Raw genomic sequence first — 72,089 nt, 5'->3', positions numbered from 1 at the left:
TCACAGTTCATTCAGTTAGTCTGTGCTGAGCCCCCACAAGGCACCACGAACTGTGCTGTTGTTAAGTCGCTATGTCATGTCTGACTGTTTGCAACCCCATGGATGGCAGCATGCCAGGCTTCCCTGTCCCTCACTATCTCCTGGCGTTTGCCCAAGTTCATGTCCATTGAGTTAGTGATGTTGTCCAGCTGTCTCATCCTCTACCGCCTTCTTCTCCTTTTGCCTTTAATCTTTCCCAGCATCAGGGTCTTTTCCAATGAGTCATTTGTTCACATCAGGTAGCCAAAGTATTGGAGCTTCAGCATCATGAACTGTGTTAGGTGCTATTAATATTTGGAACTCCAAGATATCACTCAAGAGACTGAAGATCTAAGCTGGAGGCTGTAGACCCTTAAGTCATGAACTGGGAGATGTAGAGGGGAGAGTGTGGAGTTGGGAATCGGATTAGCTTGGGTTCAAATGTTGGTCTTCCATCGATTCTAATTCATCATGTATTTTGGGCAAGTTATTTAGCCTTTCTGAGCTCCAGTTTTCTCATCTTTAAAACAAGAATGGTGATAGTCTCTACCGCTTATGAGTTGGGGAACAAAAGCGGTAATACATGGAAAATATCTTGCAAAGTGCCTGGCATAAAATACAGAACCCTGCATGATTGTCATGAATAATAACTACTGTGGTAAGTGCTTCAGATAGTTAAAGGTACAGGATTCTACAAATACATGGGAAGAAGCAGCTAATTATGTCCCCAGGCGGAGATGAGAGAAAGTGGAGTTCTCTTTTGATTGGATTTTTCTGCCTGATTTGTGTGTGGGGAGAGTGTATATTTTATGGCTGAAATCTCTCTACAGGCATTTCCAGTCTAAGAAGTGCATTTTCCTATAAGAAGTGACTCTAAAGACAGAGCTGTATGCTGATGTAAATGCAAAACAGGACTCTCTAGTTATTGACCAGCCAGACAGGAGAGTCTTTTAATGGCTATGACCATGTCCGAGTACAAAGATGACCCATGTCCAGAGGATGACCCAAGACACAGGAGTTCTCAAATGCCATATGCATCATCAGAGATCAAATTAGTTGAGTCATTTAGGATTACATACATTTTAAAAAATGTTGGAATGCTTTGAAAATTGACAGTGCTATAGAGTTCATTTTCTGATGATGCTCGTAGCAGTTGGTCTCGACAAGCGTTTCCCAAAGCCTGCTTTGTGGAACACTAGATCCATGACATGCCCAGCAACCTTGAGCAAAAATGTGTATTCAGATACTCCCAGTTGTACCTTTGAACTGATCCACTTCTTGACCCAGAAGACTTTTCTGTAATCCCTAGATTATGAGGCCTATGAATACAGGAATTGTACCTGTTTTTTTTTTTTTTCCCTACTGTATCCCCCAAACCAGCATGATTTCTGGAACATGTTGTGCTGTGCTTAGTCATGTCCAACTCCTTGTGAGCCCATGGACTGTAGCCCACCAGGCTCCTCTGTCCATGGGGATTCTCAGGCAAGAATACTGGAGTGAGTTGCCGTGCCCTCCTCCAGGGGCTCTTCCCAACCCAGGGATCGAATCCTGGTCTCCTGCATTGCAGATGGATTCTTTACTGTCTGAGCCACCAGGGAAGCCCAGCAATCCTGGAGTGGGTAGCCTATTCCTTCTCCAGGGGATCTTCCTGACCCAGGAATCGAACCAGGGTCTCCTGCATTGCAGGCAGATTCTTTACCAGCTGAGCTACCAAGGACCGCTTAATATAAATTTATTAAAAGCAATTTTGTATTTCTTAGGCAGGAGGAGGGGAGAGGAATGAATTACAAAGGAGCAAGAAGAAACTCTTAGAGGTGATGAATATACTTTTTATCTTGATTGTGTTGATGACGCCATGGGCATATATATAAGCCTGAATTTTAAGTTCATACTGTTTATGTCAATTGATAGGTAATCCAATTATCAATAACACTGTATTTTTCAATTTGAAAAAAAAATTATGTATTTCCTAAACTTGGCCATAGAAACTCCTTATCAGTCCACAGTATACCTACCAGCATTGACAAAAATGAAGTTTCTTTCCAATCAAAATTGCACAGTTTGTCCCAGGTGGGGCTCCAGAGGTGTCTTAGGGTAGAATTGGGGAGGAGGGGACATGGATGGAGTTCCAGACCCCCAACCCTTGTCTTAATCAGAACACCTTTGCTGTCCCAGTAACCATTTTACTTACTAGGATTTCTTTTGAACTGAGAGCTATATGTTTTTACCACATATGACACATGCTTGTTTGAGAAGAAATAGCATCCCTTGGGGGTGCTGATATCACTGAAGGGAATAATAAGAGTTGGGCTTGACAGATTAACTTGATGTGTTTTAGGGGAGAAATGTGACTTGAAACTCATTTAATTATAGAGTCATTCCTCTATACTTATTGAATGTCTTTAAATGCCAGGCACTCTTCTAGAGTTTGAAAAGACAGGTAGTATGATAGACAAGATCTCTGAGTTCAACAGAGAAGGAGAAATCCTGCATCTTGTTGTTCTTCAGTCGCTCAGTCACGTCCAGCTCTTTGCGACCCCATGGACTGCAGCACATCAGGCTTCCCTGTCCTTCACCATCTCCCAGAACTTGAAATATTGCATGATGTCCCTTATATGCAGACTCTAAAAAGAAACGATCCAAGTAAACTTGTTTATAGAACAGAAACAGAGTCGCAGACTGAGAGAATGAACTTTCGGTTGTCAGGGCAGAAGGATGGGTTGAAGGGAGAGTTAGGGAGTTTGGGATGGACATGTACACACTGCTGTATTAAAAATGGATAACCAACAAGGCCCTACTGTATAGCACAGGGGATTCTGCTCGATGCTGTGAAGCCTTAATGGTGTGTGGGGGTAGTTCATGTATATGCATGGCTGAGTCCCTTTGCTGTCCAACTGAGAATATCACATTGTTAATCAGTTCTACCCCAATATAAAATAAAAAGTTTTTTTAAAAAAGATGTCTGACTTTAAGGAGCTTACAGTTTGGGAGGGAAGGATACTGGTTAATAAATCAGAAACCAATCCCCTATCAAGCATGATTCTATATAGACACACATGTTGTGAAGACACTTTGGCAGCGAGAGAGAAGTGGAAGTGTTAAGGGGAGGGATGGTAAAGAATGGTCTCTACTGAGATTTGAGTTGAGATCCGGGTCTGATGACTAGAAAAGGGGTCAGTCTGGGTGGAGGGGACAGCATGTGCAAAGACACCGAGGCAGGAACAAGATTGGTGTGCTCCAAGAAAATAAGGCAAGCCAGTGTGGCCAGTTTAGGGCAAGCTAGGGAGTGAAGTGAAATTGAATTGATGTAGGAGGCTGCATCTAGCTCATTCATCTTCTAAGTGCTGAGTACTGTATCAGGCAAAGACCAGGTAGCCATGGATATTTGATGACTGTACATATGATGACTGAATTTGCATCCCTTGGTTCCTGTCCTCCACAACCTTAGGTGCCACTATTTATGCATATTTTATAAAGCAAAGCTAATTAACCCCTTAATACTGTTTTTGCTATTTTCCTAAGTATGATTGTATTCATGGGGTCAGTGTAAAAGACGATTTGATACTGACTATCCCCCTAAAACTTAAGATTTTGGTGAAAAGTGTTGCCTGATTAACTGGAGATGCAGAGGAATTGCCATCTACTACTGAAGGATTCCCTTTAAAGGCTGAGAGATCCAAGAAGGACCAATGATGTGGCTGAGGCCACACAGGGCGCTTGTCGTATACCAGGTGTGGGAACCCACTTTCTCACCCTGAGATCGAGCTCGTGGCTAGAAGGATTAGCTGACCCATTTAACTCCATTTGCTTTGACATGCTCACGCTTGACACTTCCCCAGTACAATGTGCTCAGTTCCCCAAATATGGGATTTTTGAGTGAAACCCTGATATTTAGCTCTAGGGCTAAAAGCAATGCTTAAATCCCCCAATTAGAAGCAGAGATGGAGATGAAATGGTCCCAAGGAATCTGGAGACACAACAGTTTCAAAAGGCAGCAACAGGCTGGGGCAGAGAGAGAGAAGTTTTAGATCTTGCACCAGGAATGCAAAGCTAAATAAGAACCAGTCGAAAGCTCTGGGGGTTATAAAGTGGAATTCCCTCTTGTATAGTACACAAGAGTTATTAAGTGTGTATATAAGACTCCTGTTTTACTTCATGTACATGATTATTTTATACAGGCGGGTTTGGAAAGAATTATAGGCTGAGAGCTGGCCAAGAGGCAAGATGAGCAGTGGGGAATGCGGGTGGCTGTTGCAATGTCATTCTTGGGAGCTTGGCCTATTTGGAGAATGCCACCGTGGGGTCCATTATGGGCTGAGGGGTTAGGGAGAAGCAAAGTGGAATTGGATTTTGTGTGGATTCATCTTCAAATCGGCATCTCAGGACTGCTCTTTATAGGATGGGCCAGGTTTGAGACCGAGAGGAGCAGAAGCTGGGACGAAGCCCAGCCAACTGGGTTTGCTCCACTGATGTCCTGAGATCAGGAGGATAAAGAATGTCAATCTGACTTGCCAGACTTTAAGGCCTGAGCAACCTCGGGCTGTTCTCAACACACCCAAGTGATTTCAAAAGTGAAAAATGCATTCTCTTTCTGAAAGAAGTCCAGGAGGCAGGGAGCTGGGGCTAGAGGGCTGCCTCGAGCAGAGATTCGATTACCTGCAAGACCCGCCTAGTGTGTGAGAGGCAGTGAAATTGGTCTCCTTACGTCATCCTGGGGTTGTTTGTTTGTTGCTGTTGTTCAGTCGCTAAGCTGTGTCCAGCTCTTTGCGACCCTGTGGCCTATAGCTCTCCAGGCTCCTTGTCGTCCACTCTTTCCCGGAGTTTGCTCAAATTCATGTTCATTGAGTCAGTGATGCTATCTAACCATTTCATCCTTTGCTCTCCCCGTCTCCTTTTGCCTTCCTCGGTTACCTTCCTTTTTAAGGGAGGCAGGGCTCTGTATCAGAACTATTTGAATTCTTGATTTTGCTTCTAACTCTGTGATCTTGAGAAAGTTAATTAACCTCTCTGAGCCTCAGTTTCACTGATTATAGAATGGGGATTCAAACAGCTGCTTATATGAAAACATAATAAGGCAAAGGATATGCAAAGCTGGTCTCATCAAGTGACAGTCATATCAATAATAATTGTTAATAAAATTTTTAACGAAGGACAATTGATTGGACTGGAGTGGGGAGCAGTCCAGCAGTGGCTGGACTGGCATTGTGTGTGGTATCTCTTGTTTGATGAGTGGAGGTCACTTACCAGCTGTTCTTTGTGCCCTAGGCTCTCTCTGGGGCAGCATGCAAAACTTTGTTGAACTGGAAGTGATTTTATAACTTGAAAGGAGTGGTCTTTATGGTGGCCTACTTCTCAATCCTGGATAATTGAGATTCTATAGACTCTAGACTGGCTGAATGCCAACCATGTAGATCCCAAAGCTCTCCTCTTGAGTATCCCGAAGATACATCTGAAGCCCAAATTCCTTGAAGCTACAATGTACCTCCCATCCTCCTCCCTCCTTTTTCTTCTTTCACTGAGCAACACGTTCCCCACGCCCTTCCCCCAATAAATCACTGTAACACGTCAAACAGAACACAGCAAAGCTTCAGGATTTGAAAACAGTAGTCCCAGGAGGAGAAGAGGGCAACAGAGGATGAGATGGTTGGATGGCATCACCAACGCAATGGACATGAATTTGAGCAAGCTCCAGGAGACAATGAAGGACAGGGAAGCCTGGTGTGTAATAGTCCATGGGGTCACAAAGAGTCAGACTTGACTTAGCAACTGAAAACAAGGCTTTACCCATTAGGTTTCCCCATTGCTTCTGCAAGGAGTTCTTGAACAGTCTAGAGTGGGTTCTTGAAACCCACTCTAAACCATCAATTTAGTTTACCCATTTCTCATACAGAGGGTAAGGTGAAACTAACTCTGAAAGAAATTTGTCCAAGTCTAGATAAGATATGCAGATCATATCCCACCGTTCAGTTCAGTAATAGATGTTATGAGTTTCCAGGAGGACCAGCAGATTCTTTCAACCACGTCACCCAAATTCAAGACTCAGAGGTTCCAGTTCAGTTACTGTGCATTACAGCTTCAGATATCTAAAGGGAACACACTGATTAGTTAAGACTTGTTTTTAGGCAAAAACATACGTGACCCATATTCGGAATCAGAACATTCGTTGCAATCTGTGCTTGGAGGCAGACGTGTTTGTTTATTTTACGAGTTTTTAAAGTGCCAACTCCCCAGCAGTGAATTACTTAATGACTCAAACACAAACCCCAAACTCCAAACTGGCTCAAGAGAGGTGGCGATTACGGAAAATTCTACTTCATCTAGCCCAAAGAACTGACCACCCGTGAGCTGGAAAACAGACCTCAAAGCAGGAAAGAAACAGAAGTGTCCAAAGAAGATGTGGAAAACACAACCCAGAAAAAGCTGACCCTCAAGAAAGAAGTCCGGTGAGTGGAGTCGGGGGTAGATTTCCTGATGGTTTCTCAAGGCTGCCGGGGTCCTGCTTTCTGGGTGAGAATGTGATTGAAGACAAGCATTGTCTATTTTACAAAGTCCCAGAGAATTTGGATCCCAGATGTGGTAGACGATGCTCTTAGATCTGGGGTTGCAAAGTCCACATCTACCCAGACCGGGCAGGAAATGTAAATGACCGAGTGAACTGAGTGTAAGATGATACTAGACAGCTGACACTCAGTCCTGGGGGCTGTGAGGAGATGGGGGGCTGTGAGGAGATGGGGGACAGACCTCAATTAAAGAGAGCAGCTGCTGACCCCTAGCCACTGGTTGCCTGTGGAAAGGTGGGTTCAGTGTTGACAGTTGTTCTGAGGTATCAAAAGAATCTCCAATCCTTGATTTTCATGAGCAATCTGCTTTCAAAAGGATTGGCATTGAATGCACAGTTTTAAAGTCGTCCGAGGGCTTTCCCCTCTTTCTCATTAATAGGCCTCATGATGGCCGTGGACTCCCAATTGTGGCCCTCCTTTTAAGACCCTTGGAGTAGCAGAGGGTGCTTAATTCTACCCCTTCATTCTACTTATGCGGAAGATGGACCCCGGGTTCATCTTAAGTCACACACAACGGTGTCTGTGGCAGAGCTAGGAGAGGACTGGTTCTGAGTTCTGCCTCTCTTTCTTTCTCAACACAGATTCCAGACCGGTGTCAGTTTCCAGAACTGAAGAGCTATATGTGCTGAGTGAGGACATATTAAGTTTCCTGCTTTCCATGGAGAAAAGCAAATGCTACCCTAGCCCTTAATTAAGGATGTTATCATTGGTGACAGTGATGGTAAATATCAGAAGGAGTGCTTTGAGCAGCAAATAACAGAAAATTCTGAGTCAAATCGACTTAAACAATTCATCAGATTCTTACCTTTCATGCCTGGAAAGTCAGAGGAAGGGTATGCCCCAGGTCCAGTGAGATCCATGATATAACCAGGAATATGAGTGCTTTCTGTCTTTCTGCTCTGCATGATTCCTCCTCCTCCTCCTCCTTCTCCCTCACTCTGAACCTCCTCCTCTTGGTTACAACAAAGCTTCCAATAGCAGGTGAGTCTATGTGGGTCGTTGTCCCATCTGGAAAGAGAGAACGAAAGAATCTTGAAACTCTCCCCCAGGTATGGACTACAGGTTATTCCCTTTCATCTACTGGAGCTGGATGTCCAGTCCTGAACCAATACCAGTTACTCAAGGTAAATTGTGTGCTGATTGGCTGACCTGTGCAGTCTATTCCAGGAGCGGAGATGGGACCTTGTGGGGGAAGGGTTTACATGTGTGTGTGGTCACTTTCCTGTCTGCCCAGATACCTTGACTCTTCTTGGTAACCAGTGAACCAACTTATGAATCTTCACAATATCCTCAAGGTGGGCTGGACTTAGGCTTTTCCACAAAATTCCTGTTTCCTGAGCAAATCTAGTTTTTTTTTTTTTAATATTTCTTTGGCTATACCAGGTCTTTAATTGTGCCACCTGGGATCTTCCATCTTAGTTGTGGCACGTGGGACCTCATTCCCTGACCAGGGGTTGGACCCAGACCCCTGCATTGGGATTTCGGAGTCTTAGCTGCTAGACTACCAGGGAAGTCCCTCAAATCTAGTTTAAAGTGGAACTTCTCAACCTTCAATTGCACTCAGAACCCTCAATGGATCTGATAAAAATGGACATTCCCAGTCCATACCTGGAAGAGTCTAATTCAAGGAATTTGCATATTTCACAAACTGTCCAGGTGATCCTGATTTGGGTGGTTAAGTATTAAACTTTAGGGAAAGCTCTGTGTGTGTGTGTGTGTTAGTCGTGTCCGACTCTTTGTGGCCCCATGGACTGTAGCCCACCAGGTTCCTCTGTCCATGGATTCTCCAGGCATGAATACTGGAGTGCGTTGTCATTTCCTACTCCAGGGGATCTTTCCTACCCAGGGATTGAACCTGGGTCTCTCTGCATTGTAGACAAACCCTTTACCATCTGAACCACCAGGGAAGCCCCTTAGGGGAAGCTACTCGAGGCTATAAAACCTGGTTGTCCTATAACTCAAGAAAATTCAAGAGGCCACCAGCCATCAGGGAAATGCTGAGAGTTTTAATCTTTTGTGCCATTTATTGTGATGGCACAATAGAACTCTCTTTTTCCTAATTACCTGTGAATTCTTAGAAGAGAAAGTTTCATCTGAGTTTCTAGTTATTGTTTTCTTCTGGAGTGCATTGAAGGAGTTTTTGGACAAGAGTGAGGAAGCACTGAAGGAGACAGACATGTCATTTGTTCCCTCGGCTTCTACCCACATCCTAAATTATCCTTGGCCCATGGGTCACAGGATACTGGATGGAGGGTTGTTCTGATTTAATCAACCTGTTTGTGGAATTTTAGCTACTGTATGATTTAGGTTTTATTTAAATAAAGTTGAATCCCAAGTGAGAAACTATTTCCTTTTAATGCTCATTTAATCATTCTGCTAACTCAAGAGACTTAAAGTTCTAACATTTAACTCCTGCCTATTACGTGTTATATCCCTTTTGGCCAAAGAGAGAGGCGAGCTTGGGTTCAGAGGCTTGAAATATAATATCACCATAATTATATTAACTTTAATATAATTAAAAGCATCTAGCTATCATTTAATTATATTGTTTTGCTTTCATCATCTGTTGGACAGGATACATGCTAGATTATGCTGACCTAAAAAAAAAATCCCAGTGGCCTAAAACAACAGTCTTATTTGATACACTACCTGTCTTTCATAGATCTCAGGGGGTGTTCTGTTCATTGGAATTGCTCAGAGTCGGGCTGATGGAGTCACCACCATCTCCAACACGGTCAGTTTTCAATGGCAGAGAGCAAGAGAATCTTTGAATGTTCTCGCATTGGCTGTTAAATACAGTGGCCAGAAGACACATGGAGCTTCCGTTCACAGCCCATTGGCCAGAACTAGTCACTGGGCTCCAATGTAATCACAGGGGCCCAGGAAGTGAGAAGCTTCCTGTGACTGGGAGCAAGGAGATGGAGATATTTGGTAAAGAGCACAGATGCTCAGTACACACTTGGTGACTGCCTCTGTCTCCCAGCCAGTGCTCTCCCATCCTTGTCTTCTTAAAGCTTCTGAGGAAGGCACCTTCCCTTGGGATGTGTGGACATACGTAGAACAGTTCATTGCAGACCCATGTACCTTCCCCGGTCACTTTGGCTTGGATTGACTCACCATGAACACTCAGCCAGGTGTGTGGGTTTCAAGAAAAGTGCGTTGAGTCCTAGTCTTGGCCTCTGTTGGCCACCCAGCTGACACTTTGATCAGGCTGCTGGGTGGTATCATTTGGCTGGCAGCCTGGCCAGAATGCCACTCCCTGGGCAAACCTGACTTTCTGGAAAGAACGTGCACTTGACCATGAGGCAAGTAACAAAGCACGTGTGGTGAGGCGCACTGGAAGTTTCCTACCCTCTGAGAATCACAGACCAAAGGAGCCTGGTGCTGACTAGTTAACGAAAGCACCAATCAGGGCAGCAACATCTGCCACCGTGACTTGACCTCCTACCAGGCTCTGGGCACCGCCATTAGCCTTCTGTCTAGATGATCTCATTTAATGTCCACAACAGCCTTGAAAGGGGAGCAAGGTTTCAAGAAGGTTCCTCTACTTTATCCGATTTGACACAGTTCATTGGAGGGAATAGCCATGGCCAAATGTAAAACTCACGGTTTTTATTACTAATAAACATGTGTAATTGATGCTCCGGACTTCTATCCTATTTCTGATTCTCTAACCCATCTCCTCATTCAAGCAAGAGCTTAAGGATTTAATATTTGACTGCTTTTGCCATATCACCCGAAAGAAAATGTCTCCCATGTTGGTACTAAAACCCCCAATTTGAGATGATGGACCCGAGGCTCAAAGAAATCAAGTTATACAGAATTCCAAAGTGGTAGAGCTGAGATCTTTTTCCTTCAATCTTTTATTTTTTTTTAACAGTCCCTTTTCTTTTCTTTTTTTTTTCAAGTGAGTTTTTTTTTTTAAATTACTTTACAATATTGTATTGGTTTTGCCATACATCAACATGAATCTGCCACGGTATACACATGGTCCCCATCCCAAACCCCCCTCCCTCCTCCCTCCCCGTACCATCCCTCTGGGTCGTCCCAGTGCACCAGCCCCAAGCATCCAGTATCATGCATCGAACTTGGACTGGCGACTTGTTTCATACATGATATTATACATGTTTCAATGCCATTCTCCCAAATCATCCCACCCTCTCCCTCTCCCACAGAGTCCAAAAGACTGATCTATACATCTGTGTCTCTTTTGCTGTCTCGCATACAGGGTTATCGTTACCATCTTTGTAAATTCCATATATATGCGTTAGTATACTGTATTGGTGTGTTTCTTTCTGGCTTACTTCACTCTGTCTAATCGGCTCCAGTTTCATCCACCTCATTAGAACTGATTCAAATGCATTCTTTTTAATGGCTGAGTGATAGGCTGCACTGGGTCTTTGTTGTGGTGCTCAGGCTTTCTCAAGCTGTGGCACAAGAGCTGAGTTGCCCTGCCACTGTGGGATCTTAGTTCCCCAACCAGGGATTGAACCCATAGCCCCTACCTTGGAAGGTGGATTCTTTACCATTGGGCCACCAGAGAAGTCCCTCAACTTTTTATTTCAAGTTCAGACCTGCACAGAAGTTTCAAAAAAATCCCTGTATACAGTTTACCCATGCCCTTATATTAAAACTTCATCACATTTGCTTTACTCTCTGCCCCCCTTTTTAAACCATCTGAGATTCAGTTGCAGACCTGATGCCGTTTTGCTTCTAAATACTTCAATGTTTATTTCCTAAAAATAAGGATGGTTTCTTACATAATCATAGTACAGCTATTAAAATCAGGGAATTGATGTTGATATAGACACATTACTATCTAGTCTTTCAACTTTGTTTATATTTTACCAGTTGACAGATGGTCTCAATAATGTCCTTTATAGCAAAATGATAAGAAAGAAGAAAGAGGCAAGGGAGGGAAGAAGAAAAGGAGGGAGGGGAGAGAGAGAGGCAAAAACAAGGCAAAATAAGAAGAGAAGAAAAAATATTTGAATTTTTAAAAACTTGCAATGTTTGTCTTTATTTTGTTCTTTATATTTTGAAAGTGAAAACAAATAATATTGATAGAGAAAGAGGGAGGGAGAGACAGAAAAAGAGAGGGGGGAGAGAGGCAAAAACAAAGTGAAATAAGAAAAAAGAGAAGGAAAGGGGAAAAAATTGATTTTTAAAAGACTTGCAGTGTTTGTCTTCATTTTGTATTTTATATTTTGAAAATGGAAAGAAACAGTATTGAGAGAAAGAGAGGGAGAGAGAAAGAGAGGGGCAAAAAGAAAGTAAAATAAGAAAAAAAGAGGAGAAAAAGGGGAAAAAATGGAATCCCTTAGTGTGCTCAGTTGCCTTTTGAGTCTGTTAATCTGGGAGAATCCTCGCGCTTTCTTTGTACTTCACTCTGTTGACAGTTTTAGAGAGTTCAGGCCAGTTATTTTGTAGAATGTTCACCCATTTGGATGTGTCGCGTTAGATTTACGACATGTACTTTGGACAGGAACTGCATAGAAGTGACGTGTATCTCTCAGTGCATGGTAGCAGGAGGCATGTGACGTCAAGCTTTGTTCTGAGATTGCTGAGGGTAGCTGGGGTCATTCAGTGATGGTGGGGTCTATTTCTCCCTTTCTACTTAGTACCTTGAGCAGGGAATACTGAAAAGATGATGAAGATCAGAGCCAGGACTTGTAATCCAGCAGCCTGAGTCCGGAACCTGCAGTCACCTACTATGCTCACTATTTCCCTACATTCCCTACATGAAGATTTACCAGGCACTGTGCAAAGTAAGTAAATGTGCTATTTCTTTGAACTCTCACAATAATTTCCAGAGCCTGTCTATCACCCTCAGCCCTTCATCCACATTATACAACACATTCAGGACCCAGATGAAATGATCATTTCTCTCACTAGAAGAATTCTGAGGATGTTCACAGCAGCATTATTTACATTAGTCTAGGCATGGAAATGACCCAAGTGTCCATCAGCTGATGAATGAATAGAAAGTGCTAGTCACTTACTATCAAGTCTATTGACTTTGTTTATATTTTACCAGTTGACAGATTGTCTCAATAATGTCACTTACAGCAAAATGATAAGAAAGAAGAAAGAGTCAAGGGAGGGAAGGAAGGAAGGAGAGGGGAGAGAGAGACTGAGTCATGTCCAACTCTTCTCTTTGAGATCCCATTGACTATATCCTGCCAAGCTCTTCTGTCTGTGGAATTCTTCAGGCAAGAATACTGGAGTGGGTTGCCATTTCCTTCTCCAGGGGATCTTCCCAACCCAGGGATTGAGCCCGGGTCTCCCACGCTGCAGGAGGACTCTTTACTGCGTGAGCCACCAGGGAAGACTCTAACGGATAAAGATGTGGTAGATATATGTACAACAGAAGACCACTCAGCCATAAAAAAGAACAAATTTTTGGCATTTTCAGTGGCATGAATGAACTTAGAAGGCATTATGCTGAGTGAAATAAGATAGAGAAAGACAAATACTGTATGAGATCACCTATATGTGGAATCTAACAAATGCAACAAACTAGGGAGCCTAACAAAAAAGAAGCAGACTCACAGATAAAGAGAACAAACCAGTGGATACCAGTGGGGGGAGGGGCAGAGAGGCAATAGAAGGGTGAGGGAGTGGGAGGTGTGAGCTATTGGGTTTTAGACAAGCTCAAGGGTGTATTGTACAACATGGGGAATAGAGCCAATATTTTGAATAACTGTACATGGAAAGTAACTTTAAAAATAGTATAAAAATGAAAAAAAAGATGAAAAAAAGAGAATTCTGAGAAAGTTGAATGTCAGCTTCATGATCATAAGACCCAAACTGAAAAAAAATAATAATAAGAATCCCACAGGACTCCCAAGGCGGTCCAGTGGTCAAGACTGTGCTTCCAGGGCAGGGAGCATGGATTCAAGCCCTGGTTGGGGAACTAATACCCCACATGCCATGTGGCCGAAAAAAAAAAAAAAAAGACCCAAACTGGAAGTTGAAAGGGCTCTCATAGATTCCCTAGAAGTATTATCCAAACAAAACCCTTGCCAGAGAAATGAACTAATAGGGGAAAATCCATGTGCGTGTGACTCAGAAAGGGCTTGGGTTGACTGTAGGAATGCCTTTTTATGAGATTTAATATTCCCCTCACTGGAGACACATTACTATCAAATAATAAACAGCAGAGTCTATGGTGTTGATCTTTAAAGTAAATCCTATTGCTATTAGCTTATCTACCCAACTATTAAAACTAATAAAATAATAAACTTTATGACACAGACACTTAGCTCAATTCAATCCCCCCTTCTAACTGCACTTTTCTCCTTCTATGACTGTTGGTTTTTCCAGCAATTTCCTGCTTATCACCAAACTATCTGGAACATGTTTCTATGTTTGGCTGATCATTTTCACTTGCCCTGGGATGCTGTTATACTCCTTTATCTCTCTCCCTGTTTCTCTCCCTCCCTCTAAATCTCCCTCTTTTTCTTTAAACTGAACTTTATCATGTCTCTCTACTTCAATCTGTGTTGAACTTCCTTAGCCTTTTGCGTCAGCAGGGAAGAATGCCTCTTATTATCAGTTTCAAGATCACCTGTCTCTTGGGGTTCAGAGTGGACTTGCAAAAAAAAGGTTGGGGTGGAGAAAGCACCTCATATTACTTGGGGGTGGGAGAGGGGAGACCCAATTCTCATTCAGAGTTCCTCTGGTCTGTAATCTCTGCAAGGGTTGGCAATGTCAGGTGAAAAGTTGGAGGTAGGGGCTTCCCTGGTGGCTCAGTGGTAAAGAATCCATTTGCCAATGCAGGAGACATGGGTTTGATCCCTGGTCCAGGAGGATCCCACATGCTGCAGAGCAACTAAGCCCATGCGTCACAACTACTGAGCCTGTGTTCTAGAGCCTGAGAGCTGCAACGACTGAAGCCCTCTGGCCCCAGAGCCCATGATCTGCAACGAGCAGCCTCTGAAAGGAGAAGCCCTCATACTGCAACGAAGAGCAGTCTTGGTTCACTGCAACTAGAGAAAAGCCCGAGCAGCAACAAAACCCAGCACAGCCAGAAATAAAAATGTGTGCATACCAAGTTGCGTCCAACTCATTTGCAACCCCATGGACTGTAGCCCACCAAGGCTCCTCTGTCCATGGAATTTTCCAGGCAAGAATACTGGAATGGGTTGCTGCTTCCTACTCCAGGACATCTTCCTGACCCCAGGGGTCGAATCTGTGTCTCTTGAACTGGTGAAAAAAAAAAAGTTTGGGGCAGATCAGAAACTATAACAACAACAACATACAGAAGAGTAGTTTCTTCCATGTGGGTAAACTCCATGCAGGATGAAGGCATAAGGCAACATATGCATAGTCAAGGGGCATCCTGAGTATCTGTCCCCTAGGAGGTTGTCTTTTTAATATTATTTACTTATTTATTATTTACTTGGCTGCATCAGGTTTTACTTGTGACATGTGGAATCTTCACCGAGGTGCACAGACTCTGGTCGTGGCGTGTGGGCTCAGTAGTTGCCCTATACAGGGTAATTGCAGTACAGCCAATTGCCCTGTGGCATTTTAGTTGTGGGATTTTAGCTCCTCACCAGGGATCCAACCTGTGCCCCCCTGCAGTGGAAGCTTGGGTTCTTAAATCACTGGACAGCCAGGGAAGTCTCCGGATGCTGCTTTATTAGAGACTGATGTCTCCTCTCTCTATAAGCCCATGAGATCCAGTTTTGTTTCCACCATCAAAGATCTCTGTACTGAGAACCAGAAGAAGGAGCTGTTTAAGGGGCCTGTTGTATGAAACAATAAATGTATTTAAGGCTTAGAATGACACTCAGTGCTGAGGGATGCTTCATTAAGCACTGGAAGAGCGTTGGAACTGGGACTGACCTAAGGAGGGCCAAATTCACCCCGACATCTCATAGTCACCTTGGGACATGTGCTCACAGCCCTCACCATGTTAGCACTCTCTGTCTTCCACCTCTTAGTCCCACAGCATAGAGATGGATTTTCTTACAGTAACTATGGGGATGGGACCACCTTACGGTATTTAATTCTCCAACACTCAGAACTCAGGCAGGCACAGACTTTGTAGCTTCATTGATTGAGCTTCTTCTGGCTTTAGTCTGATGAGCATCTCTAAGAAGACGCTAGACACTGTACCAAGAGACTGTTCTCCGGTCTCTGGGATCTTATATTCCATCTCCAGCCATCAGTGTGAGCGGTGTTCTGCCCACGGTCAGGAAAATCATAGTATCGGGTAACAATCAATAGTGTGCATGGTAATTTGACTCACTGCCAAAACCCCACAGGTCTTACACCTTCCCCCTTCTTTTTAACTTAGTGGATTTGTGTATGTCTGTGTCTGAATGAGGTGAGAAATATGTTATTCAGGCGAGAAGAAAGACATGCTTAGGAAGATTTTTAATTTAGCCTGAGTCCTGTCATACTTTCAAAATGACTTTTCTCCACACCCTGCCCCCAAAACTTGAGTATAAAAGAAACGTATATTCATTCCAGAAAATATGGAAAAAACAACGTATCAGTCAGAGGACACGACTGTTAAGAAATATAAGCCCATTTCGACTGCCTGAAGCAGAACTTAATTTATTTGACGTGTAGCCTGGATCTCTCAGAATTGGCAGGAGGTTTTGCCAACTAGGTTTAGAAGGTGGGAATGAATTGTGGACTCAAACAGAGGCAGGGATGGGGGTGGGGAGCAGGGACTGCAGCTACAATATCACGGTAGGAAGATTCAGGTCCGTGCACGTATGCTATAGTCGGGGGTCTGCAAGGGCTCTGCCTGGTGCAACGTTCACTGAGTGTTATGAGCTGAGCTCTATCCTCCAAAATTCATATGTTGAACCTCTAATCCCCAATACTTCAGAATATAATTGTGTTTAGAAATAGGGCTTTTAAAAAGTAATTAAGTCAAGATGAGGTCAGTAGGGTGGGCTCTAACTCAATCTAATTGTGTTTTATGAGAAGAGGAAATTTGGACATGCAGAGAGATACCAGAGATGTACACACAGAGAGAAAAGCCACAGGAAGACTCAGCGAGAAAGTAGCCACCAGCAAGCCAAGGAGAGGGGAGCCGGCTCTGTGGGCATCTTGGTCTTGGACTTTCAGCCTCCAGAGATGTGAGAAGTACATGTCTGTTGTTTAAGAAACACAGTTTGTGGAATTTTGTTATGGCATTGCTTGGAAATGAATGCACTAGGATGCAAAGTATTGAGAGAGGACATCTAACCGGTTGAGCTGAGGTCACGTGACTGTTATTTGGGTGTATGTCTTGACTTCTGCAGTGAAGGGTAGACACCTAGAACTACCAGACCATATGTGCACGATGAAGCATCGATATACTTATTTTTTGGCTGTGCTGAGTCTTCGTTGCTGCACGTGGGCTTGCTCTAGTTGCAACAAGCTGGGGCTACTCTTCGTTGTCAAGTGTAGGCTTCTCATTGCAGTGGATTCTCTTGTTGCAAAGTGCAGTGTCTAGGCACACGGGCTTCAGTACTTGCAGTGTGTGGGCTCAGTACTTGCAGCTCACGGGCTTAGTTGCTCCACAGCATGTGGGATCTTTCTGGCCCAGGAATGAGAGCAGTGTCCCTTGCATCGCAAGGCAGATTCTTAACCACTGGACCACCAGGGAAGTCCCAAAGCATTGATAATCCCTTACGATAAAATTCAGATGTGTAGCAGACACTATTGATGTCTGTGACAGCCAGGCTTGTCCAGTGATCCATGCTCGTCCCCTCCTGGTGTTCACACCCTTGTGTCGTCCCCTCTTATATTAAATCAGACCTGTTCTGCATGATCAATAGGTGATACCAGAGGAAACTGCTTGGCTTTTAGTTAGTTCATAAAAGGCATTATGCGTCTTCAGCTTGATCTCCTGGCTTGCTTTTTCCAGGGGAAGTATTTAGCTGTCATATCATGAGGACACTCAAGCAGCATGTGGAGAGGACCCTGTGGGGGAGAAACTGAGGCTTCATGTCGACAATCAGCATCATTTTGCCAGCCCTGCCAATGACCCACTTTGGAAGCAGAACCTCCAGCTTCAGTCTAGCCATTAGATGAGACCACCACCCTAGCCGATCAAAATGGCAAACTTATGATAGCCTCTGAGCCAAAACCACCCAGGCCAGCTGTTCCCAAAATCTTTTAAAAAATATTTCTTTACTTTATATGGCTGTGCTGGGTCTTAGTTGTGGCACATGGGATTTTCCATCGTCATTGGATCATGTGGGATCTAGTTCCTTGATCAGGAATCGAGTCCAATCTCCTTGCATTTGGGCTTACCACTCCAGTGTTCTTGCCTGGGAAATCCCACGGACAGAGGAGCCTGGTGGGCTACAGTCTGTGGGGTCACAAAGAGTTGGACAGAGCTGAGCGGCTGAGCACTCACAGCTGAGCCGACACACACACATACACCATAGGGTGGTAAAAGAGGGAAGAAAGAGAAGAAATGTATGCACTGGTATATTTAAAACAGATAACCAAAAGGACATGGTATAGCACAGGGAACTTTACTCAATATTCTTTAATAACTTAAATGGGAAATGAATAGATACATGTCTGTGCATAACTGAATCACTTTTCTATACACCTGAAAGTAATACAACATTGATAATCAACCATGCTCCAGTATAAAATAAAATTTTTTAGATATATAAACGTATATCTGACATTTGTTGTTGTTGAGTCACTAAGTCGTGTCTGACTTTGTAACCCCACGGACTCTAGCCCACTAGGCTCTTCTGTCCATGGGAGTTCCCAGGCAAGAGTACTGGAATGAGTTGCCATTTTCTTCTCCAGGGATCTTCCTGACCCAGGGATCAAACCCACATCTACTGCATTGGTAGGTGGATTCTTCACCACTGAGCCACTGGGGATGCCTTATATCTGACATACACACACAGGAAACTGAAATATAACCAGTTTCTGTTACTACTCATAAGGATGTGGCTAATATTTATTCTAGTATCCACCCCACGTTCCCTGCTTGAGGTTGTTTGCCCCATGAGAAGACCCACCTTTATTTTTCAGGACCTTTATTTCTCTTGATGTCCTGGCATGTACAATGTTGCTATAGCTTTTTTTTTTTAATTAACCTTGACCACTGGACATAACTACAAGAGAGTAGGAGATCCTTGGGATGTCGCCTGAGTTCCATTCATAAAGTGAAAGTGAAAGTGAAGCCGCCCAGTCGTGTCTGACTCTTTGCGACCCCGTGGACTGTAGCCCGCTAGGCTCCTCCATCCATGGGATTCTCCATGCAAGAATCCTGGAGTGGGTTGCCATTCCCTTCTCCAGAGTTCCATTCATATTCCTCCTCTAATTCATTTTTGTGAATCAGAATTTCTATTTTCCTTTGAAATTTCTATTTTCCTTTCCTCTTTAGAGGGTCATGAATCCTAGCCATCCGATACTCTAAACCTCTCTTTTTTTTATCAAATTGGGACATGTTATGTCTCAAAAGCCACAAGGTATCCTCCCCTTCCCCTCCCCCAATTCAGTAAAATCATAATTGGACTTCCTCTTAGAAGCATCACACATAGAGATGAAGATTCAGAGTGGTTAAAAACATGTCCAAGATCACCCTAGTGGCTCAGATGGTAAAGAATCTGCCTGCAACATGGGAGACCCAGGTTTGATCCCTGGGTTGGGAAGATTCCTTGGAGAAGGGAAGGGCTACCCACTCCAGTATTCTTGCCTGGAGAACTCCATGGACAGAGGAGCTTGGTGGGCTACAGTCCATGGCGTCTCAAAGAGTTGGACACGACTTAGCAGCTAACACTTAGACACAAACCCATGTCTATCTGATCCCAAAGCAGCTGCTTCAGTGGGTGCCAAGACCCTCGTATTCTACGTGGTTCTTTACAGAAGACAAATATAGAGACTGTCAGTACCCTGTATTAGTACACTATAGTACTATAGAAATAGTACCCAAGGTGGTGGGGGGAAGTCAGTGTGGTGCAGTGGAAGAATCCATGGCTTGAATCCTAGCTCTGTACTTATATTTACTGAATTTATTAAAAATTATTTTGTGAGTCCTTTCTACGTGGCAGGCACTGTCCTGGTTACTGCAAACAGAGCAGCATTCATAAGTCTTGCATCTTCCTTCTTAACTCTGTGTCCTCCAGCACAGAATTAAAAATTTCTTTTAATTTTACTTCTCTGAGCCTTACTTTCCTGTCCTATAATATGGGCTATCAATACCTACCCAGTGAGAGACATCCATTTGTTTTGTCACGAGGAAAATGGGGACCAGGATACATGATCTTGCTGGGAGAATTAAATCAGGCAAACGTATAGAGATCCATTCATTCAACAGATAGTTATTGAAAATCTATTCTGTGTCAGTGATGGAGCTGAACTCTGAGAGCACGCCAGTCAAAGAGGCAAATACAATTCCTGGTCACATGGAGTTTGCACCGAGTGAGGTTAGATATTCAGCAAAAAAAAATTGCAATTGTGATTAGGATTTCTAACAAATGTGAACTGACTCCGGCTACTGCTGTAATTCTCCCTCTGTCATCGCCCTGCTGATCCTCAGGAGCTTCCGTCTTAAAGGTCTCCAGGCTCTTATAGTACACGTCTTGTTTGTGTACTGAGTCCGGAGAAGGAGATTAACGCAGTGGTGAGGGAGCAGCAAAGCCAGGGAAGAGTTAAAAGTGAAAAATTCCTCAAAGGAACAGCAACCAACTTGTCTGCTGCCATGTTGGCTAAGTCTCGTGGTCCCTTTGCCATGACTTTAGGTTTATGGAAAAAAAATAAGCCCTACAGAGAGGAAGAGAGGAAGTCGTTTTTCCTACAGCACAGCTGAAAATCCCATTGCTCCATGGAATTTCCCCCCCCCCCCCCCGCCCGCCTTTTATGTGCACAGTTTGGGGATGGATTTCACCCCTCTGTTGGCTTCCCTGAGACATTTTATTGTAAGGTGTATTTATGGACTCTGAAACCAAATATACAAGGCTGAGTCCTGTTTTGTGGTTCTTCAGTTCTAGCAGAGTGTGTCTAGCATGGTAGCTAGTGCATCACAGATGCTGGTGAATGTTGGCTGGATAAAGTTTCTGCCTACAGACTTCAGGTCAATCATCACTATCTGGAAGTTCTGTCCTGTTGACCCATCTTGCTTATGGAAGAAAAATGTGTCCGTCTGTCTTTCTGCATCAACCAGTCTGTTTTTGGTCTGTCAGGCTGGAAATACATCCCAGTTCTTAGGTCGTTGATGTTTGAGAAGCACCTGTTAGATATTAGTCACTGCACTGGTGTTTCACATGTCAGATCTGTGAGATGGTTAAGAAACAGGAGGGTGGAGGCAGTCCATCCATTGCCCCCTTGCATGGGAAGAGGTTCTGAGTTTATTCTATTTCCACCCTTAATTCATTTCCACGGGGATCACGCTCACCAGTGGCTGCAGGCCTCTTGTATCCGCTCAGAAGTGTCTATCTTCTAGTTGGCTAATGGTTTTGTCATTAACCTGATGAATAGGCTTGATTTAAGAGTCTTCATCTCCAGAGTGGGAAGCGATTCTCATAGCCACTGCTGCCGACCCTGTCATGTTAGAACACAGAAACCTTCCAGTTGGGTTTTCAGGAAGAGACAAATTAAACCAGCCAAGTTGTGTCTTTTTCTCTGGTCAAGTCATTTTGGCTTGAGGGAGTAGCAAAGCTGTGTTCCAGTTTGACGATGGCCCAAGAAAGTAAATTTCCTTTTTTTCGTGCAATGGTTAGAATTGCTTTGCTAGAAGAAAGTCAGAAGGTATTCAGTTGGCCAGAAAAGTAAGGTGTTATGGAAAACTCTGAACGAACTTTTTGGACAACCCAATGCTATTTATTTACCAGTGTGTTTTCCATATCCTGGTAACCCTAAGCACACAATAGGTGTATTTCTTGAATAAATAGTTACTGAAAAAAATTGAGAAAAAAAAAGTAAAAGAGGACTTCGCTGGTGGTCCAGTGGTAAAGAATCTGCCTTGCAATGCAGGAGATGTGGGTTTGATCCCTAGCTGGGGAACTAGGATCCCACATGCCGTGGAGTAACTAAGCCCACGTGCCTCAACTACTGAAGCTTGAGCGCTGCAGCTAGAGAGTCCATGTGCCACATCAAAAGATCTTGCATGACGCAACTAAGATCCCACATACCGGAACTAAGACCCGACACAGCCAAATAAAAAAAAGTGAAAAGGAAAGAACAATGACAGACACATAGTGGATACTCTACAAATAGTGAACACATAAATAAATGAACAAAGAAATGAATCAGTGAATGAAAGTAATTCCCCCAGGATGAAACAATGTGCAATGACAGTTTCACTGTGCAAGAGAATTGTGGGGTGTCTCCCTGTGGATGATGGTGCCCTGGATTTTCTTCCCACAATTCGTAGGGGTGGTTTCTCTGTATCCACCTTTGTCCAACATGACTCATCCATTATGACCACAACTGTTGGAACCAAGAATGGCATCGAGCCCCAAGGAGACAAATCAAAATATCTTCCCCAGGAAGAGCTGAGACTGAGATGCTCTCTGTCCATGCTGTCTTTACTGTGATTTGCTAATGTCTCCTATGGAACTGTCTTGCCCTCACCAAAGAGATAAAGTAGGAAAAGATAGTCTTCCACGCTGCTGCTGCTGCTGCTGCTGCTGCTAAGTCGCTTCAGTCGTGTCCGACTCTGTGCGACCCGACAGACGGCAGCCCACTAGACTCCTCCATCCCTGGGATTCTCCAGGCAAGAACACTGGAACGGGTTGCCATTTCCTTCTCCAATGCATAAAAGTGAAAAGTGAAAGTGAAGTCGCTCAGTCGTGTCCGACACTTCGCGACCCCATGGACTGCAGCCTACCAGGCTCCTCCATCCATGGGATTTTCCAGGCAAGAGTACTGGAGTGGGGGTGCCATTGCCTTCTCCGGGTCTTCCATGAGGGAGAAGAAATACACACACACACACACACACACACACACACACACACAGAGACTCCTAGAAAAGAGAAATGCGTGGATTCCTGAGATGCTTCTAGTTCCTGGACATAACCCCACATCTTCATAATTCCCCCAACATTTGTTAGGACAAATTGATTTATTTCACTACAGCCAAGACAGTCTCAATGCACATGCCCTGAGATGAGAGGCTTCAGACTTCAAGGTCTTTGTGTAAAGACAGACAGGCTTTCTCCCCTCTTGTTCCCAGTCCCTTTCTTCTTCATTCGTTGGGACTTAATGATGAGAAAAAAAAAAAAACACAGAAGAAAGAAAAAAAATGAAACACCTCTGTCTTCATCATTTTCAATGGGTTGGTGGGGGCTTGTTTGATTTGGTTTCTGTTCAGTGCTGAGGTTTGTCTCCCCAGCATTTAGCATGGGTTTCGGTTGCTTTATCTTGGCTTCTGGTAGCTCCAGAGGACTGAAGGGTGTCCAGGGCAGGACTGTGGTATTTATATTGGCTGTTGGAGCTGCTAGAGGAGCAGAAGGGCCTGACCTCAGCCTTCAGTGCATCAGGAGTTTCCTTTGTGAGGTTCTGGGTCCTGGGGATTAGGACAAAACGCACCCACACTTGAGTCTCAGTACGTGATTCTCAGAACCTGCTTGGAATCTCCCGGGAAGCGTTTTGTTTTGTCGGGCTACCGCTTGCGATCGCGAGAAACAAATGCTTCTTCTCTCTTCTCTTCCTTTGCAAGGGAGGCTGGCGGTTTTGGCTGCCTCAGTGGAAAAACAAATACCCTTCCACAAATAAGTTCTTCTCACAGCCCTGAATTAGTGTTGGCAAAAACACCTCTGAGTGGGGATTCCATAAAGGCACAGGCCAACCATACCTTTGAAGACAGAGGACCTCCAAGAGGTGGGGTGGATGGATTGGGTGGAGCATTTGGGGGGTGGGGTTCAAGGGGGCTGTGAGTGTCCCAGATTGGAGATGTTGTCACAACTGGGAGCTAGGAAGACACAGAGGAACAAGGTGTCCTGGCATCTCTCTCTGGATCAGGTCCTGTGCTTTCGTTTCAACCAGCTTCCTAGGTGTTGGCAAAAAGCATCTTGAATCTTAGCAGCCAGTAAATCCATGGCTGCTGGGAAAAGCACAATTATTATACAACAGAAAGAAAGGAAAGAAAGGGATTTGCTTTGCAAATGAGCATGCAGACCCTAGAAATTGCACAGAAGGTGAAGTTTAAAGTCACGGCGCTTTGGCGCAATCTCTCTCTTTAGCCTAAAGCACACCTCTTTTTAGCATCGCTAAAAAGTCGCCATTTCTTCTCAGTATCACTTCCACCCTTAGCCATTCTGACCCCCTTGGCTGGCCTTTTTCTCCTCTTGTCCTCACCCATCAGCTGGGCCTGCCAGTCTGAAGACTAAGACATGACATATTTGCGCCATGCGTAAACACCGCTCCCCATTAAGAGCTCCATCTAATGAGAAACAGAGCCACGGAGGGGAAGCTTCAAAGTGGTTAACGGAAGGAAGTGCCTGGAACGAAATCCGACTTGATGTCCCAATTAATACGTCCCCTAATTCTATTTCCTGCCCTTGCGGGCTTGCAGCCGCCTCCCTCTAATTTCTGTGGGAGACGGAGACTCGGCTGATGGGGAGGAAGGAACCTGGAAATGGGGCGGCTTCACGGATGACTTGATACGCAGGCAATGGGCATATTAGGACAAATTAGAGAATTAAGGACGAGGAAAAAAAAGAGACAACGACGGTCAGAGGAAATGTCATCCCAAGTAATAGTATTAATGGAGACTGGGACTCTGCTGGAGAGAGGGTGGCTGGAGAAATTGAGAGCTGGAAGCGCCAGCCAAATCATCTTTTATTTCAGCCTGGGAGAGAGGCAGTGGTTGCTGGAGGCTTTCCTCCGGGTTCTAGGACTGTGGGGTAGAAATCAGCCGGGAATCCTTTCAGGAGGATGAAGGACAGGTCCAGAGTTCAGCCAAAAGCCTGCTGAACTTGGATGAAGTGTTTGGGTGGAAATAAAGTTGAGTAGGAAGACATTAGCCCTGGAGTAGTCCAGTTAGAATAAGCGGTGCACTCTGAAAGTGTCACAAGCTCTTAGAAAATAACTCTGTAATTGGCCTGAGAGTCAATCACTCTTTAGTTAAGCATCAGCCCACTCTGTATCACTCTTTACAAAGGCAGATGCTTGTGGAGGGTACAATGTGCCATTCCCCAATGCCCTGGGGTAAAGAGGTTATCAGAGGCACTGGATCCCCCCAGGAGAAGCGGTGACTGGAAGGCCCTCATCTAACATCACCCGGACAATGTGAATGGGCTCTAGATTGGCTCCGCTGGCTCTAGTCTCTTCACTACACTGGTCTATTCTCAGTTGATTATGCACGTTGCTGCTGCTGCTGTTCAGTCGCTCAGTTGTGTCTGGCTCTTTGCGACCCCGTGGACTGTGGCCCTCCAGGCTCCTCTGTCCGTGGAATTCTCCAGGCAAGAACACTGGAGTGGGTTCCCATTTCCTCCTCCAGGGGATCTTACTGACCCAGGGATCGAACCTGCATCTCCTGCTTGGCAGGTGGATCCTTTACCACTTGAACTGCCTGGGAAGCCCGATTATGCACACACCTGCCTAATGATCTTTCTAAAACACAGAGCCCAGGACTTCCCTGGTGGTCCAGTGGCTAAGACTTCATGCTCCTGATTCACGGGGCCTGGGTTTGATCCCTGGTCTGGGAACTGGCTCCCACATGCCACATCTAAGACCTGCCACAGCTAAATAAATAAAAAATAAATATTGAAAAAGTTACAGAGCCCATGTTATCACCACTCTCCCACCCTTAAATATCTGATGGGGTTCCCTAGTGCCAGTGTGATCAAGTTTGAACTCCTTAACACGACACCCAAGGCCTGTCACGTCTGAACAGGCTTCCTCCAGAACTTCAACATCTTCCACTCTCCTCCTTAGGCCTCCACCCAACCCCATTGTTGCCCTAAACGACACATTCCTTCCTTTCACAGAACCTTTCACACGCTATACCTTCTTCTAGCTTCGCTCTTCTTTCTCATCTTTGCTCTTTCTTTATCCATCACGCCTAAGTGGCACTAGCTTCTCACTAAAGTCTTTCCAGGCATTTAAATAACCTCTCTATGTTTCCGTGGACCTCTGTTTCCATCTCCAAGTCCTTATGTGTCCCACTGCAGGGTAATCATTGGCTTTTTCACCCGATTCTCCTAAAAGAACGTCTCGCTAAAGACACACAGAAGACAGGACCAATGGTATAAATTTCTCAATACTTGCATTGTCTGGTATAACATAGGGACTCAGTAAATAGAGAAAACAAAGGAGAAAAGAAAGGAGGACATAGAGGGAAGAGGACACAGAAAGAACAGGAAGTGTCTTGAGTCTCATTGTTCATGATGTCATTCTATCAGGATATAACACAGACACCCAGCTGGACATGAGACCAAGCTGAGTTCGCTTTAGAATCTGTTCAGTTTGAGAGAACCGACCACGCTACACAAGGCAGCCAGTGGTTAAGAATCTAGGCTTTGGAGATCTGGGTTCAAATCCTTTTGCAATTATTCAGCCACTGGGGAAGACATGACCCCTCTCTGAACTTCTGTTTCCTTATCAGTAAAATGGGGGAAAGGTAGTCATGAGGATCATGAGGGCAAAGTAATTAGAGGAATTTTTCCAGTGCCTGGTGTGTAGTAGGTGATCAATGAAACTTAATACACATGAGAGTTGAGCCTGGGAACTCGGCCATCCTTTCGGACCATCTGTGGTTCTCACTCCCTCCTCTTCCTGGGTTAGTCTGCCCAGACCTTGCCCCATAGTTTGAACTGTTCACTCTCCTCGCTGCCAGGATAGACAAGGCAGGGAGTGGCCCCAGCATTCATGCCAACAGCCACTGGCATCTTGGTTACTGGGGAACAATACCATGGCTGTGGCTTGGGAAGTTCCTTAAAGGAGCCGATGCCTGTCGCAAACATACCAGACAGAAGCCTCTTGGTTGCATCATTTGCTAGGGACAAGAAGTGACAGCAGAAATTTGTGGGTCTGTCAAACTCAGAGACGAACTTATGGTTACCAAAGGAGAAGGTGTATCTCCATTCTTCCCCAAATTCCTCATATATATATATGAGTCACTTTACTGTGCACCTGAAATTATTATAACATCATTAATCAACTATACTCCAGCATAAAATAAAAAGTTTTTTAAAAAGGCCAATATATCAAGATTTTTGTTGGGAAGATTTTTTGAAAAAGGAAATTTGTGGGTCTGAGATCTGGTGCCTTAGTTTTTCTGCTGTGACTTTTCAGCCAGTAGGGCACCTGGAGGAATGGCTGAGACCACACTGGGGATCTTTTCTATCAAGATAAACCTCTATGCAACCCAGATTCCTTTCCTTATATGCTCCTGCCTGGAGGAGAAGCCACTCTTCCCTGGCCAGACAGTGCCCATTGAAGTAAATGTTGATGCAACGACTAAAGAAATCCAGGTTTGCATTTCTCCTTAGGAAATCACTGAAGACAAGGGAAATGACCCTGAGGTCTTGGAAGGATGGCTAAAGGATTGGCCAAGCCTTCCTCCAAATCATTCTTCAAAGGGGAGAAACAGCCTGAACAGGGTGCTGAGGATGTGTAAAACTTGCTGAACAAGTTCTCAAGGCCTATCTGTTTGACTCGTCCGAGGCAGGGACCAAAGAGTCTTCCTCCCTTTGATATCTTGTGGCCATTTGCAGAGTTCTTCCTCCTTTTCCTCTTCTTTTAATCTTTCAAAGCAGTTTTATATCTGTTGTTTATTTTAGGTCCTTTATTGGAGATTGAGAAAGGGCGTCATCATCTCCATCTGATGAAAAAAAGGAGACACAGAAAGTTTAAGGTCAAGTGTCATGGAGGCATGGTGTGCTGCTCCGATCCATTTCAGGACTGAATGTCTTACTCCACAGTGTTTAAGGGTGTGGTGCTCCAAATGCCTGCATCTCCCATCCCTCTGGCTTCTGCCCTCAACTAAAGAGGCCCGCCTTACTCAAGATTGGGGTTCCCTGATAACTCAGTTGGTAAAGAATTTGCCTTCAATGCAGGCTACCCGGGTTCAATCCCTGGGTTGGGAAGATCCCCTGGAGAAGGGAAAGGCTACCCACTCCAGTATTCTGGCCTGGAGAATTCCATGGACTGTATAGTCCATGGGGTCGCAAAGAGTCAGACACGACTGAGCAACTTTCACTTTCGTGTTACTCAAGATAACAAACCCTTTAAGGAAAGGGCAGAGCTCAGTTGCTTCAGTCTGTCTCTGTGACCCAATGACTGGAGCCCGCCAGGCTTCTCTGTCCATGGGATTCTCCAGGCAAGAATATTGGAGTGAGTTGCCATTTCCTTCTCCAGGGGATCTTCCTGACCCAGGGATCAAACCCCAGTCTTCTGCATTATGGGAGGATTCTTTACCACTGAACCACCAAGGACATCCCACATGCAAAGACTGGCAAAGCAGGGGAATCAAAACTCAGCCCCTTGGCCCCTATAGAAGGGTCATCTCATCTTCAGAACCTCCATGAGATCAAGACCAGCTGAGGCCTTTCCTGAGATCACATCACAGCTTCTTGACTGCCCGGAGGTGAAGAAAGTCTAGCTTGAGGTTGGTCTGCTGTTCATGTGGTAACCATGGTTGAAGAACCAGGCTGCTGGGACAGTTGTCTCATTTCCTCAGCCTCTGGCTGGGACACCGGCATGTCACATCGTGTCTCAGCCCAGCTGTGTGGAGCAGAAAGAGTGCTGGACAGAGGGAAAATCATAATGCCTAATAATAATAATGACCATCATTAGTATCCTTATAGGTATCATTCACTGCGTGTCTCTACTCGTTTTTTTTAAAACATATGCTTGTATCTATTCTTTTTCAAAGTCTTTTCCCATTCAGATAATTACAGAATATTGAACAGGGTTCCCTGTGCTATACAGTAGGTCCTTGTTGCTTATCTACTTTTTTTCAAATTATTTATTCATTTTCTGATGTGGATCATTTTTAAAGTCTCTATTGAATTCGTTCCAATATTGTTTCTGATTTTCTTGCATGTGCGTTTTGTCTTTTTTTTGGCTGAGAGTTATATGGGATCTTAGTTCCCCAACCAGGGATCAAACCTGTGCCCCCTGCACTGGAAGCCCAGAGTCCTAACCACTGGACCTCCAGAGAAGGCTCAGCAATTTCTTCTGACTTCTAGTGCTCTCCCCCATCTCGGACACAGTGAGAAGGCAGAGGCGGGAGGCTGATGTTTAGCAGTTTCTTGACTCTGGATTGAATACACTGCAAGAACCCGGAGAATAACGACCTTTTCCAAGATGTTTGGCTCTTGCCCTCTTAATAAAACCAAGAAATAGGAAACTACTACCCACTTTGATGGAAACCTGAACATTTTCAGATGGAGGAAATAAGATGAGGATGCTGGAGGACGAGAAGTGGGAAACATGAAAGCATAGTATGTTTCACTGCTACGAAAAGCAGGCTTTTTTGCAGACGGTGGGGGTGGGGAAGCTGGCTGGAACCCCTCAAACCTGTTCCACCCACTTCTCTCTCAAGACTTTTTTCCACCATCTCTGTGATCCATCAGTTCACAAAGGTGGTTTTCTTGTATTCCCCTCTTGTGACAGACACATCATTACTGAGAAATAGGTCTTGGAGCTCAGGGTAGGAAACCAAAAAGGTGAAGACACGAGAAAGTGGCTGCCCAAAGATATGTCGTGTAAAAGTCCAGCCTTGGTGTTTGAGTCCAGAGTCAGCCTACAAGGCTGAGGGTCTCCCCGGGCCTGGACACCAGTGTGAACAGTGACAGCCCATGCTCAGGTATTAGAGGAAGCCAGCTTGCTCCAAACTTGATTCTACACGAAATTCATTTACCACATCAGCCTTCTTTTGGTTAATATTTGCTTAGAATATCTTTTTTTTGGTCTAATTTTTCATTTTCACATTTTTTCTAATGTGGGCCATTTTTAAGGTCTTTAATGAATTTGTTACAGTATTGCTTCTGTTTATGTTTTGGTTTTTTGGCCACCAGGCAGGTGGAGGTCTTAGCTCCTCAATCAGGAATCAAACGTGCACCCTCTGCATTGGAAGGCGAAGTCTCAACCACTGGACCACCAGGGAAGTCCCAATTTCAGCTTTTCTATCACTTTATACCTACCTTGGAAAAAGCACATAGCTGACCTCCTAAAAAAAACACAGAATCCATTCCCAAGATCTCTGTCTTTTAATGAATTATAATGAATGTGATTACAGATTCATTTGGACTTCATCATCTAAGATTTCTTCTTGTCACGTCTTTATGTTTTTCTTCTTGTCTTTGCTCCTTTCCTTCTCTTTTTCCTTACGTGTGTTAGAGTGACAGGATTTTCTTATCTCCTCCTCTTCATCAACCTTTTCTCCTCTCTTTGTTTAGAAGTTACATTTTAAAAATGTGTACATTAAATTCTTACTTTGAATTTGATTGATCACTATCATCGCTAAAGTAATTCATCTAGCCTCATTCTGAACAAAATGAAGCCCCAGAGCTCTTAACCTCCAACCTTTCCTCTTTTTGGCATATATATTATTTTTGTCCAGCCAATTTAGAGCCTCCACGTTTCCCCTTTCTCTTTCTGTTTCCTTGTAAATAACTTCACCTCCCTGACTCTCAGATTCTCCCTGGAATCTTCCTTTGTTGGAAAGTTGTTGGATGGTTGGAGGGTTGTTGGATGACCAGAAACAAGCTACATAAGTGAAACTGTTCCATCTGTGAGTTGGTCCGCAAACATCCCAGGAAGTGCAGAAGTCCGAGCTCAAAGTGACCTTGAAGGGCCTCAGGTCCTTTCATTCTCTTGTACTGTCCCTTCTTTACTTGGCTGCCTTCGGATATGATCTTTATTTTTCATTTTCAATGACTTAAAAAAATTTTTTTTAATAATTTTTTTGGCTGTGCTGCATGGCACACGGGATCTTAGCTCCCTGACCAGGGATCGAACCTATCCCCGCCTCAGCAGTGGAAGCTCGAAGCCTTTTACCCACTGGACCACCAGGAAAGTCTTCATATGATCTTTATTTTATCCTCAGCTGGACCTTACTTCACGTCAAGGTGATGGAGTCTAATGGGCTCATTAAAACTTAACTTCCTAGATGTCGGTCAACAGATGAATGGACAAAGAAGCTGTGATACATATACACAATAGAATTTTACTCAGCCATAAAAAGGAATGCATTTGAGTCAATTCTAATGAGGTGGATGAAACTAGAGCCTATTTTGCAGAGTGAAGTGAGTCAGAAAGAGAAAGATAATATTGTATACTAACGCATATATACGGAATCTAGAAAAATGGTACTGAAGAATTTTTTTTGAGGGGCAGCAATGGACAAACAGACATAGAGAACAGACTTATGGACCTGGTGAAAGGGGAGGAGAGGGTGAGATACATGGAGAGAGTAACTTGGAAACTTACATTACCATATGTAAAATAGATAGCCAACGGGAATTTGCTGTATGGCTCAGGAAACTCAAACAGGGGCTCTGGATCAACCTAGAGGGGTGAGATGGGGAGGGAGATGGGAGGGAGGTTCAAAAGGGAGGAGATATATGTATACCTATGGGTGATTCATTTTGAGGTTTGACAGAAAACAACAAAATTCTGTAAAGCAATTACCTTCAATTAAAAAATAAATAAATTAAAATTCTAAAAAAAAGAGAGAGAGAACTTAACTTCCCAAGTACAGAGATGCCACCTTCTTTCCTTGCCTCTGTTCTCTTTCCTCTGCCTCTTTCCCTCCTCCTGGATCTCTGTCTCAGGCCCTGTCTCCAGGAGTGTCTCTCCCATCGCCTGGTTCCTTCCTCCTCCTCCCGTCTCCCTAGCATTAGGCTTTCCGCCCTGGCTCCACCTTTCTCCCTGTGTCTCCATGTCTTTGCTTTGCTCGGTCTCTGTTCCCGGCCCTTCTCTCCATCTCTCGCTCTGTCCGTGTCCAGGTCTCACCTGCATCAGCTCCGAGCCTCATCCCGGCCCGTCCACACCTCTCCCCTCATCTTGGCCTCTCTCCTCTGTCCACGTCTGTGAACCCGAGGCACACTCTGTCCTGCCTCTTCCTCTGCCGGCCTCCCTCCGTTTTCCCTTCCGCCTCGCTCTGTTTCGACCATTTTCTCCGCCCCCGGCTTCCTCTCTCTGGCATCGTCCTCGTCCTGGCCCAGGTCTCCGCTCCCTACGGAGGGCTGGACCTCTGCTCCCCTCTCTCTCCCTCTTGCCCACCTCCCCACCTCCGTCCCGACTCCCCCTGCCTCTCACCAAACACGCTTTGCACATCAGGCGGGAGCCCCAGCCGGGGGTCCCGGGCTCCAGGAAGCAAGCCAGAGACTGTGCAGGCCGCGCCATAACTCAGGAACTCGGCCAGCAATCATTTCATTAAGCAGGAATGGCGTTCCCATTACCAGATAGCGGGTCTGCTTCGTCCCCACCAGGCCCCCCCTCCCCGCCACAAAGCCCCCTCACAACTTCCTGCTCGCAGCAGCCACACAAGGCCTCATTCTAATCCTCCGACTTGTCTGTTTAGTGTCTTTGGAGAGGGGGGAAAGGAGCAGAAAAGTAGCTAGTCTTTTATTTTTATTTGCTCTCTTTCCCCCCCCTTCCTCCAGAGAGCCCCCTGGGGCACCGGCCTAGAACAGAGCAACAAATATTTACTAATTCCATTAACAGAAGAGGGCTTTTTATTTTTTTCCAAGCGAATATCCGAGGCCCCAAGTTCATGGTGAGACTTGTCCCCCCACCCCGCCACGTGGCCCCCCTCCTCCCTACCCCCTCCACGCCCAGGACTTATATATAGTTCACTCAGTGCCATTTCCCCAATTTTTTCTGAAGTTCAAGACAAGTTGAAGGGTCAAAAAGGCAAAGGGTGTTTGAGAAGTTTAGCAGACAGCTTTTGGTACGAAAGAAAGAAAAGAGGGGCAGGAGAGAGGGAGAGAGAACAGGGAGGCAGGAATCTGGCTCACATTAAGCTGGAAAGTTCCAACCATTGATTTGCTCTGGAATTATAGCCTTTTTTTTTTTTTTTTTAAATCACAAAACATGGTTTATTCATGAGGTTTTTTTTTTTTCTTTTCTTTTCTTTTTAATAGCAACCAAAAGTTGCACTTTGGGTCTTTGGTACCAAGATGGAGATCCAACTTTCCTTTTCCTTTGATCTTTCAGGTAGGACTGAGAGAAAAGGGAAATGGAGACAAAGGATTCCCCAAGCAGGGAGTGCGGAGAACACAGGAGAATCTTCCAGGTCTATCCAATGTCTTTACCATCCCTCTTAGGGAAAACCAAGCACACTCTTGGGGAGAGGAGATCGCTTAGAGGAAAAAGCGCCTGTTCTAAAAAGGCAGCTCATAGCCCCTCATAAAGAAAAGAGGAGAAAACACACAATTGGTTACACTGGTAAATGTTAGTGTATATGACAGCAGTCCCCAACATTTTTGGCACCAGAGAACAGTTTCGTGGAGGAGTTTTTCCACAGACAGGGGGCGAGGGGGAGGGATGGTTTTGAGATGATTCAAGCGCACTCCACTTATTGTGCACTTAATTTCTGATATTATTGCATCAGCTCCACCTCAGATCTCATGGTCCCCAGAGGTTGGGGACCCCTGATATAGGGAATGGGTTTAGTGATTGCTTTAGCTTCTCAAGGCTGTCACAACCAGCCACCACAAACTCGGAGGCTCAAAACGACTGATCTGTATTCTTGCACAGTCCTGGACACCAGGAATCTGAAATCAAGGGGTCAGCAGGACCATGGCCCCTTCCTGGCCCTTCAGCTTCTGATGGTTCCAGGCGTCTGTCCACTGGCTTGTGGCTGCATCACTCCCTTTTAGCCACATCTTCATCTTCACATGGTCCCTGTGTGTGTCAACTGCCTCCATCTTCACGTGGTCCCTGTGTGTGTCAACTGCCTCCATCTTCACGTGGTCCTGTGTGTGTCAACTCTCCTTCTTTCTCTTCTAAGGACACTTGTTATTGGATTTAAGGTCCTCCTAAATCCAGGAGCATCTCTTCCTGAGATTCTCATATCTGGAAAGATCCTATTTCCAAATAAGGTCACATTCACAGGTAATGGGGGGTTAGGACTTGAATCTATCTTTTATGGGGAGGGAGGGATCATTACAAACCCGTTAGAGTGATCATAGAGTGTTTCTGAACAATGTCATGCAGGGAAGCCAACCTAAAATGGCACAGCTAGGGACTTCCCTGGCAGTCCAGTAGTTAAGACGCCAATGCAGGGGGTGCAGGTTTGATCCCTGGTCAGGGAACTAGATCCCACATGCTGCGCAGCCAAAAAAAGAAAGACAGAAAGGGCACAAAGAGATGCTGTGCTGTGCTTTCCTTTCATTTCCCACTCAGTCCTGACTGTTGCAAGGAGAAAGGCCCAGCTGGTGCTGCTGTGTCTTAAAACCCCTTCTTGCCACTTGCTCATCCTCCTTTTTAAGGGAGAATGAGGGCAGGGCTTCCCTGTTGGTCCAGTGGTTAAGAATCCACTTTGCAATGCAGGGGATACAGGTTTGAACCCTGGTCCAGGAAGATCCCACACGCCTCGGGGCAACTAAGCCTGTGCGCCACAACTGCTGGAACCTGCACAGCTAGAGCCTATGCCTTGCAACGAGAGAAGCCACTGCAGTGAGAAATCAATCAAAAATAAATGAATACAGACTGAGTGAGGGCAGCTTCCAGGCTCTGAATCCACAGCAGGAAGCTCACGGGTTTATCACATGTTTGACCCGTGTAACCACCTACTGATGAAAACAGACACCGGTCTTTCATTTATGGTCATGACGTAGAGCTTCCTTTTGGATTGAATTAAAATTTAAGCCAATAGCAGGTGGCTGAGTTGAGAAACATATTAGGTAAATAAATAATCCAAGTGGTACACAGACGTGGCAAATGTGGTGAGGCTGTCGTGCGGACAAAGGAAGACTGGGGATCACTGTGTGGTGTACTGGCTTTCCCACAGTTCGCAGGAGCCCAGCACCTGTGAGATGTACCAGGAAGAGGGTGGCTAAGAAAGGGTGCTGGAGTATGTTGTTTCTCCTTGAACCTGAGACTCTAACAGTTGTACGCATTGGGTTTCCCCATGAGATTTTGTTTGAGGGAAGAAAAACCACTTCATAACAAAATGAAAGCTTCAAGAATCAATCAACCAATCAGCCTCGTTTGCCACTCCAGTTGTATGTTACAGATGAAAAAAATCAAGACTTAGACAGGAATAACAACAAAAGGAATTGGCCAAGGTCACCCAGGCATCCGGATAATCCATACATTGAGTTCCTACTATTTATGGGGCAGCTGCAATGCATGAATTCTTCGGTACATGAGCTATTGTATCGAGTCCCATACAGTAGCACAGGAAAACTGCTGAAATTTGACAGAGGAGAAAACGGAGGCTCAGAGAAGTTAGAAACTTGTGCAAAATGACAGAGCTGAGAAGGAGAGGAACTGGGATGCTCACCCACACCTGGCTGGCTCTTCAGGTAGCGTTTTTGTTTTGTTTTGGTTTTCTTTCTTTTTGGCCGTGTTGTGCAGCATGCAGGATTTTAGCTCCCCAGCCAGGGATCGAACCTGCCCCCTGCCTTGGGAGCATGGAGTCTTAAACACTGGACTGCCAGGGAAGTCCCCATCTAGCATTTTTCCTGTAGCAGCCTGTTGTTTTCCCCTACTTACAAAGGTCTGCATGCCCTTGCCCACCACCACCAGCACCACACACACACACACACACGGAGCATTTTTATTTAGATGAGGACATTTCGAATCTTGGCCATCTCTGCAGCCTCCACATTCACACACCTCCTCCAACTGACATTTCTCTGCTGGGTCACCTTGGAAATGCTTGCAGGTGACAACATGTTTCTGGCTTCTTCTGAAGAGAGTGAGTGCAAAGGAGACATTCCTCCCCGGGGAAAGGAGAGGCTGTGTGCAGAGAGAGATTTTGAGCCTAAGGATGTCAGATGATTTCTGTCTATTTTGGAAGTTCCTAGGCATTGGAAAACAATGGTAGGAAGCCCATCATTTGTTTTTTTTAAAAAACAATTAGGCACCATCGATGACCCTAATACCAACACCACAGGTGTGGCCTGCCTCAGGTTCATCTGCTCTTGAGTGTCTTCATGGAAGGCACTGTCGTATTCTAGATCCCCGGAGAGTCCCCCCCAAAAAACAGATAGGGGATTTTCCTGGCAGTTTAGCGGTTGAGACTCCATGTTACCATTGCAGGGGGCACTGGATCGATCCCTGGCTGGGGAACTACAACTGTGCATGCCACATGACACAACCTAAAAAAAAATAAGTAAAAATAAAACAGCAACAACAGCAACAAAAATGCCATTGGAAAAAGGGGGGCAGAAAATGCAAGTAAATATTTAAATAAGCATTAAAAAAATCAATGGGAACTATGAACCACTTATCCCGTGAACTAAATGACCACATGCCACATTTTTCATACAGTTTCTTGGAGTTTCCATACTCTCTGAAGTTCTTTTCTAAACTTAGTTTAAGAGTTTCTCCATCCACTAATCACAATAGGAACATGCCTGGATATCCCTGTGGGCCATTCCCTTAACTTACCGGTGGGGAAACTGAGATCCAAGACCCAACAGGGGAAGGACTCAGACATCATGGGGATGGCTAGGACCAGAGCTGAGGTTTGGATGCTGTGCCTCCTCAGACTCACCCTTTCCACTATCTCTCCCACTCCCTGAAAGCCAGAGGCACTCCTGAAGAGTTAGGGCAGCCCTTGGAGAACAGCTCCCTGGGAGCCCAAGGGGCTAAGGCAGCCTGCAGTGAAATCCTAGGTTCGAATCACAGCTCCGCCACTTATGGGTCAGGAAGCCCTGGGTAAGTTACTGAACTTCTCTGTACCTCAGTTTTCTCATCAGTAAAATGGGACAAATATTAGCACCTACTTCATAGGGCCATATGTAACATATGTTAGTCACTCAGTCGTGTCTGACTCTTTGCAGCCCTATGGACTGTAGCCCACCAGGCTCCTCTGTCCATGGGATTCTCCAGGCAAGAGTACTGGAGTGGGTTGCCATTTCTTTCTCCAAGGGGATCTTCCTGACACAGGGATCGAATCCAAGTCTCCTGCATTGCTCCATCTGAGCCAGGGCTCTAGGGAGGATTACAACAGAATCTAGGTCAAGTTTTGAAGTAGTGCCTGGCTCACAGTACACGTTCAATGAACAGTTATTACTGTTAGCATCAATATTAGAATTCGGATTAGATGTAGGGGGAAAACCTCTTGTGGGGGACAGACACCCTAAACAGGTGTCATGCCCACCCTAACTCTGAGCCAGAAGAACTTCTACCAGAGGCACAAATTGATTTTGGCATTGGGATGGGGAGAATGAGAGGTGCTTGGGGGCATAAAGGACCTGATTCTCTGATCTTTAGGCAGAGAAACTAACTTGCAGAGAAATTAAGGGATTTTTTTTCTGAAAATCTGGGGACTACTTAGAGGCAAAGCCAGGTCTCTGGAAACTTCTATCTCTCTATTCGCCCAGGGCTTGGGGTGCATCCCCCTTACAGTTGTGATTCTGAAGAGCAGATGCTGGATCCCATGATGCTGAAGGGGTTAACTCTGAACCCTGCAGCTAACTGCAGAGAGCTTCCTACACTCCGATTTTCATTCACAAAACAAACAAACAAGTCACTCTCTAATAACTCCCAGGCCTCTTTCTTTGTGGCTAAGATGTGGATTTTGCAACAAGCAGGCCTTACAAAGATCCCTAATTGCTAGGCTGCTGTTGAACAGCTAAAGACTCTTTCATGGCTGGCAGAAAGCTTTACATGCTCATTCATTCATTCATTCATTTACCAAATGATTACTAAAGACCCACTTTAAGACTTCATGATAGTGGAACTTTCCTGGTGGCCCAATGGTTAAGAATCCACCTTCCAATGCAGGGGATGTGGGTTCAGTCCCTGGTTGGTGAACTAAGATCCCACATGCTTGGGGCAACCAAGCCGGAGTGCCATAATTAGAGAGAAGCCGGCACCTCAGAATGAAATATCCTGCATACAGCAACTAAGGCCTGATGCAGCCAAATAAATAAATATTAAGAAAAAAAAAAAAGACTTCAGCAGTGAAAATGGGCATCAAGACCCTCCTAGGCCTTAAGAAGTAGATGGTATTTACACAGCATTCTCAGAGCTGCACCAACAGAGAGGTCAGCATGATTACTCTCAGGAAAAAAAAAAAAAAAGGAACGTGGGGCATTCAGTAAAGAAACACTAGTCCAAGAGGAATGAAAGCAGGACTTTTTTTTAGCACAAAAGGGGTCCAGTTCTCCAGTCTGAATCTCTGATTTGTTGTCTGGCTCAAAACCACATCAACTTTTACATATGTGTTATCATATGGTATTTTTCCAGTAGTCATGTATAGGTATGAGAGTTGGACCATAAAGAAAGCTGAGCACCGAAGAACTGATGCTTTTGAACTGGGTGTTGGAGAACACTCTTGAGAGTCCCTTGGACTGCAAGGAGATCAAAGCAGTCAATCCTAAAGGAAATCAGTCCTGAATATTCATTGGAAGGACTGATGCTGAAGCTGAAGCTCCAATACTTTGACCCCCAATGCAAAAAACTGACTCATTTGAAAAGACCCTGATGCTGGGAAAGATTGAAGGCAGGAGGAGAAGGGGACGACGGAGGATGAGATGGCTGGATGGCATCACCGACTCAATGGCCGTGAGTTTGAGTAAGCTCTGGAAGTTGTTGATGGACAGGGAGGCCTGGCGTGCTGCAGTCCATGGGGTCGCAAAGAGCTGGACATGACTGAGCTGAACTGAGTGTTCTATTGTATGTGTGCACCACACCTTCTTTACCCATTCACCTGGCGATGGGCATTTAGGTTGTTTTTGTGTCTTGGCTGTTGTGAGTAGTGCTGCTCTGAACATAAGGCTGCTTGAATCTTTTTGAATTATAGTTTTGCTTGGGTGTATGCCCAGGAATGGGATTGCTGGATCATATGGCAAGGCTTTATACTTGTAGACTTTTTGATGATGGCCATTCTGATTGGAGTGAGGTGATACCTCATGTTTTTTTTTTTTACATTATACTTCAATAAAAAATAAAATTAAAAAAGGAAATGGCATTTCTCCCGCTATGTTCTGAGCTGTCTCTGTGTGTATACATAGATGTAGTTATCACGTGAACCCAGGTCTCCTGCATTGCAGGCAGATTCTTTACCGTCTGAGTCACAACTGGGAAGCCCAGTCATAATCGTACTGTGTCCCTAATTCGGTTCTGATTTCTTCAATGAAGATTATTTTGTGAGGAGAACAAACAAACAAACATACCAGCATCTCTTCTTTTTTTTCTCTCTTTCCCCCTTCTTCCCCTCCTTTTTCCTCCTCTCTGTCTTCCTTTTCCTGCTCCTCTTCCTATATTCTGGCTTCTCATGATGGAGCCTGATATGGAGGACCGAGTTTTTTAGGGAGAGAGGAAAGGGTTTGCTTTCCTTCTGTGCACATGTAGTGAAAGGCATCCACTCCCAAAGTTCTGGGGCAACATCTCTGGTTTTACTTTTCCGAGTGGCTTCAGTTTTGTTCTTCTCCACAAACCTGCATTATTCTCAGCTGTCAGGAAGGTGGTTGCCCCATGTCTCATGTCTACACACGGTCCTCACTGGTCCTTACTCAGAGGAGTAAGAGTGGGCTCTTCTGAAAAATCTAGAAAAGTGAACATCCCTAGAAGCCACCAAGGCCACCTCTTCTTGCATTTCATTGTCTAGAATGGATCAAATAACTATTCCTGATGCAATCAGTCAGAGCAGAACCAAGTTACCCTTAGGACTGAGTCCCGGAGCTGGGGATGGTGTTGACATCCCTTGAGGAATATGAGCTGCGTGGAGGAGTGATGGACACATGGACAAACTGAGATCCTATTAGGAAGAAGGATGGGAGAAATGAATGCTGGGCGGGCCACCAACAGTGACTGTTACAGAGTGTTGCTCCCTCTTTTCCCAGGAGTCTTCTCTTACAGTATCATTTTATAGATGTTAATAGATGCTGAGGGGCATGTCAACATCCCAAATGTAACACAGATGGTTATTTTAGAAGACATGGGACATCTAACTCTACTCACCAGCAGTATATACCTGTATCATACATAGCATGCTTTTGCTCAGTCATATCCAACTCTTTGTGACCCTTCGGACTGTAGCCCACCAGGTTCCTCTGTCCATGGGGTTTTCCAGGCAAGAATACTGGAGTGGTGGCCAGTTCCTCCTCCAGGAGATCTTCCCGACCCAGGGATCGAACCTGCATCTCCTGTGTCTCATGCATTGGCAGGCGGGTTCTTTACGAGTGGGGCACCGGGGAAGCTCCCAGTATATACCCCACAAGTCTGGACAAAACCATGTCATTTGATTCTTTTCTCCACCAAAGCTTTGTCTTCCGCAATAGCTATTTATCCTGTGTAATCAATTTCAATTTGATGAGCACCCTGCTTGTGTCAGCGGAGTTATGGAAAGCAGATGTTAAGATGGGGAGAGAAACATGAGAGATTTACTGGAGGGTAATGCCTGTGAACGATGAAGGGGGAGAGAAGCAGGATTAGGTAGGAAGAGCTTCAGACCACAGGGAAGGTCAGAGCAAGCCTCAGCTCACTGGATGGGGAGGTCCAGAGCAAAGATCGTCTATTAGGGGGTCCTGTGCTGGGTGGAAATGGCCAGGCCCTGCCTGGTTTGGATGAGGGCTTTCCAGAAAGGGTGTGGTATTTTCTGTAGATTTATTTTTTTAAACTTATTTTATACTGGAGTATAGCCGATTAACAATGTTGTGATAGTTTCAGGTGACCAGCGAAGGGACTCAGCGATACGTACACATGTATCCATTCTCCCCCAAGCTCCCCTCCCATCTGGGCTGCCACATAACATTGAGCAAATTTCCCTGTGTTGCACAGTAAGACCTTGTTGGTTATCCATTTTAAATCTAACAGAGTGTACATGACCTTCTCAAGCTCCTTAACTAGCCCTTCCTCCCATCTCTCCTCGCTGACAACTACTTGATATGCAAGGATGCACCATAAGTAAGAACGTGGCTTTGACTTGAACGGTAACCTGGACCCAAGGGCCCTGCTGCTGGAATCTGTTCGCTAAAGGCACCACCTGAAGCCGAGTGATAAATTCTTTCTCAAAGGGAGATCCGAGCATCACGTCTGGGTGACAACCACACCACTGAGTACCTGCTATGCACTCGGACTGTACGAGAACCTGCATCACCTTCATGACTTGATACTGTTGTTCTTTGACATACAAACAAAATCGGGTCTCACATACCCTTTTGTAGATGGAAAGTCCTTAGAAGTAGCCATTCATCCCCACTAAAACGAGTACAAAATCCACAGCATTCATGTTAATGGAGAAGTAAGTTCCAGCAATAAGCTGCTGACACATATATGGGTCGTAATTATATGCCACAGATAACTATAAAATCTGTTATTATACTAATAGTTTATTTTACAAAATCCTGCAAGAACTTGTTGGCAGCTGCAACGCCGTTGCTTACCATTTTTATCAATTGTTTGCAGGCTCTGTGGATGTGTGCGTATGGGTAAAGAAATACTTGATGTTTGCCTGAGAGTTCTTATTTTCAGACTGGATACCGCATTGTGGTGCAACTACTCGCCAGGCTCCTCTGTTCATGGGGTCCTCCAGGCAAGAGTACCAGAGTGGGTTGCCATGCCCTCCTCCAGGGGGTCTTCCCAACCCAGGAATTGAACTGAGGTCTCCTGCACTGCAGGCAGATTCTTTACCGCTGAGCCACCAGGGAAGCCCTTGAGATGCAAGAATACACCAAATGGACCTCTGTACTGAATGGTGCCCCGAACAAAAAGCCATGATGATAATGACAGTGGTGGTTGGTATTCCATTTAATAAACCACCCTGAACGTAACAGTCCCCAAATAAGAACTGCTTTTTTATACTCATGGATTCTGTGGGTCAGGAAATGGGTAGAGTACAGTAGGATTGTTTTGTCACTGTTCTGTGATGACTAGGTTTCCTCTGGAAAGGTTCCTTTTGGTTTGTTTGTTTTAAAGATTTTTTTTTACATGGATCACTTTTTAACTTTTAATTTTATATTGGAGTATAGCTGATTACGGAGAAGGCAATGGCACCCCACTCCAGTACTCTCGCCTGGAAAACCCCATGGGTGGAAGAGCTGGTGGGCTGCAGTCCATGGGGTCGCTAAGAGTTGGACACGACTGAGCAACTTCACTTTCACTTTTCACTTTCATCCATTGGAGAAGGAAATGGCAACCCACTCCGGTGTTCTTGCCTGGAGAATCCCAGGGACGGGGGAGCCTGGTGGGGTGCCATCTGTGGGGTCGCACAGAGTTGGATACGACTGAAGCGACTTAGCAGCAGCAGCATAGCTGATTAACAATGTGTGTGATGGTTTCAGGTGGACTTTAAAGGGACTCAGCCATGTATATACATGTATCCATTCTCCCCCAAACTCCCCTCTCAGCCAGGCTGCCACTTGACACTGAGCAGAGTTCCCTGTGCTATACAGTAAGTCCTTGTTGGCTATCCATTTTAAATATAGCAGTGTGTACATGTCCACCCCAAACTCCCTAACTATCCCTTCGCTTCATCTGTCCTCTCTGGTGACCACACGTTCCAGAGAGGTTCAATTTCATATTCGAATATGTTTTGCTGGTAAGTGAGTGAGAATTTGAACTCAGTAACTCGTGTCTCCAAAGCCCAGGTCCTTTCAATAGGCCCCAGTAGAAGGGACAGGTCTGCATGTGGGTCTTCCTTCTAAATGGAGGAAAGAACCTTAGTCTAAGATGATCTTGGAATTCAACCCTTACAAACCCACACTTCCGGGAGGGCGGGTCTTGGAACTACAGGTTAGACCTTGGGATTCATTGGTGCCAGATCTCTGTTATATGGGACACACCATATGGAACCTAGAATTCATCACAGCCTTTGGCAGGCAGCCTGGCCTGCAAATAACCGCAGAAGGCTACATTTTGATCAGGAAGCCCGCAGCTGTTTTTCAAAGTCATCGCCGGAATTTTCAATTTAATTTTATCTTTAGTAAACCTTGGTGCCCCTGGTTTCTCAGCCAGTCTTCTAATTTCCTGGGTGTTCTGGACGATCACAGTGGGTACCTCGCATGTGGGCAGAGAGAAACTGGGATGTTTGAAGTGGTTCCCACACCTTGTTGGGCCAAGCAAGGCTTGGGGCCTCAGGGAAAAAAAAAAAAATCCCAAGTCAAGTTAAGCACATAAACAGCTGTGGCCTCGTCTCAAGGTTGCAGCCGCAAAAGGGAAGGAGTACAAAGGACCTCTGAGTGCTCCCCAAAATGGTCAATTGCCTGTTTTCCTAAAATGAGGCATCTGGAAGGCCAGGCAGACACCCTCAGGATAGACAGGCCAGCCGCTCGGGCCAGTTTGCCATGCGCAGGCTTCTTAGACCTTTCATTTTTCAATTTTCCAAGTGATTCACCAGATCCCCGTTACGTGGGGGCTGGACTCTTGAAAGCAAAGCCACATCTGAATTCTCCAAAGTGAAGCCACGTTTTAGGATTTGGCTGCAAGGGGCTTGGAACCCAGCCACCCTGGGACTTGAGAGGAGAGTGGTTCCATTTCTGAGGTTTGAGGGATCCTAGAATTCAGAAGCTGGGCCCAGCCTGGGAGAGAAACTGATTTCAATAGCATCTAATCCCCCCACCTCCACCCAGACCCAGGCTGTAGAACAACCGGTTCAGGGCACGTTCTCACTGGCATGAACTGTGTTGGGAGCTGTTAAGGTGTCAGGCTTTTGCTTACTGGGGGCAAAAACAAGAAATGAAATCGTGCCATTCACAGAGATGTGGATGGACCTAGAGACCGTCGTACAGAGTGAAGTTAAGTCAGAAAGAGACAAACAAATACCGTATAGCAGCACATGTATGTGGAATCTAGAAAAATGGGACAGATGTACCTATTTGCAAAGCAGAAATGCAGACACAAACGTAGAGAAAGAGAGTGAGGACATGGGGTGGGGGGAAAGTGAGGTTGGGATGAACTGAGAGATTGAGATTGACATGTGCTACGCTACTAGGTGTAAAACAGATAAATTATGAGGTCATACTGTACAGCCCAGGGAACTCTACTCAGTGCCCCGTGGTGACCTAAATGGGAAGGAAATCCAAAAACGAGGGGCTACATGTATACGAATGGCTGATTCACTTTGCTGTACAGCAGAAACTAACACCACATTGTACAGCAACTACATATCAATTTAAAAAAATCACATGATGGACTTGGCGTGTATATGTTTCTTCTTTTTCTTCCCCCACCTAGAATGGCAGTTCTTCTGTGGTGTATCTACTCCACTGGATGAGACAGGGAAGGGGAAGAGAAAAAAGAAGCCACATGTAAAATTCAGGGTTTTGTTATTTTCTTTTGCCTACACAATACCACACAGATGGTGTGGTTGACTTATTTTTAACTCTGTGTTTGTGTGAATGAACCAAACTGGTCAGTTGCTTGGGTAATAATGAGATCAGAAGCAAGCTGATCAAAGGCACCAAAAGCAACCGCTAATTTGATCAAGAAAAAAAAAAATAAATCACCCCACAATAGCCAGACAAAGACATGTCAGTTTGGTCTGTATATAAATGTGGCCTGCCTTGAAGTTCAGTGATGGTACAGAGAAGTATCCAGATGAATTGTACTTCTGACCATCTAAATAGCTGAGCCCTGATCATTCAGTCTGGGAGTTTAGCTTGTCCAATCCAGTTCTCAAGAAAGCTTGCAGAAAATGGCATGGATGTGTCTGCAGGCAAAGGGGGACCTTGGGAGGAGGGAATTGCTGGTCGTATAATACAATGATGACTGTTGACATTGACTATCAGTCAAATAGGGCAAGCAGGAATCCAGTGACTTGTTAGTCAATTGATTACACAGTGGCCAGTCCAATCAGTTGTACGATTTTTCCTTCCGTTTCTTCTTTTATTGTATTATGTACTAATTTAAAAATTATTTTAGATTGATGTATAGTTGATCAACAGTGTCTTTTTTTTTTCAGGTGTGCAGCAAAGTGATTCCGGTATAACGACGTATTTTTTTCAAACCCTCATTTCTTTGGAGTTGGGAAATCAACTGCCTCTCTCCCTTCATATCTCTGGTGGGGTAGGGGTTGAATATGGGTTAAATATGTTATGGGTTCATCTGTCTCATTTTTCTAGATTCCACACAGATGCATTAACATATGATAGCTTTCTCTTTTTGACTTCAGCCTCCATGGCAACTCCAGGGGATGGGTGTGTGGATACGATGAAGGGACGGTGGTGGAGAGGGAGGGTGGGGCGAATTGGAAGATTAGGGTTGGCACACATACACTACCACGTGTAAGAGAGCTAGCGGGAAGCTGCCGTATGGCACAGGGAGCTCAGCTCGGTAGTCTGTGATGACCTAGAAGAGGGCTGGGATGTGCGGAGGGAGGCTTAAGAGGGAGGGGACATACGGATACATATAGCTGATGGTGGTGCAGTGGGAAAGAATCCGTCTGCCAATGTAGGGGAAGCGGGTTTGATCCCTGGGTTGAGAAGATCCCATGGAGAAGGGAATGGCAACCCACTTCAGTGTTCTTGCCTGGAGAATTCCATGGACAGAGGAGCTTCGTGGGCTACAGTCCGTGGGGTCACAAAGTCGGACGTGACTGAGCACACACCACACACATAATTGATTCATTTCCTTACACAGCAGAAACTAACACAACTTTGCAAAGCAATTAACATCTCAATTAAAAAACTACATTACAGGGATGAATTGTATCCTCCCTTCCTCCAAATAAAGGACACTGAGAACTCCTCCAAGGTCATGGTGTTTGGAGATGGGGCCTTGGAAGGTAGTTAGGTTCAAAGGAGGCCATGAGGGCGGAGTCTCCGTGATAGGATTAGTTTCCTTATAAGAAGAGGAAGAGGTTGGAGCCCTCTCTTTGTCTCTCTCTCTCTGCCATGGTAGGACATAACCAGAAGGTGGCTGTGGACAAACCAGAAAGGAAATTCTCTTCAGAACCCTACCAAGTTGCCACCGTGATCCCAGCCCTCTGGCCTCCAGGACAACAGTAAGACACACTTTTCTGTTGTTTAAGGCACTCATCGATGATGTTTTGTTATGGCAGCCTTAGCAGACTAAGACAGTCCTGTCTAAGATCCCTTCCAGGATGGAGATTATATGACTATTGATCTTGCCCGTATGTGGCTAAAAGATGTAATTTATCCTGGGATGGAAACCTCTATCTAAGGGGTCAAATTATTATTTTGGTCCATGATGTATTACACTTCCCTCATCCATTTCTCGTCTTGGCCCTGTCAGCGAATTCAGTGCCGATGAGTTAATGTATATGAAAGTGCTTTGTAAATGGCAAGGCCCCAATAAAAGGACTTACTTTTATGCTATTGAAGTTGAGAGCATTACAGCTGGGCTAAAGGCAGAGTGCATCTGATATCATGTGTGGGCAAAAAGGTTGTGGGTGTATGATATTTGTGAAAATGCACGACGAGTGTAGTACATGTGTGTTTCAGTTTCTGCCTAAGTGGAAATTCAAGAAACAATGGAGCAATATGTTTCTAAACATGTGATCTTGAGAAGCTGCTCAAAGCTGCCACCGGACTGTAACGTTTGACGTCTCTGTGGTCTTGGCTGACTCACTTCTGTGACTTGATTTCTCCTTCTGAAAAATGGGTACAATAATTTTCACTTCCTAGGGTTGATAGGAAGATTAAATGAGGTAAGGCACATGAAACACAGCTATATACCCCAGCTGGTATGTGCCTGTCTATCACATGTGTATTTTGTGTGCATGTGCAAATGCCATGTGCCATCTTTCCTTCTATGTCTTGCAGACTGTTTTGTTCCCTGTGGTTTGGCTTGTGTTCCCCCAGTAGACTACCAGGAACAAGAAGTAGAAGGCGGTGTTTGGGGAGCATAGCCCCGGACAACCTGGGCTTTGGAAGATCCTGGAGGAATTACCTTTTGACCTTACAGTGCCTCCAGCCTTCTCCTGGACATTTTGTAATCAGACATTTAAAACAGTTCCTTGGAGCTTCAAAGCATGACTCATCATCACTGCCTGGTTTGCACATTTCAGTCAATGACCCAAAAGTATGGTCTCACTCTGAGAAGGATTAAACCTTCCACTGTTTGAGGGGTGGGGGAAGGATGTGAAGGAAGAAACACTTGCATTTCAGGCCACTCCAACCTCTCCATCTTGGGCTCTGTCCTTGGCACGCTATTGGGGAATTTGCTAGAGAAGGGAAACATTTGAGTCCATTATTTTAAAAGCAGCAGAAAATAGACTCTAGGAAAAGAAAAAAAAAAATGTGCCTTGGCCACAGGAACTTAATGGGCCATTTTGATCTCTGCCTCCTGCCTGGCTGAGGGTGTCAGGAGCCATGCTCTCAGCTTGCAAAAAAATGTCATAATGAAGTGTTCGAGTAATGGAGAGTTAATGGAACTGGGAGCCAGGGTTATAACAAAAGGGCCTTAAAAGAGGGGTGGGGTATAATTTATTAACAGCAATATATGGAGCAGGGAGCCTGCAACATTTATGAGGAAAGAAAATGGGACCTTTCACAAGATCCTAGATTTCCACTCTCCATAGGCTCCGGCGACACCCATTGGTCAGATGCAGGCTCCGCCCCTTTCTCTGCAAACCCTTCTGCGCTTCTTCCCAAGGAAGAGTGTGGCATCTCTGCTAACTGAGTTCTGTGGATCAAGGCTGACTGCTGTGATTCTCCCAGGGATGGAGAAGTTTCTGTTTATGATAAGGATGTTGAAGTAAATATCCTCAGAGCATGATTCGAGTGCTTAGGGTATTCTTTTCAAAATCTGGTCTATTAGCCAGGACTTTGCTGGATGTGAGATAAAGACACAGAGTTCACCCTGGCCTAAGACTGAAAAAAAATGGAGTATGGGTCTTATTTTGGATTCGGTCCAAAGTATATTGGTCTTATTTTGAAGCAGATCTTGAGATAATTACAAATAGTTTATTTAGGAAATGATTCCGGGGAACTGTGGTTAGATAGTGGGAAAATGAGGGATGAGAAGGAAGATGATAAGGTGTTTTTTTTTTTTTTTACACTTTTTTATTTTATATTGCAATATAGCCAATGAACAATGTAACAACTTCAGGTGGACAGCAAAGGGACTCAGCCATATAAATCCATGCATCCACTGATTAAAGGTGTTTATTATCAAGCTAGTTGTAATGTGGGCAGGTGGAGCTTAACTCATTTGAGCCACACTCTGGATGATATGATACAACATACTTTCAAACTGAGGGGCAAGGGGGCTGGGGAAATTATTTATTCAATCCTTGCAGTCCTTAGTTGAGAGCTGCTATTGGAGTTTTAACTCCCTGGCATTCTTGGCTTTTTCTGCGTGATGCCAAGGGTGCTCCTGTGGCCAGGGGCTGGGGGAGGGACCTTTGGGCAGAGGGTTGCAGGCTGTTTTCTGTAAAGAATTGTCAACATGTAAAGGTGACTGCCAAAGAGATGTAGGTGCACTGGCCACAGCATCAGTCAAGGAGGGGTAAATACTAAACTGACTTTGTTGATTGAAAAATTCAAGCTTGCACTAGCTTCAGGCATAGTTAGATCCAGGGGCCAAAGAAACATCATTTGGACTTGGTAACATTTCATTACTGGTTTTTGTTTTCTCAACATCAGCTCCATTCTTAGGTGAGATTTCCCATGTCATGGTATGATGCCTGCCAGTAGCTATATGCTTTTTTAATATATATAATTTAGCCACCTCAGTGGAAAAACAAAACATTTTTTTCCCCTCAGACAATTTCAGAAACAACTCTAGAATGTGTGCATATTGGCTCAGCTTGGTTAGTTAGTTATAAAGTATTTTAACAATTAATTTAATCTACCTGGAACCCCACCCCTCCACCCAAGCAGAGTCTCCACCTGCACAAAGATGCTGCAATACTGTCTTCAGCTAGAATTATTTGGCTGTAAGTGACCCCCATTCCGCCACATCAAGGAATCCTTTTTATTCTCACGGCATGTTTGTGCAAGCATGATTTCAAGTGTTAGCCCTCTTCTATGTTCCTCTGGAATAACTCTTCCTCTTCTTTGCTGAGTGTCTCCTTCTGAGTAGATGGCCTTCCAAATTGACTTTGTGGGGACTTCCCTGGTGGTCCAATGGCTGAGACGCCTCACTGCCAATGCAGGGGGCACCGAGTTCGATCCCTGGTCAGGAAACTAGATCCCACATGCTGCAACTGAGTTCACATGCTCCAACTAAGACCTGGTGCAGTCAGATTAAAACAAACAAACAAACTGACCTTGTGAAGCTATTACACCAGGATGGTGGGATAGCGAGTAACAGAAGATCTAATTAAAACTGTGTTTGTGTGCATACACCTATACATATGTTACTGACTCTCTACAGAGTGCAGAAGAGCATTTTGGGATTGTGCTCATTTAATCAGTTATTATTATTGTCCGTTTCTGGGAAGGAAAAAACTGCACATTTCTTCCCATCTTTTCCTGTTTTCAGCACCTCCTTACCCACTCCAGTATTTTTGCCTGAAAAATCCCACGGACAGAGGAGCCTGGTGGGTTATAGTCCATGGGGTCTCAAAGAATTGGACACGACTGAAGTTACTTAGCATGCACTCCTTGTATGAGCTTCCCTGGTGGCTCCATGGTAAAGAATCCACCTGCGAATGCAGGAGATGCAGGTTTGATCCCCTGGAGAAGGAAATGGCAACCCAATCCAGTATTCTTGCCTGAAAAACCCCATGGACAGAGGAGCCTGGTGGGCTACAATGTATGGGGTCACAAAGAGCAGGACATGACTTAGGGGTTAAACAACAATATTTACATATATATCTACATAAATATGTCCATATGTATGTTTGTATATTTATATTTACATACATATACACAGTTCTATGTTCATATAACCAAAACAGGAGCTAGCTGTGGTTTCTGTCTTGGCTGGATTCCTGGTCTTATGTAGACTCATCCGTCATTCACTTCGCCTTCCTTCGGCTCTCTTTGTTCTCAGACGTCATCTTGCCCCATGAACACAAGATCCTCCGGTAGCTCCAGTCCCACCTCTCTCACTCTCATTCAAAGAGAAGAGTTTGTTTTGACAAAGGCTCAAACAGAAGTGCCAGAATGACATCTCACCTGCTCCGGTTGCTCTGACTCAAGTCACATGACCCTTCCTGAAGTAATCACGGGCCTTGGAAGAACCTGAGTGTCTGACTGGCCCGTCTTGGATCACATATTCTCTCTTGATTTAAACACTGACTTAATCAGAATCACACAGACTGAAAGTAGGGGAGAGCCGCTTCTGGAAAGAGGAAGGTGAATGTCATTCACGTGTCTCTTTTGCAGCGTTCGTTTATTTTCTCTCTTGTGCTACACGAGTTCATGACTAACCCAGCGTCTAGCACATATTCACATCACTAGACTTGTTATCACCGCCCAGGTGTCCTTTGATACATTACTTAACATGTTGCATGATAGGGTTTCCCCAGCCTTCCCACTGTGGGTACATGTGTTCTTATTCTCTTATTCTTCTTGATATCCTTGGCATCCAGCACAGAAGCTGGCATTTATCAAGCATGCAAGAAATCTTTGAGAGGCAAAAAAGAAAAGAGAAACACAGCAAGAAATAACAGAACTCTGAATTTGAAGTCCCGAATTCCTTCCCAAGCTAGTAGTTTGGATCTGAATGTTGTCCTGGTGAGATGCAACATAGTAACCTGTACTTTCAACTCATCAGCTCCCAAAGAGAATTGACGGTCTTGTTTTCTGAACATTTCCTACTTCACTCCATTGGACCTCAGGACATCCTGCCAGAGGTTTGATCTGGTGGATGTAGACTTTGTTTCAGAGGCCAAGAAGCCCTCTGATATCATGTAAAATTTTATTTTAGCTTTTTAGTGGAGTATCTTGTTTAAAAAATTATTTATTTATTTGGCCATGCCTGGTCTCAGTTGCAGCATGCAGGCTCTTCAGTCTTCGTTGCAGTACATGGGGTTTTTTGTTTTTGTTTTCTTTTTTAGTTGCTGCATGCAGGGTCCTTAGTTATGGCATGGAGGATCTAGTTCCCTGACCAGGGATTGAATCCAGGCCCGCTGCATAGAGGGAGCACAGAGTCTTAGCCACTGGACCACCAGCAATGTCCCCATGTAAAATTTTAGGGATGTGTTTCCATGAATTGACTAGAGGTGTGCTCCCTCCAACCGTGCACAGAAAGCAGGGTCCAGGAATTCATGTGTTTGGTATTGCTTGTGTTACTGAATATCCATGAAATGCAAAAGGGGACCGTGACCTAATGAGGTTTTAACCCTGCCTCATTACTACACATCACCCGTAAAAGCAGCCCCTTCTTGGCCAGGACTATTTCAAGGAGATTTAGGAAGTGTTTGAGACTCCAGAAGAATGGCTGGAAATGAGGGATCCTTCAGATGGGCCTCTCTGAAAGCTCAGGGCAGGATATGTGGACCACAGTCCGCACCACCCCCCACTCCCTGCCCCTGCCCTGGAGGCACCAGATACGTTCACTTGTGGCTGTCCCTTATAGTCCTGATAAGACTTACCCAGTGCTGGAAAGAACAAGGACTCAGAGTCTATGGATCTGGATTTACATCTCAACTCTGCCACCAGGACATGTGAGACTAATGACCTGTCCATTCTGAGCTTCAGTCTCCATGTCTATAAAATCATTATTGTACACATATCTCTGAGGGTTGTAAAACTATAATAAGATAACATTCATAGGCAAAGCCCTTGCTTCACGGTGGACGCTTGCTATTACTACTCTGATCTTTGTTGCATTTCTTATTGTGATGTTTGGTAATGTTGGAAGACAACTTGAGTAGAGGAAACCAAGAATTGTCAGCCTGATCCAATGGGACCATTTGCTCCTTGGTGGCTCAGTGTTAAGGAACACGCCTGCCAAAGCAGGAGATGCAGGTTCGATCCTTGGGTTGGGAAGATTCCCCGGAGAAGGAAATGGCAACCCACTCCAGTATTCTTGCCTGGGAAATCCCATGGACAGAGGTGCCTGTGGGCTACAGTTCATGGGGTTGCAAAAGAGTTGGAGACGACTTTGTGACTAAATAACAACAAAACAATTCAAATAAACATTATTTATGGCCTGCCCTCTGTTAAGTACTTTATATACCTTATCCCAATATTTCTAGCAACAACCCCCTGAGGTGGACCTTATTAGCCTCACAGAGGAAACAGAGGGTCAGAGGAGTTAAAAGCCTGGCCGATGTTCAACAGCTGCTGCAAAGTGACAAATCCAGGATTTGAGCCTTGTTCACATGACATCAGATGCCATGTTTGTCCCATGACACGAGCCCCAGACCCCCTGTTCTCTACACACCTTAGTTTTTAATCGGTCCTGGGGGTGGAAGGTCAGGGGTCCTGGCGCCCTAATCCAGTTCTTGCTCTGGTTTTCCCACGAGAGCTTTGATCACCTTGTGTGTCCGCCACATCCCAGCTCCAGTCGCTGGGAGGTCATCGTCCCCACTACCTGGGGACTCCAGGGGCCAGGAGCTGTGTGGGCTTTGCCTGTAAAGCAGTTTGATGATGTGTTAAGTGTCACTGCTTAATGAGCTGCAGGACCAAACACTCAGGGTAGAGGCGAGGGAGGTCGACACAGCCCCCAGACACATGCTCCTGCCCAAATTCAATCGTAAACGTCACAACCAGGGGCGGGTCTGGAGCCGCCCGCTCAGAGAACCCCGACTTCCGTTGCCCCATTGGCCTCTGACTAATCCACTCTCCACTCAACAGCTTGCCCCGACTTCCTCCCCAGTCCTCCAGCCGCCCCCCCCAACCCTCCAGCCCATCCTCAGGGTTGTCGCCATGGGAGGTCTCTTCTTACAACAGGGCAAAGCAATTAAGGCCAGACGGGGCGAATTAAACCAGAAAGAATGAGTTTCCTCCAGCACCAGAGAAATATTTGGGGCCTTGCTTTGGAGGAGAAGCCAGGAGGAGAGATGGACTGTGATTGAGTGGTGAGGATGGAGGCTGATGGGATAGGACCAGGCAACAACAGGAAGGAGAGAAGGGGTGAGTCTCTGGTGTGTCCTCAGTCATGTCTGACTCTTTGTGACCCCCTGGACTACAGCCTGCCAGGCTCCTCTGGCCATGGAATTTTCCAGGCAAGAATACTGGAGTGGGCTGCCATTTCCTACTCCAGGGTATCTCTGGATAGAAGGTTAAAGTGGAAAGACAAGTTGAAGGGAGAATGGCAGAGTCATTCATTCATCCATCCACCCATTCATTCATTCATTCATTCACTCATTCATCCATCCATCCATCCATACACTCATCCATTCTTCCATTCAGGTATCAAGCATTGACCTAGATGTTTTAAATCCAAGGACAAATTGTAGATCATAATGAATTGATTAGGAGCTAGGGCTTTGGAATGAACAGATATGGTGGATTCCATCATTTGTTACTGGGGTAACCCTTGGCAAGAGACCCAAGCTCCAATGCCACAGTTTCGATAAAATGTGTTTGTCCTGCCAGGGCTTTGGGGGAGAATTAAATAATATAATTGATGCAGAATGAACATTGCTTTGCCCTTAAGTAGATGTTCAAGAAAATTAATACATCATGTATACGGTCCTCTATGTGTGTCTGTTGAATGATTAATTAAGTTTGTGCTTATGTTTCTAACTGTTTTATATACATTCATTTATATAGTTCTCAAAAATACACGAGGAAGTCGTTACTACCATCTTCCTTTCTTTCTAAATAGAAACCGAGGCACCAAAAGGTTGTATTATCTTCCAAAATCTCACAGGTGTTAAGTAGCAGAGGTAGCATTTGAGCCCAGGGAGCTTAACTCCAGAAATTGTGCATCTGAAGGTCAATGACACTGCCTACAAGTGATGCTGGAGGAAAAAAAAAAAAAATTATGTTATACCTTGTGTGTTTAAGCAGTGGACATTGGATCAGAGGATCCTTGGAGATCTCTTTAAAGAATTCTATTCAGTGACCCCCCCTGCCCGTGGCCGGGCATCTCACACACACACACAAGGGCACAAACACATGCTTGTGTGTGTGCCTGCTTTGGCCTCTGCTGACCTCTGGCTGCTCCTCTCCCCGTGCCCGCAGCGGTGGCTGCTTCCTGAGAAGGGTGGCTGGGGTTGCTGTGTGGATGCCTAAAGCAAAGGCTGCTGACCCCTGTGACCCCAATTCCATCCCATGGTGCCCTCCTCCTCCCCGCTTCCCCCTTTCCTTCCCTCCCTCCAGGGCCCGGTGCAAACATGGCATCCAATTTGTTACCTACACAGGAAGGTCAGGGCCCCGCTGGCCCCTGCGCTTTTCTCAGCGTGGGTCATGTGACCGCGGCTCGCTTGCTTTTCTCTCTGTTCTTTGAAAGCGTCAGTGGGAGTCAGGGAGGGAGCTGGGACCAAACGGTGACCTCTGACTCTAAGAAATTCATGGAAGAGGAGGCTTTTCTGGAGTCCTACCTAGGTGTCAAAGCTGTTCAGGCAAGGCTGTATGGGAGGATTTTGATGGAGAACTTGGGGTTCACCATAGACTGCAGGACAGATGGACTGCACTGCCTATAAAGTAATTGAAGTTCGCAGACAAGATGTATGTGATATTGTGTCTCTCTGTGGGTGTGCGTGCATGGTGTGTGCCTACCCCTGTGTTTGCGTGTGCTCATGTGGGCGTTTTTCTGGCCAGAGGGTTCGCAGATATCCTTAGAATTTCAAAAGGATTTGAGTCTCCCTAAGGGTCAGAGTCCACTGGCTTATTGTCACGGGGAGTTGAAAGGGAAAGTTCTACAGTGATTTGGGACAATGTAGGACCCAGGGAAAAATCCCATGGACTCACAGAGTCTGAGCACCATATTAATTGATCCAGGGGCCCCAATCCAAGTATCTACAGGAACCCACGGTGAATGTCAATACATGATGAGTCCAACCAAGTGGAAGACAAGTCTTGGTGTCTGGGAGACAAACTGTAGAAATCAGATAGTAAAGAACGATTGTCCCCAGTGAGGGGTCACAGCCATCCCATCCATTGTTGACATATTGGAGTGTTGCCCCAACTTTGCTGGGTCTTCCAACTCTTTTGAGCAAAATCAGAAACCCAGATTTCTATCTGAAATGTCCCAAGTGAAAACATGTAAAGATATGTTACATTTGAATATTGTGAAAGCCAAACACTGTGCAGGTCTGATCTGCACATCCGGCGTTTTGTCTCCAAACCATTTTCCTGGGAAAGAAAACTGGAGTTTCCTGCAAACCAGAAAGGAGAAGTCTGTTCTTTCAAGATCACATAAAATGAAGAATCAGGATTCAAAAGCTTAGTGGACCAGTGGCTAAGACTCCGAGCTCCCAACGCAGGGGACCCAGGTTAGACTCCCTGGTCAGGGAACTAAGACCCCTACATGCTGCGATTAAGAGTTTGCACGCTGCCACAAAAAAGATCCCACATGCCACAGCTAAGACTCCGTGCAGCCAAATAAATACTTAAAAAAAAAATCTCAAAAAAAGTAAAAAAGCTCTAAGTTGCAACCCTTGTTTCTCCCGAACATGCTGCTTGTTGTTGCTTTTCAGTCACTAACTTGTGTCCAATTCTTTGTCACCCCATGGACTACAACACGCCAGGCTACCCTGTCCTTTGCTATCTCCTGGAGTTTGCTCAAATTCATGTGCATTGAGTTGGTGATGCTGTCTAATATGCTGCTTAAGGAATAACTTTTCTCTATTGTTCAGCTTCTCCAAGGAAGGTCAGCAGTTATTTAGGACTAGATAATAGACATCAGCACTTATTTACCCATCAGGGGATGTAGAGGAGGTCTATTGCCTGGGTGCCTTCACTTCTCCCATTTAGAATAAAGCCCTTTTGCTTTACACCTTGATCCTGGGCTTGGCCATGTAATTTGCTTTGGCTAATGAGACCTTAGCAGATGTGATACAAGCCAAGTTTTGAAAAGCGCTAACTAATTTCACCTTGCTTTGCTCACACTTGGAGCTCTGCCATCACCTTGCAAACTAACGTGGCGCAGTCTGCTGGAAGCATGTGAGAAACACAGGGAGGTGAACTGAGGCCATTCTAGATCAGCCAGTCCCCAGCCAACCCCCAACTGATTGTATTCACAGAAGCAAGCGCAACCTAAATCACTCAAACTCAGCTCACAACAGCAAGACCATCCAGCCTTCTCGTGGAATCACGAGAAATGAATACATGGTTGCCATTTTAAACCACAGTAAATTCATAACCCTCATTCTATGCCACTCAGGTCACTTTTAATTTTCTCTCTTGAGTTATTGGACTACCCTGCAGATATGGGGATGTACTGGTAAATGGGCAGGTATAACTGGGTTGTTGTTGTTCAGTCACTAAGTCACTTCTGACTCTTTGTAAGCCACCAGGCTCCTGTGTCCATGGGATTTACCTAGGAAAGCATACTGGAGTGGGTTGCTATTTCCTTCTCCAGGGGATCTTCCTAACCTAGGGATTAAACCTACATCTCCTCCATTGGCAGGCATATTCTTTACCACTGAGTCACCTGGGAAGCCCCATAACTGAATTACATGCAGGGTAAATCTTGCTGAAAAGATGGCCCATAATATTTCTGTAAATAGATCATATTTAATAATCCCAAGTGTAGGAGACAGTGTGGGGTAGGCTATGCTGCAATCACAAAACTCCAAATCTCAGTGGCTTAATGTACAAGAGTTTATTTCTCTCTCATGCTTCATGTACAATGATGCATGTTGGCCTGGGGATGGGGGCAGGCATTCTACTCCTTGAAATCTTTCAGAGATCCAGACTAATAGAGAGTTTACCTTGACACATGCTTCCATGGCCACGACAGCAGTGGGAAATGAGCATGGAGACTCACTTATCACAGCTTTCAGAGCTTCAGAGTGACACATATTGAGTGACAAAGCGACACGTATCCCTCTGCTCATATTTCATTGGCTGAAGCAAGTCACACGACCATGGGCTGAAGCAAGTCAAAAGGGGCAGAGATGTACAATTCTTCCAAGTGCCTTAGAAAGTAGAGCATTAGAAACATTTGATGAGGAGCACAGCTGACTACTGAGCCTCCCTAGCGGCTTAGTGGTAAAGAATTCAGCTGCCAACACAGGAGACACAGGTCCAGCCCCTGGGTCGGGAAGATCCCTGGAGGAAGAAATGGCAATGCACTCCAGTATTCTTGCCTGGAAAATCCCATGGGTTTTCCAGAGGAGGAGGAGCCTTGTGGGCTACAGTCCATGGGGTCGCAAAAGAGTTGGACATGACTTAACAACTAAACAATAACAACAATTGGCTGCTGCATCAAGGGAATTCAACAATGTAAGAGAATCTTTTTTTAAAAAACAGAATATGTTGATTATCTAACATTGGCTTGGCATTTTGTTTACTTTATCTTACTTAATATGCACTCTGGAAGACAAACATGACTGTGCTTGTTTTTACAAAGTGGAAAACTGAAGATTGGAAAGATTATACAAATGCCCACAGTCACCTGGCCAGGAAGTGATGGATTTAACTTTGAAACTGGCTGTCTCTCTCTCCCTCTCCAATGTTTTCACTCTTCACCACACTTAAAAAATGTTCAACGCTTCCTTTCAGAAGCACCATATATTTTTAAAACTCCAAGAGTAAAATAGTATTAAGAAAGACAAAGATTTTCCTTAGGGAATTCAGCGTCTGGCCATTAAAATGTTCATGATCTGTCTTTTGTTGGATGAAAATTTCCATATCAGGCTTTTCTTAAAGCAGGGGAATCAGAAAAAAAAAATAGTGAGCCAATATTAACACAATACATGATTTAGCTTTTGTGGGGATTAAGGGTGGTACGTGGAAGCTTATCAACTTTTTCTAGTGAGACCCTGGTATAATCTTGCTGTCAAACAAGGCTTTTGTTTATCCCAACCTTCACTGGAGGATTTCTTTATAATTTTGAAAGTAATTTTTTGTAGTTTATCTTATTGTGCAGCAAATTAACTCTTCTCCTTCTCCCACTATTGTTGGAGAATATTTCCCCCATGCTGTAGAGTTTGGGCTTGGTTACATGACATGTTGGTCACCAGTGTTGGTGGGGGGTAATGATGTAAGCTGAGTCCTTCAACATGCTTGCGTGTATTGGCCTGACTCTTGAGCTCTCTTAATCTACCATGAGAAGAGCATTTACTCAGGTAGTCATTGCCCTTGTATCCAGTACTCTGGTATAAACACATGTGGAGCAGACAAGGAACCATGCAGCCAAGCCAAGCCTATGCCAGCTTAACCCCAGTTGATTGCACATCCATTAGTGTAAGAAAAATGCTATTGCTCTAAGCCACTGGATTGTAGAGTTATTTGTTAGGCAGCATTACTATAGCAATAGCTGACCAATACACCATTTATCTTGCATACTGGTAAGAGATGAAAGTTGGCCACTGGAACATTACAGAGGTCATTTATTTAGTCCAATTTAATCTGGAGAGGTGGGGGTGGATCTATAGAGATGTCAAGGAGCATGATGAACTCTTGCCACAAAAGGGCATAGGACTAGGAATTGGGCATGCTTGAGTTCTGATCTCAGCTCTGACTCATGCATGCTATTTGAAGTTTGGTAGGTCATTTCTATTCCCCTGGCTTTTGCTTTATTTTATGCAAAGGGGCTGCTTTTAAAGAAATAATTTTATCTATTTTTGGCTGTGCTGGGGTCTTTGTTGCTGCACGTGGGCTTTCTGCAGTCGCTGTGAGTGGGGGCTACTCTTCAGTTTTGGCGCTCATGCCTGGGCTTCTCATTGCAGGGATTTCTCTTGTTGTGCAGCACAGGCTCTAGGGCACTCAGGCTTCAGTAGTTGCAGTTCCCAGGCTCTCGAGTACAGAGCCACAACTACACGGCGGTGGTGGCACATGGGCTTAGTTGCTCCGTGGCATGTGGGATTGGCCTGGATCAGGGATGGAAACTGTGTCTCTTGCATTGGCAGGCAGATTATTTACCACTGAGTCACCAGGGAAGCCCCCAAGGGGATGCTTTAAATTTCAGTGACAAGTAGGTCTAAGGGGCCCCCTGAGATTTATTAGTGCTGGTTGTCTTGAGCACACTGGCAAACTGGGAGGATGGATTCTGACTTGGAACACATGTTCTGTGATTGATTATTGATGTCTGCCATGGGCACAGATTTCTGTGTGTGTGTGTGTCCTCCCTTGCCTACTGTGTACATCTGAGAGCCTAGGAGTCTCAGAAGCCAGTCGGTTGTCCTTGTGCCCTGATAAAGATAGTCAGAGAGAAATCTGATCTCCTGTGAAAGAAGAGAAGGGCCACGAGTTCACAGATTCTGTGAGGTTAGGGCGACTCTTGTGAAATTCCTTGCATTTCCTCAGCAAAGTATCTGTGGAGTGCTGCAGCTGTGATGGAGAAGCTGGCAAGCTGCTTGGAGCACACTCCCTCTTGCCCACCAAATGGTAGAGAATCTAAGCTGACAAAGGCTGGGGCTTTAAGAATGAAAGCTGATCAAGAGCCTTCAAAAGGGGGTGAGGGGAGCCGGTTGCTTTGGTCCCTTTAAGAGCAAGTGCAAGTCCTCGTAATGGGGTGATGGGTACCACTTGGTCAAGGAAACAAAACTGGTCCTGTGACCAATCTGAACTGAGCGAGAATCAAAGCAGAGGCACCCAGCCTTCCCTTTGCCCAAGCATTGTTCATTGGGAAATTTTACTGACTGCCCTGATGGATTAGTTTTCAAAGTACTCTCTCCTTTCAAAAAATATGCTTCCACCTGGCATCAGAGCTCTTTCCACAGCTTTTGGATTAATGAATGAGCTTTCATATTTTAGAGGACATAGATTCAAAGAATTAGTTCGCACACAGGGCGGCTGTTTGAAAAGCAAGGGCATCGTTCTGCCAGGGTGGAAAAAAAGATCAGCCAGAAGTTTGCTTAAGGTGGAAATACTGGTTGGTCCCACTTTCCCAGAGCTCAGCTCAGCCACCTGCTTGTTCAGTGTCCTTGATGGTCTGGCCACACTGATGTCTGCCAGGTAGGTCAGTGGTCTGTCACTGGGCAGGTGTTCTGTCTTTTTTGTTTGTTTGTTTAAATTTATTTGGCTGTGCAGCGTCTTGGTTATGGCATGTGGAATCCGTGTTGCGCCATGTGGGATCTAGTTCTCTGACCAGGGACCGAACGCAGGGTCCCCGGCACTGGGAGTGCAGTCTTAGCCACTGGACCACCAGGGAAGTCCTGGTCTATCTTGTTTTATCTTGCAGGTCCAGATCTATCTCATGATTACGTAGCTCAAGGGTGGACCCCAGGAATCATTTGCTGATGGAATGTGTGCTTGGCATGGCAGCTGTGTACAGAGACTTGTGCAGGTCAGGGAATCACATTAAACAGAAGAGAGAAATAAAAAAATTCACTGTGCAGACTGAGGCCAAGATTGGGTTCTCAATTTGATAAATATTAATTAAAGTTTTCTGAGTGCTCACCACGTGTCTGAGGCTGTTCTAAGCTCTCCATGTAGATGGTCTCCTTTACACTCATGTCACAGCCCAGGACCTAGCTGCTGTTGTTATCTGCCCCTTGGCATCCACATTGTCATCATACTGAGATGCTAGGAAGTTGTGATGTAGAAGGTCACATAGCTTGTAAATGCCAGGGCCATAATCTAAAACCAGGAAACCAGATTCTAAAGCTGGGAGTCCCCAGAATCGGTTGGAAGGCTGATTAGAACAATGATTGCCGTATGGCACCCCTAGAGTTTCTGCTTTAGTCTATCTGAAAAATTATAAATTCTTATAAAATCCCATCTTATAAGTCCATCTTATAAATTCCCAGGTGATGTTGATTCTGCTGGTTCAGGCACCACCCTTTGGGCACCAGTGATTTAGAACATTGCTAAATGTCGGAGGCTTAACACGATGTAAGTTTATATTTTGCTCGAAAAACTGATGTGAAGGTCCCTGGTTGGTGGGTAGTTTTCCTTCAAGTAGTGGCTCAGGAATTCTGCTGTCTTCCATCTTGTAATGTTGCCTCTCCAGAAGTTCAGCTGGCAGACATGAAACCCCAGCAAGGAGAAGGCCTCTGAAAAGACTTGGTCTTGAAGCAGCATATAGATACATTATTTCTGCTCATATTTCATTGGTGAGAATGAGTCACGTGACGGTCCCAGGGAAGAGGTCTTCTGGGAACTGTAGTGTTTGTTAAGGGGGTGGCTTAGAAACCACAACTTTCTACTATGCTAAAGGAGATTCTAGTGGAGAACACAGCAGCCTCTGCCAGAGACAACAGGACAAACTGCTCCTATGTCTAACGATGCTGGCACCAACTATGGGGAGTTCAGACGATTGCTTTTCTAGATCAGAGAGGTAATGTGCTTTGGTGATCCCAATGAAAGCAACAGACTGAATATTTCTCACTTTTGTTTTGGCTACCACAATGTGACCATCAAAGACAGGGCTTAGATGAATACCTAATACTGAAACGCATGAAAATCTAAGCAATGTGTGTGAGCTTTGAGTGTACCAATTTTGGGGGTGAGAGACAGCACAGAGAGGTCACTGGATTTTCAAAGGAGGTGATGGAGACCCAATAAACATTGAGAACCACAGCTCTAAGGAAACATAGACATTTTCCTTGCTGCTCAGTCACATTGTCTTATCACTGCTTATTCCACCTCCCTTTTTATTTTCCTAACAAATACTAGTAGCTGATATTTTCTTTTAAAAAATATTTATTTGTCTGTGCTGGATCTTATTTCCGGCACGTAGGATCTTCAATCTTCATTCCACTGTGGCATGTGGGATCTAGTTCCCTAACCAGGAATGGAACCCAGGCTCCCTGTGTTAGGAGCACAAGAGTCCTAGCCACTGGAGCACCGGGGAAGTCCCAGTAACTGATATTTTCTTGTCATCTTACTTGTTCTCTATCTGCTTCCCTGAATTGTATGTCAGCTGCATTGACTATCCTGTTTATTGATGTTTCTTCAGTATCCATAACAGGATCTGGTTCATTGTAAACACTCAGTAAGCAACTGATGGACAAATTTACAGAGTAACCAATGGGAATTAAAACATTCTAGTGTTGGGGACTTCCTGGTGGTCCAGTGGTTTAGAAGCCTCCTTGCAATGCAGAGGATATGGGTTCGATCCCTGTTTGGAGAACTGAGATCCTGCCTAACTTCTGAGCCTGCACACCACAACTAGAGAATCTGTGTGCTGCAATGAAGGATCCTGCAGGCTGCAACTAAGACCCAATGCAGACAAATAAAAAATAAAGTAAGTAAATAAATATTGAAAACCACTCCAGTGTGATGCTTTCCATTGCCTGTACCCAAGATACTCCCCCCAAACCTTTACTGAGATATAATTGACATACTACATCGTGTAAGTTGAAGGTGTATGGTATGTTAATTTGATGGATTTATATATTGCAGAATGATGGCCACCATTGCATGAGCTAACACATCCATCCTGTCGAATTATTACCATTTATTTTTTTGTGGTGAGAACATTTTTAAGAGCTATTCTCTTAGCAAATCTCAAGTATATAAAGCAGTATTATTAGCTATAATCACCATGCTATACATTAGATCCCCAGAACTTGTTAATTTTACAACTAGAAGTTGCATAAAGAATGAACAAGTCCATTGTTCAATATCTCCCCACTCCCCCCATCATCTTGGTAACCACCATTCTATTCTGTTTATCTGAGCCTGACTTTTTAAGATTCCATATGTACGTGAGATAACAAAGATATTTGTCTTTCTCTGTCTGACTTATTTCACTTAGCATAGTGTCCTCAGAGTCCATCGAAGTTGTTGCAAATGGCTCATACACACACAGACACCATATACCCTCATACTGACAAAAATAAAATACACCAAAATAACAGTGGCCATCTCTAAGGGATGTTGTTAGAGTTTATTTTAATTTTTTTTCTCAGTTTGTTCTTTCAATTGCCAAAATTTTATAATAAACACTACCAGTTATTAACATATTAATTTATAGTTACCCCAAAATTATTTTCCATCAAGAAGGGTAAAGTTACCTTTATGGACTTACAGTCTATGAAGAGACAAAACACACACACACACACACAAACAGTGTGTGCTGGTATAAATTAGACATTCAAAATCATCAAGAATCTTGTGACACATATCAATAATTCCTATTTATAATTTTATAAATGTCTCAACAGAGACATACAGAAACAATTTTGATTACATGACATAATTATAAATGCAGATTTTGGAAGGCTGAAATTGATCAACATTATCTGGATTGACAATAAGCCCATAATGTAGCATAATGGATTTTTAAAATGCAGCATAAATCTGCTTAAAAAAACTAGCTAGGCAGCCCAACATCAAGACACATTAAAAAGTGCCACCAGTTCCTCCTGGGCTGTGACTTTCATGCCAGCAGCTTGCAGACTCAGCAATGCAGGAAATTACACAGTGCGTGCCTTGCTGTGGTACAGAAGGTGGATTCATGGGATCTTGCTAAAGTACATCTCTATTCAAGTTGTCTGAGTGAGATGATTTTCTATTCTTTAAACAAGAATGAAGGTGGAAATATTCAACCAGAATTTATCTCCCAATAGGTTGAACCATTTCATGGAAAAGGTACAAAAAGCCTGAGTTGAAGGAAGCACTTTTTTAAGCAAAGGCAGACAGATGGAGCTGCTGATGGACAGACAGACCTTGGTTACATCAATTAGTCAGAGCTATTCATTCTTGTGATTCTAAAGCTTCGTCCCTATGGAAAGTGGGCTGCTTTTTGAGGCTAAAGCAAATAAACTGGATGGATTAGCCGCTGAATTGAAGGCTCAAGAAATAATGAAGTCAACGAAGGAGGGTTTGGGGTGCATTGTTATTTAGCTCCCCCACCCCCTACTAAAAGCCAACTTGGAATTTTATTGAGTTACTCACCACTGCTGGTCTCCTGCTCCCAGCAACTGAAAACTGATGAGAAACAAAAATAGATATAGAAATTATAACATCATTTAAAATCCTCCATTCATGTCTACACTGAATGTTTATGCTGCACACTTACTGTGTTTCAGGCCCAGGTGGAGGAAACTCCATTTATGCTTCATGTGGTATTCAGTTGTAAAATTCTCAAGATTCTCATTAGAAGTAGAACCCACAAGAAAAACTCAAGAACAGATAAAAGCAGAAAAAAACAAAAGTTAACAGAACCAAAGGTAGTTTAAAGACTCTGTGCTGATGTTTTCAGCACATTCAATTTGACTCAGTTCAGCTCAGTTTAATTCAATTTATGGAAATAAAGTTGGAATAGTCCTAAAAGTTAACAAAGTCTACTCTTTAATCTAGTAGATACTTGTCAAGGAGTCCTACCAGATCAATATTTGCCTCTGCTGTTTGGAGAATTTAGGAGGAGGACCGTATCCTTGGTGAATATTTTCTGACTTGAGTGGATAAATGAAGGAATAACTAAAGGAAAAAACTTTTGATAAAGCCAAGTGTCTTAGTAAAGGGTCCAGACACATGGTAACCCATGATATGGACATAATCCTATAACAGCAAACAACAAGAAACATTTAATGAGTACTTAGTATGTGCTTAGGACTTCCCTGTACATCAGATAGTAAAGAATCTACCTGCAATACAGGAGATGCAGGTTCAATCCTGGGTTAGGAAGATCCTCTGGAGGAGGGAATAGCAACCCACTCTAGTATTCTTGCCTGGAGAATCCCATGGACAGAGGACCCTGGTAGGCTACAGACCATGGGGTTACAAAGAGTCAGACATGACTGAGCAACTAATACACTTATTCCATCCTCATCTGATACACCTGTGAATATGGGATGTTATCACCACTACGGCTTTATCGTTAAAGAAAATGACACAAGAGGTTGGGGTATATTTCTTAAAGTCACAAAGTTAAATGTGGCCTTTGGTGCTTAAAACCATGACGACTATTACCACACTCCCTGGTCTTATCCACTATCCTCTGCTCCTTCTCTTTATTTCAGTTAATTATGATAATAACTACAGAAAGCTAAGGCACAGGGAGGTGACAAAGATGGGCTTTGAGGGGATTTAAGAATCTGCCTGCCAGTGTAGCAGACATGGGTTTGATCCTTGGTCTGGAAACTGGGATCCTACATGCCTCGGGGGCAACTAAACCCATGTACCTCAACTACTGAAACCCACGCAACCAGAGAGCCTGTGTTCTGCAATGAGAGAAGCCGCCAAAATGAGAAGCCTGTGCACCGCAACTAGAGAGTAGCCCCTGCTCTCTGAAACTAGAGATAGCCCGCAAGCAGCAATGAAGACCCAGCATAGCCAAAGATAAATATATTAAAAAGATGGGATTTGAATTCAGGACTAAATCAAATCTTACATTTCTCTTTAACAAGTTTATCTTCATACCCAAAGTCATCATCCTTTATGGAACTCTTGGCAGCCAATCTAAAATTGTCCCTTTAATAAAACTTTGTGCAAGAGATCACTGTCAGGCTTGGCCCTCTTTGTAGTTTTCGGAGTAGAAATCCACAACGCACCTGAAATCATCTAGAACCATGGACAGCACCCAGGTTTCCGGAGTAGGTGGTGGTGATTCATTCTATCATGAAATCAAACCAGCAATCACATACCAGGCTTTGTGGGTGAGAAAACAAGTTGGTCCATCTGGAGATTTTTGGAGGAGGAAATGGCAACCCACTCCAGTGTTCTTGCCTGAAGAGTCCCAGGGACAGGGGAGCCTGGTGGGCTGCCGTCTCTGGGGTCGCACAGAGTCGGACACGACTGAAGCGACTTAGCAGCAGCAAGCTGCTTTACATTACTAACCATGGAGTTCCAGATGGTCATTTGGTTTGTCAGCCTCATCACCAGACATCACCTAGAAAATTATCAGCTGTTTTCAGGTCACCACGTATTTTTTGTTTGCTAGAACCACACTGGGAGAAGGCACTGGCAACCCACTCCAGTATTCTTGCCTGGAAAACCCCATGGACAGAGAAGCCTGGTGGGCTGCAGTCCATGGGGTCGCGAAGAGTCAGACATGACTGAGCGACTTCCCTTTCACTTTTCACTTTCATGCATTGGAGAAGGAAATGGCAACCCACTCCAGTGTTCTTGCCAGGAGAATCCCAGGGATGGGGGAGCCTGGTGGGCTGCCATCTATGGGGTCGCACAGAGTCGGACACGACTGAAGTGACTTAGCAGCAGCAGCAGCAGCAGCAGAATCACACTGAAGGCTAAACTAAGTGTACAGTTGTGGTCTCTCAAATAATTATTTCATTGATGACCTAAGTCCTCTTTCAAAATACACAAATGCCTGGGAGAAGTAATATAACAAGCCAATTCCTTATACTTAATGTTTATTCATTAAGAAGAGCTAGGCCAGCATACACCCATACAGAGGGTGTACGAAGAAGAAACAGAGGGAATTCAGGGAGGAGCAACCCACACAACTTATAATCAGACCTAGGAACAGCCCTGAAGAGGCTCTTTGGGTTTCTGCTCCCAGAAAATACTTCAACATTTATTAATTTGATTATTTATTGAGCTTCAATGAGCTATCTCTAAAATTCAGTCCTCTCCCTTTATTCTTATTGTATTGGAAGCTCCCTTAATACAGACTAAACTGTGACTTATGGTTATATGTTCTTCATCCTTTTTTGAGTGAGAGCACTTCAGTGACAGGGACTATGTATGTTTTCTCATCCTTCAAACACACATGTCACGGTTTCAAGCTTGTGCCAGATAATACATAACCACTTTAAGTTCTAATGGATCTATTGGATATATCCAGTTATTAGTGACTATGCCTGACATTTTTTTTCATTTATTCATACACTCATCCTTGTGGCTTTCTGTCTGCCCATCAGTTAAAGTGTGCATCCATGCATCCACCCATCTGTCCATCCATTTGTCTGTCCATCCATACATCTTTCTATTCATCTATCCATTCATCTAGATACTCACTCGCCCCCTGATTTGACTCTGTTAACAATTCAGACAAAGCAATCAGACCAGTTCACCAGAAGAGGGGACAGTTGATGAGGATTTTCCCATCCATCCTTTTTTCTTTTATCCTGCCCTAATTTTCTTTCATCTACCATCTCTCCTCTGTGTTCTCCCTCAACTCTTTCTCTTCCCCCAGGAGAGTTAGAGGAACGAAAATGAGATGGCTCCTGGGGGCTGGAAAGGGGAGTAAATTGCTTGGTGACAGCTTGGGTCCAGGGACAGATGAAAGCCTTAGCCTTAAGCAAAGTTCAGGGAAGCCCAAGGAGCAAGCTGATGGACAGTCTGACTTGTCGAGGGTGAAATCAATTAAAGTACATCAAATCCAGAATTCATGCTTTCTCAGAGTGACAAATCTATGCTGGAAACTGAGAAAGACGAAGAGAGAAAAATGTCTTTGACCTCTTGGAGACCGGCTGTTCGTTCTGTCAGGGGAGCCAGGCCTAGAGTGAGATGCGTTCATGATGAATTATAACAGCCAGCCAGCCACCTTAAAAAAGAACGGGGTGAAAAGGTTACCAAAGAGACCCAAAATGTGAGGAATTCAACCAAACATCAAGATAAATCAACTCAGGGCCCGGAGTCCTGGTGCCATGCCTGTTCAGAACTGCTACGGAGAAGCTCTAAAGTTTGTTAACCCAAATCTTTTAGACATGATATGCACCACACTTACAGCCGCACACACATTTACCAAGACACGGGAGGGTGACCTGGAGAGAAGGGCTCTACAACTGTCAATCTAACATCAGAATCCTGGAAGTATAACATTTCTGGGTAATGGTAGAACTCTCTGCAATGATGAAAATGTTCAACGGCTGGGCTGTCCAATATGGTAGACATTAGTCACGTGTGACTCCTGGGCCCTTGAAATGTGACTAGTGCAACTATATTTTTAAAAAATTTAATTATTTTAAACAGCCAGATGTATCTAGCAGCTACCATATTAGACAGTAAAACTCCAGGACAAATGATGTGAGTTTTTTGTTTGTTTGTTTGTTACTTTTTGGCCTACAATGATATTATCAAAGAAGCAGGGAGAGATTTAATGTCAGATTGTTCAGTTAGTGTTTTGAAAGAAATTTTCTTACGCACTTGGACTCTTCCCTCAGAAGAAAAGAAAGAGAAAGAAAGGAGGGAGGGAGGGAAGGAAGGAAGACATTTGTGCGGCTTGGCTAAGTGGCCCTTCAGGATTACCCTACTGCAAAAGATATTATATGGCCAATGATAATTTGCACATGCCTTTCGTGGAAATACAGAAACCAAACGATTTTATTTTACTTGTCCCATTATAATTTAATTTTGTTTTCTTTCCCTGAAGGTCATCTAGTCACTGATTTCCACCCTTACTTCGACATTATTGCCTCTGGAACACACTAGATAAGTGAATTATGTCTTTAGACAATGGCTTTTCAATGAACGGGGAACAAGTTGCCTACCAGGGGACATTTGGCATTTTTGATCATCACAGCTTGGGGGAGGGCACTCCGGGCCTCTAATGAGTGGAGACCAGAGTTGCTGCTCAGGATGCTAAGATGCCTTGGCCTCTACTGCCAAGAATCATCTGCCTAAATGTCAATGATGCTGACACTGAGCAACCAGGTTTAGGAGAATGAGTTGAAATGTATGATAGGGAATTCCAAAGCAGTCCAGTGGTTAAGACTCCACACTTTCACTGCAGGGGGCATGGGTTCTATCCCTGGTTGGGGAACTAAAGATCCATAAGCCCACAGGCATGGCCAAACACCAGAAAAAAAAAAAAAAGAAAAGGAAACCTATGATAGAAATTAAATCACTGAGACAGTTAGAACAGACTTTTAAAAATGTCTGTGGAAATACTTTCCCTCATTTCAATTTTATTTTTAACGAGTTAATACGAGGTGAACTCTCTCCTCAAATATATTCTGGTCTGGGATTACAAAGTACATTTTTGGACTTCAGAAACTCAAGTTCCAGATACAGTGAAACCCAAACCACTGGCCACTTCTACTTTCCTCTCTTGCCAGGACACTCTGGTGCAACAGAAGGGTTAGAGACACACACCGTATGTTTTTCATTCATTTATGCTGAAATTGTCTCAAAGTTCCCTTTTTTTATGAGCCATTTGATGTCCAAAAAGCCTTTTGAGTCACATTTATAACCCTTTAAAAAGCTCATTCCTCTTCGAAACAGGAAGCCACTTTGTGAACAGAGTAAACACAGCCAAACCTTGGAAGAGGGGAGAAGAGAGGTGACTCCCTTTCAGGAGCCTCTGCCTTTGGGGGGGATGTCTTCACCACCCCTGCAAGAACCCCTGTGTGGCCATGATGGCTAGTGGGGGTGAGATGACCAAATTGGAAAGCAGGGGCCGTAATGGGGCCCCCGCTCTTTGGGTGGCCTGTTGCTGATGGAGCTGCTCTAGACAGACCAGCATCTGTGACGGGTAATCCTTTTTGTGAATCTATCACGGTGTAGCAGAAAGGATGCTCAGCTGAATCTGGACAATCTCTCTGGATTTCTTTAAGGGCTCACCTTCTCTGGGTGGCCCCCCTCCACATGTGAGTGATGGGGATGGGCCAGGAGATCTCCAACAGCCTTTTTTTGTTCTTTGGAGCTACACTTTGGAGCTAAAATATAGTTAAATCAAACCAAGTAAAGTGCAGCAAAGAAAAGCAAAATGAAACAAAAAATAAATAATAGTAATAATAAAACTTGATTTGAGAGTCACTTGCTGTGGGACATAAGGCAGATGATTGACTTCTCTGAGCCTTCATTTCAGGACTCATAAAGGATGTGAGAAGAGGTGCACCTTCCCATTTTGGGTACTTTCTTTGCCCTCCTTAGTATTTTTTAGTAGTTGACAAAGTGCATTCCTGTTGATTGTGATAATAGCACTACTCCCTCTCCTGAATGCCAAGGCACACAACTTCTCATATTGTTTCTGAAACCAAAATGGGCCTTAGAGTTGTGCACAGGTAAGAAGGACACGTCTCCTATTTTCCTGAATGAATAAAAGAGGTTTTCAAAGCCATGAAGCCTTGGAATAAAGGCTGGGAATAGTTTCCATTTATTCAATACATAATATATTCTCAAGTGCCCTAAGTTGTGGCAAGTGCCCATAAAGCCAGTATTGCAGGGCAGGAATAGAAATGCAGGTGGAGAGAGCAGACCTGCAGATACAGCGGGGGAAGGTGAGGGTGGGACGAACTGAGAGAGCAGCGCTGACGTATATACACCACCATGCACTAGTGGTAAAGAGTCCACCTGCCAGAGCAGGGGACACAAGAGACATGGGTTCCATCCCTGGGTCAGGAAGATCCTCTGGAGGAGGGCGTGGCACTCCAGTGTTCTTGCCTGGAGAATCCTATGGACAGAGGAGCCTGGCAAGTTACAGTCCAGAGGGTCGCAAAGAGTCGGACATGACTGAAGCGGCTTAGCACACAGGTAAAATAGCTAGCTAGTGGGAAGCTGCTGTATACCACAGGGAACCCAGCCTTGCACTATGTGATGACCTAGACGGGTGGGATGCCGGTGGGTGGGAGGCAGGCTGAAAAGCGAGGGGATAGATGTATATGTATATATAGTTATGGCTGATTCGCATTGTTGTACGGCAGAAACCAACACAACATTGCAAAGCAATTATCTTCCGATAAGAAAAACATTATATACATGAACATCTTAATGCTCACCTTATTAAGATACAGAAATGGACCCTCTGGAAGGTTCTCTAGTTCAAGGTCAAGAGGCAGGTCACGGACAGAGGTGGGATTTAACCGTGGCTCTCTGATACCAGGCTTACTCTTGTCACTAACTTTCTCCTTTTGGCCTCCCATGCCCCGGGAGGGAGACCAGGCAGGTGTTACTCTGCTCCTTTCCAGGTGCAAAGATGGAGCCCATGACCACGAAGTGACTCAGTCTCGGGGTCACGTCGAGAAAACATGGATCCTGGGGCTTTAAGTGGAATAGGAAAAGTCATCACAGCGTCTTGTAACTTATGGATGTTAATCTCCCATTGATTGTTGGCCCTGAGACAGAGAAGAGGCTCCGAGGTCTGCTGCCTCCTCCCGAAGTTTTAGGAGGCCCAAGGGAGCCGGGGAGGAAAGACGCTTCAAGTCGTTAGAAAGTTGAAAAAGATGTATTTGCCCAGGGAGACTTCAGCAGATGGTCTGTGACATTTGTTCATTCATGCAGTAGGCAGTTATTGAAAGTCCTCTGTATGTCTGGTGAGGTCAAGGCACTTGGGTGAGTCCTGGGTTGCTGGGCGGGGGTGGCGGGTACACAGCACGTGAATTTACAAGGCAGGAGTCACTTGAGAGGTAATGAGGCAAATTGGAAGAGCACCAGTTTGGAAATCAGCCTCAGCCTGGGTTGAAGGCTGGCACGGCTGCTCTCTTGCTGTGAAACCATGGGTGTGTGGCTTGCCCTCTCTGAGACCCAACTTCCTTATTTACATATTTTGTGTTTACTGATAAAATTATAATATTGAGTGCGTAGTATTTGTCAGACACACTTTGAAGAGCTTTACACATATTCTTACTTAACCCCCACTACCCTGTGAGGTAGATGTTAACTTCCTTTCTGTTTTACAGGCTCAGATGAAGAAGTACAAAGCTTAGTGGCTCATATGGTAAAGAATCTGCCTGCAATGTGGGAGACCCGGGTTCAATCCCTGGGTCGGGAAGATCCCCTGGAGAAGGGAATGGCTACCCACTCCAGTATTCTTGGTGGGAGAATTCCATGGACAGAGGAGCCTGGTGGCTACAATCCATGGAGTCACAAAGTGATGGACACGACTGAGTGACATGTAACTCAGCCATGGTCAGATTGTTGATCGGTCATGTATCTATGATCTGACTCCATAGCCTGCACTGTTCTTATTTTTATTTAAATTAAAAAATTTTTTTCCTATGTTTTCCTCTCCCATCCATTTTATTCTTTTGATTGTAAGTTTTAACTTTTATTGCTGTAAATCATTGATGTACAATGTTGTGTTAGTTTTAGGTGTACAGCAAAGTGAGTAAATTATACACGTACCCACTCTAGATTCTTTTCCCATATAGGCCCCTAGAGTGTACTGAGTAGAGTTCCCTGTGCTATACAGTAGGTCCTTATCAATTATCTATTTTATTTATAGTAGTGTGTATGTCAATCCCAATCTCCCAATTTATACCCCCCCCTGCTTACCCCCTGATAACCACATTCTTATTTTTATTAAAAATATCTTATTAAAGAGGTTTTTGTTTTTCATGGAGACATAATGTATGATGCACAGCAATGTGCACACGTGCTAATGAACTGAAGTGGATATTTATGCCATTTGTATATGCACCACCACCTGTAGACGAGCTCGAGCTATTAACCCACTCACCCATGTCGAGCTAACTCCCAGTTTGATGTTGTTGGAGTGATCTGATGCTGTTTCACACTTTCAGATTTTTCTTTTTAATTTTTGGCTGTGCTGAGTCTTAGTTGCCATGAGCAGGTGCTAGTCTTCCTTGCGGGGTGTGGGCTTCTCATTGCGGTGGCTTCTCTTGTTGCAAAGCATGGGCTCTTGGCACATGGGCTCAGTAGTCGTGGCTCGCAGGCTCTAGAGCACAAGCTCAGTAGTGGTGGTGCACAGGCTTAATTGCCCTGTGGCACGTGGAATCTTCCC

The sequence above is a fragment of the Bos taurus genome, chromosome 17 (assembly GCF_002263795.3).
Source record: "Bos taurus isolate L1 Dominette 01449 registration number 42190680 breed Hereford chromosome 17, ARS-UCD2.0, whole genome shotgun sequence".
In the NCBI taxonomy this organism is placed as follows: Eukaryota; Metazoa; Chordata; class Mammalia; order Artiodactyla; family Bovidae; genus Bos; species Bos taurus.
Note: the sequence above shows the minus strand (reverse complement) of the source record.